Below are 72,089 nucleotides of genomic sequence, written 5' to 3' on the forward strand. Positions count from 1 at the left end.
TAATTAGTTTAGTTTAACAAACATTTGTCATATTTTGAACCTGCCATGTTTTCATTTTTTTTTTAAATTTTACTTGATTTTAAATATATCATCCTAAAAAATCAATATGTTAAAAATATGAAAAATAAATAGTATTGTAGGGGAAAATGATGTATTTCTCAAAATGCTCCATAATTTTTTAATTCTTCTTAATATCTAAAATTCATGAAATTTTGTCTTTAAAATAACCTTTTTACCCTTCATAAAATTGAATTTCTTTCATACATGTGAAATTTCTCTTAAATATGTAAATTTTCTCTTAAATATGTACATTTGCTCTCAAATATGTGAATATATGAATTTTCTCTTAAATATATAAATTTCTTCTTAAATATGTGTTTTTTCTCTCAGATGATGCAGATTTTTTTTTAAATATGCGAATATGTATTTTTTTTAAATATGTGAATATTTCCTAAATATGTAGATTTTTTCTTAAATATGTAAATTTTATTCCTCTCAACTATGTGAATTTTTTCTTAAATATGTGATTTTCTTTTCAAATATATGAATTTCTTCTCAAATATGTGAGTTAACATGTTTGGGGATGTATCAGACAGAGTCTTTAATATACCTATTTTGATTCAAGTCAAGTTTTGGTATCTGTTTGACTTAAAAAGAAAAGACCCATATGGGTTAACAAGTTCATGCATGACCAGTTCAAGTCTTAACGGGTTTGGGTTTCAGATCTTTGATATGATTGGTAGAATAGACCTAATTACCTGACAATAAAAAATGTGTAAATTAATGGAACTAACTATAAAAAATATTTTCTCATTTTCTCAATGAATAGTTACAACAACAACAACTACGCCTCCATCCCAAAACAATTGGGGTCGGCGATATGAACAAAAAAAAAGAAAATCATTCTGGGTCTTCCACATGAATCCTTCTCCTCCAATCATTTCTATCCAATGTCATGTCCTCGGTGAGGTTCAAAGCATTCACATCCTTTCCTATCATCTTCATCCAAGTCTTTTTAGGCCTACTCCGACCTCTTTTAACTAATATATATTTCCATTTCTCCATCCTTCTAACTGGAGCATCATTAAGCCTTCGCCAAATATGTCCAATACACCATAGTGGAAATTGTCGGATGGAGAAATGGAAAAATATATCAGTTAAAAGAGGTCAGAGTAGGCCTAAAAAGACTTGGATGAAGATGATAGGAAAGGATGTGAATGCTTTGAACCTCACCGAGGACATGACATTGGATAGAAATGATTGGAGGAGAAGGATTCATGTGGAAGACCCAGAATGATTTTCTTTTTTTGTTCATATCGCCGACCCCAATTGTTTTGGGATGGAGGCGTAGTTGTTGTTGTTGTAACTATTCATTGAGAAAATTATATGCTAACTAATGAGAAGTTTATTAATCATTCTAAATAATGCCAACATTTAAGTATAAAAAAATATTTTCATACCAACTAATATTTCCAAGTTGAAATAAAAAGACATTAATGATATATCATATTCAAAATGTATCAAATTCAAGGAGTTACTGAGTATTATTCGTTAGAATTGGACTTTGTTTCAACCCGACAATTTCCACTACTGAAGGGTAATAGGAAGCATCTACAAAAAACAATGAATTGAAGTTTTGATTATTAAAAGGAAATTCATATTGATTTTAAGTTTATTAATATCTTTAAATATTTAATTGATTTTGTAACACGATATTTACCAATTATTATAGTTATTTCCTCATACTACCAAATATAAAAACAGGTTTAGGTACATAATCAGATCGGGTTTGGGTTGGTTCAATATTAAAATGGGTTTCAGTACATAATCGGGTCGGGTTCAGGTCGGTTTGGTTTTACAATATGGAGGACCATTTGGGTTTGGTATAAAAACTGTGTCGGATCCAAACGGGTTCAAGTCTTCATTTGCAATATCCAAAACCGACCCATTTTCATTACAAGTCTACATTTTGAACTTGACCCGAACCCATGGGTCTACTAAAATCAGTTCAGATTGGTATAATCTATTTGAGACGTCGAGTCGGGTTGGGTATACCCAACCCGGTTACACCCCTATCTATGTCATCATAATTTGGTTTTGAAATGGCATAATCTTGAAGCCATTTTTTGGGGATATCATGATTTTTGGTGTTGAAGAGCCATTACTTTGGAATATTGTACAATCATAAAATCGATTGCCACTCCTAAAGTTTGGCTCTCCACAAAATGATGGGAGAAAAGTAGACATGATATGGGGATATATGTGCATCCCTACTTAGCAAGAGATACCAAGCACTATGTAATTCATTGGTGCATAATGGCATTTAAGTATAATTAAGAAACTCTTAAACTATATCGCTCTTAAGTTATTTTGGGATATTGTAAAATCGTAAAATCCATTGGCCACTCCTAAAGTTTGGGTCTCCTCAAAATGAGGGGAGAAAAGTCGACATGACATGGGGATCTATTTTCACCCCTACTTAGCAACACATACTAAGCACTATGTAATTCATTGGTGCATAATGGCATTTAAGCATAATTAAGAAACTTTTTAACTATATAGATCTAAGTTATTTTGATTCCTTTAAAACATTGGACCTTATAATAACCTTCTGCATTATGCAAGAGGTAGCCTCATCAGGACTCAAACCCTAATATCTCACTTGCAGGCTCTAGGGGTGTCAATGAACCGGGTTTGGTTCAGACCCATGTGAAACCAGACTGATGACCTGATTTGAGATACTGGTACTGGGTCCAAACCCAAGTCCAATCAGACTCATCATAAGAGAAACCATATCCAAATTCTATAAGCATTACAAGAACATACCTAGTAAAATAATAAATTTTATCCTTTTTGCATTGAAAATTTGTGGATCTTAGTCAGAACTCGGGTTGGGCCTGGGTTAGGTATGAAAATTTACAAACCATACCTGGATCCATATTAATTGAACCCTTTGGGTTTGACCGGGATTATAATCGGACCTTCTTATTTATCACCAAACACTGACCCTAGAGGCTTCGGTGCGGGTTGGGTCCAAGTCAAACCCAACCCATTGACACCCCTACTTGCAGCCCCAGCACTTTACCATTGCACCAAGAAATGGCCCTCTAAAACTAGATTCATGTAGTGGTATAATTTCTTAGCCTTTTATTTTGGAAATATGGAGTGTTTATTAACAAACTTTCTTTGGCATAGTGCCCTACAAGAACATGCAATTGATCTCTCCATACCACACAAGCAAAGCTTCACACATGTCCGTGTGTGCGTTCACAACTTCACATTGTTTTGATTAAGTACACCACAAAATCAGCATCTGCGTCCACATACAATCATGGGCACATAAATGCTAAAAGACACCGAAGCTCATAATGTTAATAGTGACATGACGTTCTGTATGTGCTTTGTCAAAGCCACGGGCAACGATATCTTTCTTAGAAATGATCCCATTCTAATATGGTCCAATGACTGGCACATCACATGTCATACATAGTTTGTTTTCAATACAGATAGATGTGCACCATCTTCTGATGGCAATAATGATGATGTTGACTGTGATGGTAAATGGGTAATGATGTTACATGTTAAATCAACACATTAGGCAACATAATAGATGTCTTAAAAGTTAAAATAAAAAAATAGATGTCTTAAAAGAGCCTTTTTCTGGTGCTCTGACATTGAAAATAATAATAAGAAGAAGCAACCACTCACGGGATGCATGGAGCGAACAATTTCTTTTTATCTCAAGGAAAAAAACTGAAGGATTTTCCTAAAAAATAAAAGAAGGATCGAAGTGCTAATTTGAAGAAAATATTTGAATTTACCAAAAGCAATTTTATAATTTCACCTTCTTTAATCACGACCATCTATTTCCAAGTGCAATAGAAAAGACATAACAAACAAAAGGTAGGACAGAGGGAGAGAGAGATAGAGAGAAGTGGGGAGATAGCTCCAATTGGTAATTAATAGGGTGATTATTGACCATTGTTTCCATGAGTGACGTTCTTGCATGATTCTTATTTGCTTTTTTTACTTAAAATGAATTTTAAGTGCATATATATACATATATAGGAAAAATGGTAACTGCCTACTGTTAGTGAACAGGTATGTTTTTGTTGTTTTTAGTAAATCTAACCTTGTAGATGTGTTCGACACTGTCGATTTGTTGAAAAGCGATACTTGAATAATGTTTTTTGATAAAAAAGATAAGATTTTTAAGCTTTGAATATTTATAAAAAATTTAGACCACCCATTTTTAAACCTTATAAAAACCTATATGCATGTTAGAATTGGACGATCCAAGAGTGAATTCCTATAAAATCAAGTATGTAGAAGACGTATATATAGTCAAATTTAAGGAAAACATGAAAAACCCTTTTAAAAGCTGGGTATGCAGGCAATAGGGCAAAAAAGTGGCAGGCAGCTTCCACTATATACACATATATATAGGCACGATGCCAAATGAAACATGCAATTAGATTTTTGGTGTTTTTTCTAAATTTTGACTAAACATATGTGATCTATATGCTTGTTTTTATAGGAATCACTTCTTCGAGCAAATGATTCAGATGCATGAATAGTTTTTTATAAGGTTTAAAAAATCAAGGGCTTACAATTTTCATAAATTTTGAGGCTCTGAATGCATTTTGTTCATCCAAAATGCATTCTCTAAGTGTTGATTTCTAGTAAATCATTCATGCCGGTGGTTACAATTTATGAGGTTGGAATTTCGAAAAAAAACTTTAAAATGCTAGATGGAAGCTTGGAAATGGAAAACTTATAGACTTTTGGCTTAATCCATGAGTGTATAATATTGCGGTGGTTAGCATTGCTCAAAATGAGATTTCTAGAAAACCGGTCCATTCACTAATTAAAGAATATAAAGGCAACAAATATGGTGCATATGGACACTATCAGGGGGTGCAGTCTTGATGAATCCAAGGTTGGATCAACTTTGATAGTTAAATAATCAAATATTTTAGGCAGATAAAGAAGATATATTATAGTGGAAGGAAAATAAGGTTTTCAATTGCAGAGAAGCATGATACTCAACTCTTACACATCAACCGAAGTTTCAAACAACAACAACAACTACGCTTTCATCCCAAAACAATTGGGGTTGGCGATATGAACCAAAAAAGAAAATCATTCTGAGTCTTCCACATGAATCCTTCTCCTCCAATCATTTCTCCATCATTTTAACTTGAGCATCATTAGGCCTTCGCCGAATATGTCCAAACCACCGTAAACGATTCTCTCTCATCTTATTTTCAATGGATGCAATGCCTACCTTCTTACGTATCTCCTTGTTTCAAATCTTATCTTTTATTGTATTTTCACACATCCATCTAAGCATACGCATCTCAGCTACACTCATTTTTTGAATATGATGTCTCTTGTCAGCCCAATATTTTGTATCATATAGTAAAGCGGACCTAATTGTCGTCCTATAAAACTTTTCCTTCAACCGCAATGGCATTCTATAATCACACAACACTCCAATTACATTTTTCCATTTCATCCACCCAACCTTTTATCTTATGATTTACATCTCCATCAATTTCTCTATACTTTTGAATGATAGATCCCAAATATTTGAAACAGTCATCAACCGGTTTTTCTTGCTCACCAAGCTTCACTATACTCCCATCACTACTTCGTTGCTTACTAAACCGACATTTCATATATTATGTCATACTCTTACTCAACTTAAAACCTCTTGCTTCCAATGTCTATCTCCATAATTTTAACTTAACATTAACCCAACTCTAGACTCATCAATCAAAACAATATCATCAACAAACAACATACACCACAACATATTTTCTTAAATTGATCTCGTAAGCTCATCTATCACTATAGCAAATAGGAAAGGGCTTAATGCAGATCCTTGATGTAACTCAACCGTTATAGGAAATTTGGTTGTCACCCCTCCACAAGTGCGGACATTGGTTACTACTCCTTCGTACATATCTTTAATTATACTAATGTACTTGAGAGAAACATCAACCGAAGTTTAATTTGAGCAAATTAACATGGACTAAGCAACATTATCCTAGAGCTGCTATCACTCTGTCTTGCTATTGTTGATCGACTCTTATCTTACCAAGTGGTGCTGCTTATGTCATACTAACCACCAATATGCATCTTTTCATATTGTGTTCGGTTGTTCTCAACATTTTGCGTAAGACAATTTATCTGTTTGCGCGATGGAAGATTCCTGATCAACCCATTCAACAAGCCTTACCTTGCTGGGTAAACATTTCTTTGACTCCAAACTCATTTATAATGTATGGATTCTAGCCTTTCAACTTATCGTTCACCTATTGTGGGAAGCTCGTAATATCCTATTATTTCAGGATGTTCATATTTCTCATTAAAGACTAATTTCCTTCATTATGAATGAGATTAGAATGCATGTCTTACGGGTAACAAATGAGATATCATACCCTATTAAATCCAGATGGGTTTACTCAAACTCATGGGTTCCTCCTCCATTTGTTTGGATTCACTAGAAGAAATTTCACTTTTACTGGCACTAAAATTGCGCTAGTAAAGGACTTTATAAGTGCGATCATAGTAAGTCTTGTCGGTATAGCCGTTAAGTATGTAAGGGCTTTGATATTAAGGTTAACATATATAGTTTCAGAGAGGCTATCCTTGAGTCATCTAGAAAGGATGTAGTTGCATGCTTTAATGCTATGTTAGAAGAAAGAGGCAGACCCACAATGCAGAGATGATGCATCTTCAGGTTCAATCGATTTAAATGCGCATTGGCTCATAAAGAAAATAACTCTTTTGATAAGTTACTTGCTACGCTGGCTATCATGAAGGAAACTTGTATCAGAAAGATAAACCTCCTGACTTTATTCTAGATTCGAATGGTGTATAATGTTTACTTTTTTTTTTGTTATTGTAGTTTTTTATGTAATTTTCTGATAGGGTTCTGCCTAACCCCAGCTTGCTAATAAATAAATATTTGAATTGCCTAAAAAAAAGATCCGGGTTGAATTGTAGGTCCTACGATGTAGATCAGATTAGAATCTGCATATGGACTTGTTTAAAGTTCCTATTCATATCCTACGATAGCACCATGTTCGATCCGTTTGCATCCTCAAGGTGCAGTCCAATAGGGGTTTTACATTCCTTATCAGTGTATGGACAAACTATCTCTAGGCCAAACGAGAAAAATGGAGCACCTAACAACGCATTTTCACAGAACTATGAGATCACCCCAAAATGAGATCTTACCATTCGAGCCTTTTTTTTTTTCATGTTTTTCCTGGAGGTCTGGAAAAAACAGCAATCAATACGATTTCTCTAATCTGGCTTAATAGGGATGCAAACAATTCAGATTTGGACCGATATCAGCTTGTAAGGTTTGCATCTTAATAGGAATGTAGCCAATACCATGTAAGACTAATTGGATGTTGGCTAAATGAGATGGTAAAAGCTCATACCTTATCAGCTTTTTTTTACATGTAAACGATTTCGAATATCCATCAAATTCAGAATAAAAAAAATCTGAACCGGATATAGTTTTGGCTCACCAAATGCAACTAAATCGATTCGGATTCGTTCGGATATCGGATAAAATCCGATTCATTCATATATTTAACAAAGTGGAACCAACGGGCTTTCGTTCGAGGTGCGAATCTTTCTCTCTCTAGGGTTGTTGGGAACCCATATTTTCTTTAGAACTAGGGATTTTGGTTTTGCGTTTACTGATTGATCGGTTGATTCTGAAGCATCAAAAGAGGGGAAAATTTGTTAGAAAAAAGTGGGATCTATATATCGATCTAATTAAGGTTTTCGATTCCCCTGATTTTCCATCCGAAACTACATGTTATTCTCCGTTGCAATTATGTGTTTTCGTTTGAACGGCTTTGTTTTGGAGTTTTATCGATTGGGTTTGCTCGGTTGGTTGTCTCAGGTCCTTCTCAACTTGAATCGTGATGTTCAAGAACACATTCCAGTCGGGATTCCTTTCCATTCTGTACAGCTTGGGGTACATTTCTTTGATCTCGCTTTTTCTTTTCACGAATTCGTTGTCGTTTCCTTGCCTAATTGTGGGATTTTTGATCGATGGTGTTTTGGGTGTTTCGCGATAGGAGCAAACCTTTGCAGATATGGGACAAAGAAGGTTAGTGCGTGAAGTTTTCGCTTGCTTTCGTGGTGTATGCTGCTTTTGTTTATTGATTTATGAGTTTGCTTTTGTTGCTTCCTTCAAATAACGAGTTCTCTTGCTGCCTTTTCATTTTTCGGAAGAAAAGTAAGGGGGGAAGGGGTTGTGGTGGTTTGTTATGGTGCTGTAGTCTCTTTGTCATTATGAAATATTGGATTTGATATTTGAATTGGCGGAAACTTGAAGGGTTCTTTTGTTAACATAAAATGATTGTATGGTGGTAATTCTGCGTTGAAGATTTCTAGTGACTGTCATCTGTACGGTGTTTTTTTATAGTATGATCTCCATGTTGGTCATAGACCATTGGCACCATGCATTGTTCATTGCCTTGTTTTAAGTCGGGAAGTCGAACAGAACTTTTGTGTTTTGTCTTATATGTATTTGTATGATTTGCTGTCCTCCCTACAAGTATGCGTGCTGAGTTGAATCTATCAACGATAATGCACATGGCTTTATTGCTGTTTGAGTGATTCCCAACACTTCTTGGGAGCTAATATCTAGAAAAAACAAGGCTGCTTGACAAGTTCCTCACTTGGGTTTCCCAGAGGAGCAAGTGATTCACAAGTCAGTGCCTGATCCTAAGTTGACTGGTTCTGTTTTCGTATCCCTAATCAATCAAGACAAAATGGCAATTGACAAGCAGTGCAATCCGGTTGATTATGGTGATATCTCACTTTTTAGTTTGTCTCTAGCCCGTTTTGTGCCCTAATCAACCAAGACAAATATGATGAGCAGTGATACAATCTGGTTGATTATGGTGATATGTTATTTTTCTAGTTTCCCCCCGCCTCTTTGATTACTAAAAAACTGTGTTTGCAACATTGTGTCAATTTTGATGAATATACAGGTCTTTGTAAGGCTGAGTCATTTATTTTCTATTAGTCATCATTTTAGAAGTCTGACATATTGAATTCAAGGAATCTCTTACAATGCTTGGGCACAATGCCTTGGTAAGCTGTCATATCATTGCAGTTATAGTATGTATTATTTAGTGATGACATGGCATCTTTATCTGGTTGTATAATCCAAGAGAAATATAACATTCTCGAATGTTTACAAGTTCTTAAAAGCCAATGATGTATCTTAATAGTACACTTTCTAGTGTCCACTACCATTCATGAGTGGCTCAGATTATTCTCGCATGAGCAGCCTCTTTGATGCAGAGCATCTTGAAGATCCGCGCATTGAAGGCAAAGTTGGATCCATATCTAACCCATCAGATTCGATCCGGGATGTGATCTGTGGCAGATCCAATCATGCAGGACCACCTGGGTCTAATTGGATCTTCGCGTATCCAGATCCGTTTTGAATATCATGTTTCAATTTCTAGGATATTTTGTTTTCTCATAAATTGTATTTCTATGTTTGATTCCATTTTGTATGTTTGGAATCATTTATGTTTTTTTTATGTATTTTATTTTATGTAATTTTTATTTTATTTTTATTTTTAGGTGCCGGATTCTACGGATCCGGATAGTTCTAGGGCCCTGTAGGATTGTTTTGCGGCACTAGAAGGTGTATGAGATACTCAGGGTAGTTTTCTTTTTTTTTCTGATTTAAAAAAAAATATACCGTGAAGGGTTTTTGGAGCAAAAGCATCATTTGGATCTTTGATCTTATCCAATATCCAATTCAGCCCAAACCATAGATGGAGCCACCTTGATTGAACCTCTATAACCCTCATTTGAAATCAATTTGACCATAGAAGGTCAAAAAGGGTTGTTGGAGAGGCATTGATGCTCATTTTCAAAAGAAGCCCATGCATTGGGCCAAGTGGGCGGCACCTTGGAGAAGCCCACCCCCCTTTTGGTGTGATTGGAGCTGGGGGTGGCATCATCATTCTACCCTCCAGCAGAGCTTAAGAGCCCATGGGGGTCGACCATGGAGGGGGTCTTCTTGTTTTTGAGAAAGAAATTCGAAATGGTGATGAGGCAGGAAAAGATGCTATTCGAAGGGTGAATACAGTCCCGGTATTTTGGCCGTATCTCCCTAGATACTGGTCCAAATTGCATGATCTTTAGCTTTCTGGAAAGCTAAGATCGTGCTCTACAAGTTTTCTGTTTACCATTTGGCTTGATTCGGCTCGGTTAAGCCGTTAAAGTTTCAGACAAGTTTTCTGTTGACGGCATCAAGGAAGAAGGTGAAAGGAAAACTCGAGTTTGGAGGAGTGACATTGTTAGTGTGTGGTTCGGCTAGTGACTGATTGTGGCAGCACTAACTTGAGGGTGCTGGAGGTTGGAAGGTCACAACGGGCTATTGTGCAAGGGCATGAGACGGTGGCTGCTATCCAGCAACACTCCCTCTTGGTCCATCCGACTATTGTGCTTGGTTTTGTTCCTTTCTACTCGTTTTTGTTGCTAATTGCTAAGATCTTTGCTCATCGATTGCAAACTGCAAAACGAATTGATTGTTGTCCATGTACTGAGTGTTTACCAGTTTTTTATGATATTTAAGGTGATTTTTATCCATGTTTTGATTATGAAACATAGGGTTTTATCCATTTCATTTTTTTGTCAAAAAATCAGATTTTCGGTTCTGGAGTTGTCAGAGACAACTCCAAAGAATTGACTGTATCTGCTAAGATACTGGTCCATTTCCGGTGTTCTTGAGCTTCTTGGAAAGCTAAGACACGGACCTACAACATTGTTGTTGAGGTTGAGGCTCTATTCAGCCGACAGGGTCCCGAAAAATTTCTGTCAATCTGTCAGTCGGACAAAATCTGTGAGACCTTGTCCCGTCCAAAACATTGTGAACAATGTTCCGTATTTTGGGGATTTCTCACAATTTCCTCCAGGAAACTTTGATTTCTTTGATTCTGTGGAAAGCTAAGACAATGGTATGTAACTTTCATGTTTAACATTTCTGTTTATTCATACTGTAAGTAAATCAAAAGATTTGTTCTTTCTGTATCTACCGTAGAATTGAGCATGAGATTTCCTGTTATAGAATCCTGCATATGGTTTTGTAATTTTCGAATATATGGAGTTTTACTATGAAATTTCTAAATCTGAAAGTTAGTCTGGTTAGCTAACATTCATCCACACAATAGTGATGTTCGAGGTTTCTTTTGAAACTCTCATCTGCGTGCCCTAATCCGGGGTGTTTCATGCGGCTAATCAGAACCCAATTAGCAGGTTAGGCTAGTTAGCAATTAGTTCGTCAATGATTTTAAAATTCAATAGAGCGTGTGATTGCTCAAAAATTACGAAACATAGCTTTCTGAAAAGGTCTGAATCAGACCTTCAGTTCATTTGTTGGGAGTTTTCGCAAACTCCATCGTCTGAGGCATCAAAACCCTCTTCAAACAGGCTGTCCACCGAACCCGGAGAGCCTGTCCCAGATTTGACTATCAGTCTCGGTTTCGAGTCCGTGGAGAGGACATTCCTGATTCGAATCCAGTGATTTTGGATTCGTTGGAAAGGTGTGTGAGTCGCGCACAACTTTCCTTTGGATCGCCTCTGTCGAAACAGAGTGCACGAGTCCCGAAAACCCTATTTCCCATAGTCCTGTTCGGACTCATCTTGGTGAAAAAGCTTCCGCACATATTGAGATTTTTTTCGATCTTGGATCGTAGATCGGTGCATACCGAGTCCACATCACTCTTGCTTAGTGAGGTTGAGTGCCGAATGGCCTTCCAATTCTCATTAATTTTTTAAACACCAAGCAAGATTAGGAACAATTGCCAAGGAACAGATGCCATCATCACAATGAGATGCTAAATTTTCAGTCTGCTATATTTGAAATGTTAAAGAATCTTTAATGTATAGATTCTTGTTTAGCTAGAATTTGGTTAGGATATGAGTGAAACTCGAGGTCCAGAAGGTGTTAAAGCTTGTCAAGATCATTTTCCAAAAGCTTAATAAAGTAGTACTCTGCGGGTTTGTTTCAATGTTATGAACAAATCCAATTCAACTACATGTTTGTCTAATGCTCTTTTCTTTTATGTTTGCAATTTGGTTCCTTTTCTTCTTATTTTTAACTGTTTAATTTCATTTTGTGCATTAAATGCTTTTATATAATCACAGTTGCAAAAAAATGTTAATTCTCCTCTTTGGATTTATTCTAGTTATCAATGGTCAGATCAAGAGGCCACAAGACGAAGATATTCAGTCCAATGTGCTTGAAATAGTTGGCTCAAATGTGCAGTCAACATACATCACATGTCCTGCTGATCCTGCTGCAACACTTGGTATAAAGCTTCCTTATTTAGTTATGATTGTGAAGAATCTGAAGAAATACTTCACATTTGAGATCCAAATTCTGGATGATAAAAATGTGCGCCGTCGATTCAGAGCTTCAAATTTTCAAGTGTGTAAGTCTTGCCCATTGTTACTGTATTTATGATGTTCTTTTTTGCTTGTAATCATCCATCACTATGTTTTCTTGTAACAGTCATGTTGTCTCATGGTTGTGGCATTGTCTCTACTGAAGGCTGTTCCACTTCTTGGTTGTTAGTTTCTTCTTGTCTAGAGTTCCCATGATTTTAAGCAATAATAGTTGATTACAGTCCTTACTCTATTGTTATGAAGTTTAAACTGAATTTCAACCACCACACTCTTTTTCATTACAGAAAATCAAATCTCCTGAAAGAGTAAAGTTAATTATTGAAGACAACTGACAATAGTAAGCAACCAGTGTCCAAATCAATGACCAACCCCTGGAGGCTTTTAAAAATTGTATAGTAGTATGGTATGTTATTATGTGACGGTAAGCATCAGATGACTTACGATAAATACAATCATCTAAGCATGAGCATCATATGACTTCCAGTATCAGTTATATGTGTCATGTCCATTCCATATACATGATGTGCATATTCTCTGTGGGATGTAGTGGTTGTTGGTAAATCCTGAAACCTCTAGTTCTTTTGGATGAGCAGCTGCATGTCCTAGTAATCCAATATATATTATTTTCTGAGTTCCTTGACAAGAATAGGATTTCCTAATGCTGTAATTGTTCCAACTTTGTTTGAAGAAGCATTTTTTTTTCATTATTTGTATTCCTTTTATCTCAATTTGGGACATTTGGCCTACATTTTCAGGTTGATTCTTTATTACATTGGTTAAATTTGATTAATGACTAGGTTTTTGTGGGCCTTGAACCAAATATGGACTGTGAATGTAGCCAGCAGCTTGTATGACTTGGCAGAAGTCTTGTACACATTCAGATAAGTTACACCAAGTCAATATAGACACCAGCATGATGGATTGCTTTGGGTTGGGCTGTTTTATAGATTTCCCGAGTTCTTTTTATATCATGCTGCATGCCTAAAATGTTAAAAAATGAGGGTATGTTGGCGAGTTTGTGTACCTTAGTAAAATGACCCTTCAAAAATGTTCAGAACATAAAATTGAACTGAACTGTGCTTGAAGAATTTGTCTTTGAAGTGTGAACTGTTGCTATAAAAAATATCTACATGCATCGAAGTGTCTAATCTGATGGTTGTATTAGCTTGTTAATATTTTTGCCGGTCATTCTTTTCTGTGTTTCTCCCACATCAACATAATATGTGGCTAATATTTTTCAGTTGTATTATTGAATTACTATTACTGTGAATTAAACACTGTCTTGATTGTATATAAGTAACACAACCAATGGGAGAAAGAAATGTTGGAACTTCCCTGATATCTCTCTGAAGTTTTGGCAGGATTATATTGTGCAGGATGAAGAATATTTATGATTTTGATGTTGTTTGTTTAATATGCTTGTGTCTTGATATGATTTGTTGGAAATATATGATTACATTTGATTTGACTCAATGAACAACCTATTTTCCTTATTTCTTTGATGTCTGAGAAAAAATATTTATGGATTGTGTTTTGCAGGCCGTGACACGTGTGAAACCATATATCTGCACCATGCCCCTCAAGTTAGATGAGGGATGGAATCAGATTCAGCTGAACCTTGCAGATTTCACACGAAGAGCATATGGTACCAACTATGTTGAGACGCTGCGCGTTCAGGTTCATGCAAACTGCCGCCTGAGAAGAATATACTTCTCTGACCGCCTTTATTCGGAGGAGGAGCTTCCACCTGAGTTCAAATTATATCTACCAGTACAGGTGATCCACTTGTTCATCCCTTCGTGTTTTTCATGCCGTGCATTTACCATTCTGTATTTCTTTTCAGACTTTTTGTTTTCTGAAAATGGGGCAATGTTTCATGCAGAAGGCATAACTTGAAGTCTTGAAGCATCTTTCTGGAGAAAATAGAAATTGCAACTATGATGATCCCTCAAGGTTTTGGCCTGGTTGCTTCATAGGTGTATCTTAACATGTTTAGCTGCAGCTTGACATACAGAATATTAGACATGTATTCGACCTGTAGAAGGATTGTCCTCGGTCCTTTGATTTAAGAATTCTCATTAGTTCAGGTTTAATGTTCATGGTCTCAACATGTAACTCATCCTCTTCTTCATGTTCATAATTTTGATGAGAATTGGTTTCTTCACTGCAGTTTGTCATTAACCGAGGATATAAGAATTATCACTTTTAACAGAGTGGAAGCACAAACGGAAAGAATTGGAGGTTCTCTTGCGTAGATGTCCCATATACAATCTGTCTTGTATCATGGCGGCCAGGAAGTTTCTAGGCTAATTGTTTTCCACTGCATTATTGGTCTCTGAAAAAAACCTGAATAGCATATTTCTTTGGAAAATATATTTGACCATCTCCTCTAATTTTTCTGTTATTTTTTTCATTTTCATCACATTTTCCATTTTTCATTGTTCCCTTTGTTAATCGATAGTTTTTAACTGAAGCCATTAAATCTCCATGCCTTTGACTGCTGCTTTAAATGACTGGCAATATTGATTTCTTCTCTCCCAAAGCCTCACAAAAATCCTCACGGATATGGTAGCTGTTCTAATCGCTCTGCAAATTTTTGCACAAATGCAGCTATTTGAGGCCCATGGCACTTGGGGATGATTCCAACCCTATCTGGAACCCTATTTTTGAAAATTTGATGATCATAAGAAAAAACCAGACGAATGGCTACCGGTTTGTGTGTAGTGAAGTCCTGAAACAAAAAAATTTGGGCACATTCAATCTTCGATAGAAAACAATCTATAGTGAAAAACGCTGCAGGCTCATCTTTGCTTGGATGAACCCCGTGGCTGCTGGTGAATGAATGGGAGATGAGAACTACTAAAGGAAGGATAGATCAGAGGTTGCTTTAAAATGCTAAAGGCTAGCTTGCCTTCAGATAGATCTGTATGAAACATAAGAAAATAAACTGAATCTCATAGCATGCAAGCAAGGACAAGTATGCTAAATGAGCAAGTGGGATTAGAGCTCCCGCCTAGCTCTAAGCAGTCCTGTTAGTAAAAAAAAATGAAGAGATACATTTATATAAATGAAGAGATTACAATTGTACAAAAATTCCCTCTAGAAATAGACAAAATAGTCTAAATTTACAATTTCACAAAAGCTTCCCCTTCTTTCTCTTCATGGGACTGATGATTAAGCTCTCATTTATACCTGATCCTGTAACATTCCATGTGGGAAATTTAAATATTAGAAGCATTACACTATCTGATTCAAAAACTTGAGATGACAAGCAGCAAGCTCAGCTTGGAGTCTCAGCAATAGTGTAGACAGGGATCTGCCAGTATTTTGTATTCTTCTTCGGATCATCAGTTAAACTGAGGTCGGTCTCATCTTCCTTGAAAGTCTTAATGAATGTCTTTGCACCATCCATGATTAGTCTCTCAATCATGAACAGATGATAGTTATTCTCAACAACAGGATCCAAGATGTTGCTAAAGTTTGATGAGTATGCCAATTTGTACCTGTCAACATACAAAAGCATTTTCAAGCTGATCAAATAAAATATTTGGATCCTTAAAATCCAGTACCAAAAGAACATGTATCCTGCTTGGAATTCAGGGCTTTTTTATCAAACTTTTTACTACAACCTCACTATATTTAAAAAGATATAGTTTTTCTTGGAAAAAAAACATGATATATGATATAAATATATAATTAGGAAAAAAATGTATAAAACTTTACAAAATTTGTTTTTATCACATTAATATCACAATCAAAACAGAGTATCTTCAAAAAGTGTTATTTTGATATGTTCACCTCTTTTGGTATAACATTGGTTTGAAAATATTTCAATTTTATTGCACTGCAATATTTCCAAAATATCAGCAATATTTGTGACCATGCCATGGACTCACTCAGGAGTCAGGTCTCCACTAAGCTGTGGCAGTCCTCTGGTTAAGTTCATCCAAATTAGAAACCCACTAGAATAAAAAGATCATTGTTTCTGAAAATTTATATAAGAAAACCTGAATCACCACAGATAATTTGGTTAAAATAGAGGAAACAGTAATGCAGAGAGGATTAGTAAATAAAAAGGATAGCCATCATGGGTTCAGAAAAATGAATTGAATTCTGGTCTCGAGTTGTGCTGTCAGGCCATGTCCCAAACTGAGTTGTGAAACTACTCCCAGTAACATACTCAGATAGCAAAATTATCCTAGTTTACCAGTCATGGTTTCAAACATTGAAAAGTATACAGATAACATTCTCCAGTTGCAATTTAAATGGGAGAAAATGTGCAGTTGTAAATTCTTCCAGATCAGAGTAAAATTTTAAAGAACAAACAACATTAAGAATTCCATGCTAACAACCAAATAGCTACCTGACAGAAAGTGGCGAGAAGAACCCAGGTGTCCTCTCATTTGAAGCAATAAAAATTGTCCGACCAGGAGGAATCCATTTTGCAATTCTTATGACCATGGCTTCAGGACGGGTATCCCTGTCAAGATGAGGATGAAGAGACCTATCCACTCCAAACCTGTCTTTCCTGGTCTTGATTTTATCACCTCGACGCACATGAATGGCATCATAATCACCAAGAATAGTTTTAATCTGTCACAAAGCAAAAAAAAATCGACAAAGCATTATCTAAAAATGACAAAAAATGGCTGCCGAACATGATTCTAAACAGTCAACTTAGCCAAAATTCTAGCAGCTTATTTTGCTTCATTGTCAAGTAAAGATATATTGATAATGCTGCATTTCTACATGATGATATAATGAGCTGAACTGAACTAGTATACATTGTATGTTATAATTAAATGATGAATATAAGAATTTCTTGCACTTGTAAAGACTTAACCAGTTGCCATCTATATTCCTTTCCCACACTTTCTGTCCTGTCTGCCCCTCACCCCAACTGAAAAAGGGCTATAGTTCCTTCCATGAAATGAAATGATCTACTGTTTCAACAGAAAACTTTGCTTGAAGTTGAGGCACGTGCCCACCTTGATCCGCAGGGCACTGGTGACCCGTGCCCGACCCAAAGGTCACCCGACCCTCCCCTTCCCCAAATCTCTCTCTCTCTCTCTCTCTCTCTCTCTCTCTCTCTCTCTCTCTCTCTCTCTCTCTCTCTCTCTCTCTCTCTCTCCGTGACGCCACCAAGCCCTTCCTTTCTTCCGCCGCCCACCAACACCACCTTTGCCAGCCTCCTCCTCCTTCTGCGGCTGCCCCGAATGATTTTTTCCGACAGGCAATCTCGTTTCCTTTATGAGGCTCACCACTTCTCCATCTTAGCTTCACCTTTGTTCTTCTCAATGGAAAGCTAGAATCTCTCACCGGACCGCTAAGACCCACAAGGCAAAGGACCACCCATCTCGAGTAATTTCTTGATTTCCCTTTTTTTGCACACAAATTGGTGGAATTTTAGGGTGTGTTTGGATAAACTCTCTCTCTCTCTCTCTCTCTCAACTTTGCCGGATTGCGTTTGGCCATCCGACAATGACTTTTTGGTGCACGGCCATGGCCCTTATGGATGAGACGCTAAGTCTCCTTCTTTCAAAACTTTTTTTTTTCTCAAAATGCTTGATAGGTTTTTTTTTTTTTTCAATTAGCATAATGTATTGTTAGGGTTTAGGTTTTTGATGTAGTTTTTTCTTTCTTTGAAAAATACTATGGATGTTTAGTTAAGGTTTTAGGGTTTTTTGTGTTTTTTTTTTCAATTAGCATGAGGCATGAGAAATCAATGCTTGATTTTGGTTATAATATTAGGGATTTTTTTCCAATTAGCTTAAATATATGAGTTTTTTAGGACTTTGGGTATGGATTTGGGTTTTTCCAAATGACATGAATATTTATGTAATTAGGGTTTTAGGGTCTTTTTGTGCTAAATTATTATTAAGCATGATTTCATTAATAAATGCTTAGTTTTGGTTATCAAACTCTTAAATCTTTGATTTTTGTTAGGATTTAAGTTTTTTATTTTGATTTTGGATTTTTGTTAGGTTTTTATTTTAATTTGGAGTTTTGCAACAACAACAACAACAACTACGCCTTCATCCCAAAACAATTGGGGTCGGCGATATGAACCAAAAAAGAAAATCATTCTGGGTCTTCCACATGAATCCTTCTCCTCCAATCATTTCTATCCAATGCCATGTCATCGATGAGGTTCAAAGCATTCATATCCTTTCCTATCATCTCCATCCAAGTCTTCCTAGGCCTACCCCGACCTCTTTTAACTAATATATTTTCCCATTTCTCCATCCTTCTAACTGGAGCATCATTAGGCCTTCGCCGAATATGTCCAAACCACCGTAAATGATTCTCTCTCATCTTATTTTCAATGGGTGCAATGCCAACCTTCTTACGTATCTCCTCATTTCGAATCTTATCTTTTATTGTATTTCCACACATCCATCTAAGCATACGCATCTCAGCTACACTCATTTTTTGAATATGATGTCTCTTGGCAGCCCAACATTCCGTACCATATAAGAAAGCGGGCCTAATAGTCGTCCTATAAAACTTTTCCTTCAACCGCAATGGCATTCTACGATCGCACAACACTCCAGTTGCACTTTTCCATTTCATCCACCCAACCTTTATCCTATGATTTACATCTCCATCAATTTCTCCATACTTTTGAATAATAGATCTCAAATATTTGAAACAATCATCCACCGGTATTTCTTGCTCACCAAGCTTCACTACACTCCCATCACTACTTCATTGCTTACTAAACCGACATTTCATATATTCTGTCTTACTCTTACTCAACTTAAAACCTCTTGCCTCCAATGTCTGTCTCCATAATTCTAACTTAGCATTAACCCCAGCTCTAGACTCATCAATCAAAACAATATCATCAGCAAACAATATACACCACGACACATTTTCTTGAATTGATCTCGTAAGCTCATCCATCACTATAGCAAATAGGAAAGGGCTTAAAGAAGATCCTTGATGTAAACCAACCGTTATAGGAAAATTGGTTGTCACGCCTCCACAAGTGCGGACATTGGTTACTACTCCTTCATACATATCCTTAATTATACTAATGTACTTGAGAGAAACACCTTTCTTCATCATTGTCCACCAGAGAACGTCCCTAGGTACTCTATCGTATGCCTTCTCCAAATCAATAAAAACCATATGCAAATCTTTGTTCCTCTCTCTATTTCTCTCAATAAGTTGTCTAAGAAGATATATAGCTTCCATAGTTGATCTTCCAGGCATAAAACCAAATTGATTCTTCGATATCATGACAACCTTCCTCAACCTAGACTCAATCACCCTCTCCCAAAGTTTCATAGTATGACTCATGAGTTTTATACCACGATAGTTTGTGCAATCTTGTATATCACTCTTATTCTTATATAGAGGCACCAAAGTACTCTTCCTCCACTCATTAGGCATCTTAATTTGGAGTTTTGCATTTCATTTAAATTAGCATATTTATGAATTAAGTTTGTTAGGATTTAGGGTTTTTAGAATGACATAAATGTTTAGTTTATGGTTCTGGGTTTTTTTTGTGTTTTTTAATTACCATTAAGCATGAATCAATGTGTGATTTGATTTTGGTTAGAATATTAGGGTTTTTTATTAATTAACATAAATGCATAGTTTTTGATGTTTGTTGAAATATGGGTTTTGGTTTGTTTTTTTAGAATGACATAATATTTAGTTATTGTTTTAAGGGTTTTCTGTGTTTTTTTTTAATTACCATTAGGCATGAACCATGAATATTGTGTGATTTGATTTTAGTTAGAATATTATTGTTTTCCTATCAATAAGAATAAATGCATAATTTATGATGTTTGTAGTCATTTGGGTTTTGATTTGGTTTTCTTAGAATGACATAAGTTTTAGGGTTTTTCTGTGTTTTTTTTTTTAATTATCATTAGGCATGAATCTATGAATATTGTGTGATTTGATTTCGGTTAGAATATTAGGGGCTTTTGTTATCAATTGGCATAAATGCATAATTTATGATGTTTGTAGGAAATAAGCTTTTCATTTATTTTTTCTAGAATAACATAAACTTTTAGTTATGGTTTTTGGGTTTTTTGTGCTTTTTTTTTAAATTACCATTAGGCATGAACCCATGAATATTGTGTGATTTGATTTTGGTTAGAATATTACCGTTTTTATCAATTAGCATACATGCATAATCTCTTATGTTTGTAGGAATTACGATTTTGATTTGGTTTTTTTAGAATGACATAAATGTTTAGTGATGGTTTTAGGGTTTTTTGTGTTTTTTTTTTTTCTAATTACCATTAGGCATGAATTCATAAATATTGCTTAATTTGATTTTGGTTAGAATATGAAGTTTTTTTTATCAGTTAGAGTTTTGATTTTTTTTAATGACATGAATTAGTATAGTTTATTAGTAATTACTTTTTTTTACTGTGTTTGTGCCCACCCTAATTTAGATTCCCGGCTCCACCCCAGGCTTAAACAATGTAAGGTCTGCCGATTCAATGAATATATATATATATATATATATATATATATATATATATATATATATATATATATGTATGTATATGTATATATATAAAAGCTGCTTTGGCCACTTGAATAAGAGCCATAATTAGGTGATATTTAGAACAAATGGTGAGGTACCTTTAATCTGTGATAGGGCAGCAAAGTTTATTTTTCTTCTTCCTTGGTTATCTCGAGATCTTCATGATAACAAAATTAAATACTTAGGAATTTGGATTGGTTCTAAGGAATCCATGAAAGTTGATATTTTCTGCTGACCATGTTTGCCTCTGTATTCATGAAAGAAACCTGAAACAGTTTTACTTTTCCCTTCTATTTATGTGTTTTCCCAAGAATTTTCCGGAAGAAGATGCAACAAAATTAAACAAATTCATTCCCTTTGTAGCTATGGAAAAACTATTGTTATATGTAATCATGCCCATGCCAATGCACAATTTCAGTGGCAATACTGCACAATCATTTGCTTTATATTCCAGTGTTTAGTAACCAAGTACCATACCATGGTTGATAGCTAAAGAGTTCCATGACCTAACAGAGAGTAAATAGGCAGGCCTCCATACAAAGTTATCCAAGGGTAGCAGGTGCCTAAAGGCCCAAACCTGTTGTGGAAGGACATCCTGCAAACTAATTCGGAATTACTTGCACCAGCCAAGGACAGACGAGGGTTAGAATAATCTAGCCAATATATGATCCTAAAAGCATGCCTTAGAGATACCCAAAAAGCTCGTGACAATAAAATAGGTCTAGAGCGCTAATGTGCCAACAGGCCCAACACCAATTCATAAAATATAGCAACTGAGACTCAGAGGACACAGGAGGAAAGTTGATAGAAGCAGATGCTTCATGTGCATTAGAGAATTTAATTCTTCTAAGTTGTAGAAACAAAAAGCAAATGTCGTAACCAGCTTTCTGACCTGTCAAAGATAACTAGGCCATCAAATCATCCAGAGGTGCTCTTTCCATGGCATAGTGTGGTCTCAAAGGAGACACTTGTAAATAAACACCACAAGAAAAATTCCTTCTTATAGTTGCTAGGTGCAGAAAGAATAATAATTCCAAGGAACTAAAAAATGCAAATATTAAATAATCTAAAAATCTTCTTTCAGCCAAATATGAACTAAACAAGAGAGAGAGAGAGAGAGAAGAATTTGTCAGCAAGAGTTAACAGGTTATCCATTTTCAGTCATGGCTGCAATCCAAAACCAACACTAACCTACCATACAGGGTTCATATAGTTCAATTGGATCCTAGTCCAATATATGGGGCATAAACGCACCTTGATGTTGGGATCCAACTCAACTTTCATGTATAGACATGAATCACGCGTAAATTAACAACATAGAGGGCATCCAGTAGAAACAATATGCAGTAACAAAAAGCAAAGTATTGCACTAGCCGTTCACAGCATTCACAAGTGAAGATGGTACACAATCATAAGAAGATAGATTTCAAATGCTCATGGAGAAGGAACAAATATAACATGCCTGTTCAGCTGTATTTCTTAATTTCTTTGCTGCCATCGAAGGGAGGAAAGAATAGGGCAGCATGATTGCAGTACGGTTGGTTCTATCTTTGCATTCTGCAAACCTAGTAACATTCAATGATCAAAAGCTCACACAAAAACCAACCTAAAAAGCAGCTGTCTAATCAACTCACTTTTTGTTTCCAGTGTGAAGTATGCAATGAACTTGTCACCCTAAATTTTTTACTGTTTTTTCTCTATTATCAAATAACTAGAAATTTAAGGACCATAAAGATATATTTACCATGAAAGAGGGCTGGCAGTGCGATTAATTAGCACCAGAGTTGAATGCATTTTGTTGTCTCGCAGCTCCCCTCTGGTAATTCCTTTAACGTGGAGAACTCCCCTCTCACCTAGCTTCATACTTGTAGCTAAAACATGATGCCATGTTTTAGAATTGTCTAGGATGACAGGGATGGTCTTTGATATAAGGTCCATATCATACAAAGAGTCCATTGCACAGGAATTCCTTGCCCATCTACATTAAACCAAGTAATTTGAGGTCACACAGGAAAGGAAAAAAAGATAATGAAAACAGCCAGTATTTAGGAGATTTGTTGATGCATAAGAGATTTGATCAAAGGATAAACATAAAAAGAAAAAAGTTCCTGATAAAATCTTTCATTTTTTAACTGAGGAAGAGGAATCGTTAAAATTTCTTTAATTTGACAAATTATATGCTGAATTCATGCTAAAGAAAAAATCAGCACAATGAATTCATACTAGAGAAGAAATCACCACACAATTTACTAACTGCTGCAACAACAATCAGGTTCCATATATCAACATAAGCAAATCTAAACTAAAAAAAGAAAAATATGCTTGCTAAAATAAGAGTTTCCATAATTTTGTTTCTTGGATGTTCTAGAGCAAGGCAACAGCAAACCACACTTGATATAGCACTGGAATCACAGAACCAGCTTTCTTTATTTTTCCATGATAGGCAGTGTGGGAATTGAAATAGAGACCCCAGCCTTCTAAATGCAACTCTAAACTGCTGCAACATAGATCAGGTTCCACATTAACATAAGCAAATCTAAAATAAAAAAAGTGCTTGCCAATGAAAGAATTTCTTTCTTTTATGGCCTGTTTGCATGTCACGAAAAAGCGGGGTTTTCTGCAGATGCATAGGCACCCGTGCCATTTCCATGGGCCCGCTGGACCCCCCTTTCCACGGATTTAGTTCCCGTGGGGGGTGGTCCGATTCTTTTTTTGTAGAAGAAGGTGCCACAACACCTTCTTCCGTGACAAGCAAACACACCCTTAGTTTCTTAGATGCCTAGAGCATGCAAAGAGCAAAAGATAATTGATATATCATTGGAGTTGGACAACCATCTTTCTTCATTGTTCCATGCTATGCAAGCTGGGAATATCACCCAGTGGGATTTCAAACAGAGACCCCAGCCTAATTCTGTGTGATTGTGCTGGTCTAGATACCATATTTGACTGTCCATCATGGCATCATGTATACTCGTGGAAATAATTTTGTTACTGAGGCTCTGTTTGAAAGCCTTGCATTGGGATGGAAACTGGTGTTTCATGTTTGCCAAAATATGGTTTTGGAATTTGCATAATGTGGTGTTGAGGATGGAGTTGCCAAAGCATCCTCTTGTAAATGGTGTTGAAATGTGGTGCCGGGGCTGCCAACTCCATTCCCAGTGCAGTGTTTTGGCAGCACCAATGCTCCCAAACAGCAAAGAGCATGAGAGCACTAGGGAAAACTGCAACAGACCTCAGACTCAAGGCTCCCAAACAGAAACTAAGAAGCATACTCTATTCCATCCTTATGGATCACATCGTTGCTGACCAACACTACAAAATCAGTCACCATTTTGCTTCCTCTCATCAAGAATTACCACGATAAAAAAGTACTCATTTTGAAAGAATTAATCATGTTCTACGCTACACAAAAACACAAAAAGAAAGGGAATAAGAAACCAGAAAATGAATGCAATTTGAGTGGAAAGTTGAGGGCATGGTTACCTATCCTCCAAACTTGCATTAGTGGACTGGTGAAGAATGCCCTTCTTGTTGTGTATTGCATTAATGCACATTCTAGAGGGCATGACAAAGACCCTGAGGCCAAACAAAAGCAAAGTTACAAATCATCAAGTTGCCACGAACTCATCTTTCAAGTATTTCAGTTTTAGGGTAACTGCAATTTGCAACAGAAATGGATTTTCAACTCTACTATACATTCTTTTATATATGTACATATATATATATATATATATATATATATATAACGTTAAACTAATTGTATTTAACATAATTTACATTCAACTTTATTAAAATGACTAAAATACCCTTAAAAGATTGTTGTTTTTTAAAATGTATGATTACTTTTTTGCAATGTTGTCAGTATGGCATCGTCCCTGAATCGTTTTGGCGAAAGATTCAGCTGTATCGGCCGATACCGATACAAGTGAACCATTCTATATCAGCCACAAAATAATAATAAAATATTATGTGTCAATGTTAAAACCATTAAAATAATATTAAAATTAATTTTTAATATTTTTTGCATTTATTAAAAAATAGTCGATTCAGGGGTGAAGCATATCGATTTTCTGCCGATACAACGTGTGTCCATACTCACTGATATTGATAACATTGTTTTTTTGAGCATTATAGGTCTTTTGAATTTGAAGGAAAATAAAAAGTCAAACACCTTTTCCTAAAAAGTAACTTTAGGAATTTATCAAAGTTACTTTTTTGACCTGAAAAAGTAGTATTGCATTTTAAAAAATGCCAATAGTTTTAGGGCATTCTAATCATTTTAATAAGGTTGAATGCATCTACTGTGTCAAACACACAAATAGTTTAACATTAGATAAACCAATATATATATATATATATATATAAAATCTAGAACATTAAATAACACAGTTTTTCTAATTTGAGAAAAAATGTGATAAAATAAATAACTAGGAAGAAAAGCAGGTTTAGATGGCATCTGAGATCAGTCAAAACTTTTCCTGAAAAAATAAGCATGAAAGAGGTACACACGTTTGTTTACTGAAAGCTTCTCAAAATCTAAAAAATCTTGCTTCAGAAGCGTGAAATTATAGGGTTCTTCTACATCCCAAACTTTACGAGAGGTTCACTTCTAGAAAATGAAAAACTTGCTTTTCACAATATGCCGAACTTCCCTGTTGTCAAAAATAGACTTTTCACGTTAGACGGCCATACTTTCTTTCCCTCAAAATTCTAATTTTATTATAAATCCTATTATATTTGATTTGGTAAAACTGTTTAAATGATGCAACCAAGTAGGATCAAATATCACTTCCCACACGCTTCCATTGTCACTCCTTGCTTCCTTCCCCTTAATTCTTCCCAAACTAAGGCTCTAACTATGGTTGCTATCTTTGAGAAAAACAAAAAAAGAAGACCCAAACATTTTTTGACATACAAACAAAGACCCATTTTTCTAATTTAGAAAAAAAAAACGCAAAACCGAAATTAGAAACCATAAAAATGCAATAATATTTCAGCCGATAGGAAAAATCAATACGATACCCACAATCAAAAGAAACCCCACATAAGGCATAAATCCGCAAAATCAAAATCCGATACAATTTACAACTTGAAGAAAAATTAAAAATTAGCAGGCAACAAACAAATTTGAAAAAAGAAGAAAAGGTAGTAAGAAAAACAAGACGGCACCTTCGAAGAACCATTGCTTCCTCCAGAGCGCATCTGAGACTCGATTCCTGATGCCCCAACCCTTCACAAGACTCGCAATGCTTCCCGGGACAATCTATCCTGTCACCCCAATAGAGATAACCCTTCCATTCTCCTTCATTCCCCACAGATCTCACCGTCCCGACATACGATCTAGGAGTGGAATTCGAGCTCGAAAACGAGAAGAGAACGATGAGGAGGGTGGTGGAGATCGAGAGGATCAGGAGAAGGGAGTTGGGTCTCGGTCTGTTCTTCGGGATCCTGTGAATCGCCATCTGAACTGCAGAGGTTCGAGGAGAGACCGCTCTCTCTCTTTCTCTCTCTCTCTCTCTCTCCGTAACCAGGACTTGCAAATCGGGTCCAGACCCGAACAGAGAAAACTTTTTCAGCTGGTTGATGGGAAAGTTAACGGGTCTGATATTATCCGACGTCTGACCCGAATCTAAATCTGATTAGTCGGATCCAAGTAGGACCCATTAATAATCAGATCATGATTCAGTATTAGATTTTCCATCTGAATGAGTCTGACTAAGATCCGAATTTGACAAGAATCCGAATATGAATACGCGCAAATGTCAGATTTTAAGTTATTCGATCAATATCCGATTTTAGCTGATCTCATCCAACTCTAAGGCTCTGTTTGAGAGCTGGAGATGGGAGGGGAGATGGAATTTAATGGCTGTTTAATTAACATACCTTCACAGGTGTTTGAAAACTCTGGTTTGGGAGATGAGAATGGTGTTGAGAGCGAAGAAGAGGGTAGAGCAGATCAGGTGACCTGTCAACATCTTCACCGTCCAATGCTTCATCCCTACATTGTGGACGGTGAGGATGCCAAAACACTTTTCTAAAAGTGATTTGGCAGATAACTTGATCTGCTGTCTAGTGATGGGCCATTTAGCTCGCCAGAGTGGGCGCTACGGGCTGCCCAATATCCAAAAAAGCAACCAAGACAAAACTGAGTAAACCCAACATCTTAAGGTCTTTATATTTGCGCATAGGTGTCAATGAATCGGGTATGACTCAAACCCAATCCATACTAGGTCCAATTAATATATGGATCGAGTATGGTTTATGAAATCTCATACCAGAGTAGTATCGACGTAAGTTGCAATTAAGATCCACAAATTTCAATGTAAAAGATATAAAAAAATATTATTTTTCTGTGTATGGCTGGTTTTGGTTTATCTTATCTTAATGGGGCAGGGTATGTTTTTAAATTATGGTGGGTCCGGATCCAGTACCAACACCTTTTTTGAGGTGACAGAACACCTCTTAATTGAATCAGGATCAAGACCCACCTATTTTTGCCAGGGTCCTGTGTCAAGCTGAAGGCCTAGGTCGAATCCTGCTGACCCATGGGGCACGCCGTTGCTTTATCATGGTTAGGGCACATAAGGCTGGGTGGTCTTGTCCTCAACCCGGAGTTTTACCTTGTAGGGAGGCGGGGTCCATTAAGTGACCCGGTTCTTTGTGAGGGTTTTCCTTCCTCATACAAAAAAAAAATTTACCAAGGTTATGTGGTTATTGCCTAGATGTCAAATTTTAGGAGCAACATTGCATATTTCTACCTAGATGAAGGGGGTGTTAAATTTTACAAAGCCTAAAATAGATTATCAGTAGCAAAATACCGAAGAGATTTTCGATAAGGAGATTGACAGTCATTTGTGAATGAATAACTTGATCTCAACATTGGATTTCTCTGTATTAAAAAAGCAGAGACTAAGAGGTTTTTTAAGAAACTCTTTTTTATTTGTGGGGGATGTCCTGTTGGAAGGTGAGGCCTCCTACCCTTGAGTCATCACCAAACCACACATCGTCTTTTACTGCCCCACAGCCCCCTACCACACAAGCTCCAATTTTCAATCCATGTTCAACAAGCAGTTATACCTTGAGCATAGTTACCAGAAGCTTCTTATAAGCTCACTTTGGAAGCATGAAACAAAACCTTTACGAGGAACTTACAAAAAAACAAGTTTGCTTCTCCCGATATGAAAATGAACCTCCTTGATATTTTCAATGTTTTCAAAATTTCCAAAACTTAGGTTTTTATTATAAAATCTACGTATACAAGGAACATTATTGATAAGAGAACTTATTAAAAAAATTAAGTAGATTTTAACTCTCTTTATGCTATTTCCTACTCATTTCTATTGTTGTTTCGTACTCGCTTTCTCTTAAGCTTCCTAAATCATTCGCAGTTCAGGCTTCTAGGCATTCATTCAGCAATCACTTCTGGATTCATGCTTCACACCACCTTTTTTTTTCATGAAGGATGGGGAAACCACGGTGGGAACAGAGACCCAGTTGCGTTGGCTAAGCCTGCCATACTTACGGTCACTGTCCCGATGGTGAAAACCCATGGTGCGCCCACTGCTCCCAGGGAGTCGCTAGGCTTAGGCTGCGCAAAGGATTATCCCTTGCCCTAACCACCCACCTAGTGGCCAAGGGCCCCTCCACTGCACCAAACCTCTTGGGGTGTAATATCATGTATTTTCGTACTAAATCATTTTGAGATTTTTTGAAAATTTAGCTAAAGTATAGAAGAAAAATCGATAGATTCTTGATTTTAGGCTGATCTTTTGAGTCCGGGCTTGACCCAAGTCTCATTGTCAAGGCCTAAACGAACCACTCAAAACGTGAGAAAAAGTTTTATTTTTAACTTTAAAATTCAAGCAAAATTTGAGCGAAATTCAGATTTTTTTTGGTGAATTTTGGAAGCAAAATTCGAGTTATACATCGTAAAATACGTCTCAAAATTCTTAGCGTAAAATATTTTATTTTCCTTGATTCGGGTTACGGTTGACAAAAAATCATATTTTTTTAAAAATTGAGCAGTTTATCGATTCAGATCCGAATTTGATGAATTTAATCCAAATTAATATGAATTTTGACTCTATCCAAGACCCATATTAATTTGAATTAGATCCAGATCAAGACTTGTTTGGATTTTTGAAGATTGATTTGGATCTTGAATTTGAATTCAGACCCAAATCCATGCCCAACGATATTTTCAACTTTAAATTCATTAGATAGCTTTAAATTGGGATTATTTAGTGTTAAGAAGTCTTATATGTTATTAAAATAACCTTTGATTTTTTTTAAATATTTATTAATTAATAATTAATTAATTTCAATTTCGAAATTTGATTTAAGTCTTGGTTTAGAACTATAAGTAGAGTCCTTAAACCCATATAGAATCATTTAAGAAGTATCCTAGTTCAATAAAATAACTTTTGAAAGCTTCTAAGTATTTATTAATTAATTAATAATTAATTAATTACTTTTATTTAATTCCAAAATTTTAAATTGGCTTTGGTTTAGGACTCTTAAAAAAACCCTTAAACACTTATGGAAGCAACTAAGAAGGTTTTGGAAAGTCTATTAAAATGAAACTTTGAAAAGTCAACCTAAAAAGTTTTAAAATTTTGGAAAGTGAGAGAGTTTCAATTAGAGATTAGATCTAGTCCTCTCTAGAAGGGCTGGATGGATAAGAGGGGGTGTCACCCCCCTTTTCTCTATAAATAGCCTCAAAAAGAGAGAAAGAGAAGAAAAAAAAGAGAAAGCGAGGAAAAGAGGGAAGAATGAGGAAGTAGAGGAGAAGGAGATCGTTTTTCCTCAATCATCCGTCGTTTTCACTATCAAATCTATATTTCTTTTCGATCTTCACATAAGGTACGAGTATTTCTCTTGAATCGGGTGAGAAAAAGAGCATGAATTTGTATTACATGCAACATTTTAGCAAAAATCCTTAGAATAAGAGTAGATCTGAATATTTACTCTATTATAGGTTGATGTTTCTCATTTTCGAAGCTTATTTTGAGAAAAAAATTACTTGTGTTAATGTTTGTATTCGTGGATCTCTAAATCGGGACAGGTTTGCCATGTTTATAACATGTGCAAATCTGACCCAAATTTTGAGTATGAAAAATCATGAAATCTGGATGCAATAATAAGTATGTGCATAAAATTTTGTTAATGGATTTGGTAGTACATGCATGCATAATTGAAAATCTACATAAGCATCATTGTTACTTTATGAATCTATGCAAATCTCAGTGTGATTATGCATGTGAATGCATACTTAAAATATGATTTTATCCATGCATGCATAGCTGATTGTAAGTGTGCATATTTATGCACACGTGAGATGTAAAACTTTGTATGCATGCAGCCTGAACTTGAATATGCATATGCATGCATCATCGAACCTATACATGTATGCTTTTGAATGTTAAAAAGGAAAGAAAAAGAAATTAAGTTTGTTTTTTATTGTCTGTGTGCTGTCCTGAATGGCAATCCAGTCGATTGGGACTCCGTTGGGTGCAAGCCCGTCCCGGCCATGCTCAGCCAGTCGGCTGGGCAAAGGGAGGGACAAGTCTGGCAGCACTTGATAGGTGCTGACAGACTTATACCAGGCCCAACAGATTGGTTGGGCATGCGAGTCTTTTAAAAAAAAATTATAAACATATATATATAAATAAAATATAGACATGTTGGTTCTCTGGTGGGCTGGCTGTCAGGCTAGCCGAATCTGGCCTGACATGCCAGGCCCTGCCAGACGTGGTTGGGGTCTGGTCAGACTGAACCAGACCTAGCCTGGTGCTGACTGGGCACCTGGCAGCCCAACCGAGTGGCTCGGCTGGATTGGTACAGGCCTGGCAGATTCTTGCCAGGTCTGTCCAGGTCAGACCCAACTGAGTTGGTTCAACTGGGCCTTAGCCAAACCCCAACCGACCTAGTCGGTTGGGTGCTGGACTATGTTTTACAAAAAAAAAGGAGGATTTATAAAAGTAGGTGTGAAATTACACATATATGGTCGTGTGTTTGAAATTTCACCTCCTTTGGAACTAAATGCTCTGATTACTTGGCCTTAATACATACAGGTTTCATATGTGGGGGATATACTAAATTTGTGCATGAGTGAGAGGGTCACATAAGCATACTCTATTTTCAGCTTGCCTTAAAAAAAAATCCAGATTTGGTATTCATGTTATATTAAGCATGTGCATGCAAAAGAATGATATTTTGCATATGTTTAGACTAGTTATGCTATGCATGTTCAAAGTAGTAATACGTAGTGTTTTCATGTGCATATGCATACATGAGATAGATATGTTTCGCATGTACATAATTGCATGCATGCTCACATGTTTTAAGTTAAGTGATTCACGAATGAAAGCATGCACTTGATATGGTTGTGTGAACTCATGCACATGTATATAAATAATATTGATTCATGCATATCTATGAAATTTGCATATATGAATGTACATTGACAAGCATTTAAAAATGAATGCATAGTGACATGATATTTATGATTTTTTGCATATGAATGCATCGATGATCAAAATGAATCATCATATGTTGTGTGAGCCCTTGAGCTTGAGTTGCTCTTTGTTTTAGTTGTTCTATACATTGCAAAAATCAAATATAATATTATTGTTCTTATTGCATTGTTCCATGTTGTCATGGGATGTGGTCCCGTATCGCATGTGGATATACGAGCTTGTGTTATTAATTTTGTATATTGAATTATAAATTAAAAGATATGAATTAATAATAAGATTAAAAGAAATTAAAGAACAGTGTAATCTATATTTTCTTAATGTCTCTTTTATAGTGTGGGAATCTTGGACATTGCGGTTTTGGAGAACCGTGATGATACTAAAACTCTGTGTGAGTTATTGTTGCCCCTGAACCCGATATTGAGGTTCTTCTCTTGGTCACGATTTTAGAAAGAATTTGTCACTTTGCCTAAGGGTGATGTGTAGACACAACTGTTGTTTTGGTATACCAAGAAAGTTGCACTTGTGGATTTGGATGTCTCTTGTGTCGTCGATATTAGATTTGGATGTCTAATGTTCTGAAGGTTGTTTCGATCGAGGACTATGTTTGAAACTCAGTAATAAAATATAAATTGTGTGCTAAGCTACCCTAGAAACCTAACTTGACCTAAATAATTTTACTCGGTTGAAATATTCGTGGACAATGGTAATTAAAAAAAGAAACTTAAATTGTATGCATTTAATAAAAACATGTATATGAAAAGAAAACTCTGATAAAAGATAATAACGTATTCATGCATTGCAATGAAATCATGCATATTCCAGATATACATTAGATCATGCATATTTACTTGTTCCCTTAATTATCGAGGCTTACAAATACTTGGGTGAGAAAGGTTTAGAATGGTTGACAAATCTTTTTAACAAGATTTGACGAACAAATAAGATACCTAATGAGTGGAGGAAGAGTACTTTGGTGCCTCTATATAAGAATAAGAGTGATATACAAGATTGCACAAACTATTGTGGTATAAAACTCATGAGTCATACTATGAAACTTTGGAAGGGGGTGATTGAGTATAGGTTGAGAAAGGTTGTCACGATATCGGAGAATCAATTTGGTTTTATACCTGGAAGATCAACTATCGAAGCTATACATCTTCTTAGACAACTTATTGAGAGATATAGAGAGAGGAACAGAGATTTGCATATGGTTTTTATTGATTTGGAGAAGGCATACGATAGAGTACCTAGAGATGTTCTCTGGTGGACAATAATGAAGAAAGGTGTTTCTCTAAAGTACATTAGTATAATTAAAGATATGTACAAAGTAGTAGTAACCAATGTGGAGGGGTGACAACAAATTTTTCTATAACGGTTGGGTTACATCAAGGATCTGCATTAAACCCTTTCTTATTTGCTATAGTGATGGATGAGCTTACGAGATCAATTCAAGAAAATATGCCGTGGTGTATGTTGTTTATTGATGATATTGTTTTGATTGATGAGTCTAGAGCTGGGGTTAATGCTAAGTTAGAATTATGGAGACAGACATTGGAAGCAAGAGGTTTTAAGTTGAGTAAGAGTAAGACAAAATATATGGAATGTCGGTTTAGTAAGCAACGAAGTAGTGATGGGAGTGTAGTGAAGCTTGGTGAGCAAGAAATATCGGTGGATGACTATTTCAAATATTTGGGATCTATCATTCAAAAGTATGGAGAAATTGATGGAGATGTAAATCATAGGATAAAGGTTGGGTGGATGAAATAGAAAAGTGCAACTGAAGTGTTGTGCGATCGTAGAATACCATTGTGGTTGAAGGAAAAGTTTTATAGGACGACAATTAGGCCCGCTTTATTATATGGTACGAAATGTTAGGCTGTCAAGAGACATCATATTAAAAAATTGAGTGTAGCTAAGATGCGTATGCTTAGATGGATGTGTAGAAATACAATAAAAGATAAGATTCGAAACGAGGAGATACGTAAGAAGGTAGGCGTTGCATCCATTGAAAATAAGATGAAAGAGAATCGTTTACGGTGGTTTGGACATATTCAGCGAAGGCTTAATGATGCTCCAGTTAGAAGGATGAAGAAATGAAAAAATATATTAGTTAAAAGAGGTCGGGGTAGGCCTAAGAAGACTTGGATGGAGATGATAGGAAAGGATATGAATGCTTTGAACCTCACCGAGGACATGACATTTGATAGAAATGATTGGAGGAGAAGGATTCATGTGGAAGACCCAGAATGATTTTCTTTTTTTGGTTCATATCGCCGACCCCAATTGTTTTGGGATGAAGGCGTAGTTGTTGTTGTTGGTGGTGGTGAGTTCATGATATTTTTTTCCTAATGCATGTTAAAGGTCTTTATTACTTAATTTGTAATCTCTATTGTTTATTAAATTCTCCCTCATACTTAATAATTGTTTCATATTGCATGAATAATTAATTGAGTTATGAATTTATCTTAATTGCATCATTCTAAAATATTGTATAAATCTTATTTATATTTGTTTTACTTATTTGTTTCATTAAAGGGATTCGTACAAAAAATTATTCTTTAGATTCTGATAGCTCTACTTTTGTGTTTTTCATAGCCTCAGATGCTCAGTAAGATTACTTGCTTTAAGAGGAGTTATGAGGAGACTACACGACTATTTGACAGATTTTTTTTTACAGCGTGACTCTTCTTTCTACTTTATTTATATTATTTGCTTATGTCTCAGATTATATGTACTTTAATAAATAAAGTTTGGGTTTGATTTGAAAATGAGTATAAAGTCCCTTATGGTGATGGTTGTATTTGAACTGTAAAGGTTTCGGGTTTTGGGGAATGTTTTCACACTTGAAAAAAAAAATGGTCACTTTTCATAAGTACGAGTTGGGGTCGTTACGTGGGGGCATGCTTCACACCACTCTGGTAACTATGCATATGAGTATTGCATTTGCCATGAATTTTGTATTTTATCAGATCTCTATATAAGAGTAGCATGAGTAAACTCTGAGTGGTGCAAGTCCCAAATTGGATGAAATAAATCCCATATTAGATGCTTTCATCCAAGTCACCAAGTGAATAAATACAAAACAAATGCATGGGCAGAATAGGGTAACAAGCCAAGTTCTAACCTATTTTACATAGCCCAGTGAAGGGTTCCATCCCATGCTCACTAACTAGATCACAGAAATAGAGTTACAGAAGTGTAAAAATCATAAGGATCAACATTAACCTTGCAATCAAGAAACAAGCATAGGGTATAGAAGAAAATACCCAGTTCGCTGCTCTTCAGTGATTGTTAGTACATCTGTACATTATCTTCTATAGCTCCATTTCAAGCAGTGTAAGAATAGATACATCTGAAAACAAGCTAAGGGCCTTATTCCCACCTTGGCTAGTTGGTACTGCCTGAGGGGTCTTCAAAGATGAGTAGGATTGGCAGGGTTCTGCGGAACTTGATGCAGCGAGCTACTGAGTTCTCTTGTTCACTTGTGGTAAACAGGCATGTTGGTCCTCAAGCAGACTTCCATCATCAATCTGAGGTTCTAAAGAAACAAATGAATGACAAAAATTCTTCAAGCTGTTTGCACCTTTGATATCAAACGCGAAGATGCACCATGCAGAAGCCGAACAAACCCCATAAAACTGAGTTTCCCATCAGATTGCCTGATCCAGTCATGGAGAACAGCGTGCACTGGAACCGATGGCCCAAGCCCAAGCTCCTGATATGAATGTTCAACAAACAGAATAAGCATGAATATTTCCAACCCAGGCACATTATATTCAGGACATGATGGTTCTACAAAAACAGATAACACACAAATGCATCTTGCTAAGGATTAGAGGTCCTATTAAAAGTTTAATTCTTATGCACGTGTGTGCTTGCGTATGTAATTTACATTGTTGAGCTAATATCTGGCATAGTATCATTCTTATGGAAAATTCAGCTCCTGGATAGATACACAGATCAGTGAAAACTTGCATTTGCACATGGCTTCTGAAATGATGTCAGCAGAACAAATATGTTAGATTCCACTGATCCAAGATTTTCCAGTTGTAGGTCTAGCTTTGGTCCAAAGTAAGAACCTGGTACCGGTGTCTGGCCTCACTGACACAAGAAGTGATCCATCTTTTCTTTTAACAGAAAGGATACGTAATTTATTATGATAGAAAGAAGCCACCAAACGAAATAAAAAACAGATCATCATCCACAATGAGTAGAGAACCACACATGCCTAATCTAAGAGACCCTCCAAGATAGGTCTGACTTTGGCATGTGCCATGGTGTTAAGATATACATTATGTTGAAATCTGCCCAGAACCATACATAAACCTAACTTAAGGTATCTGTTTTTTTCTGTCACCTGGGTACGGGTACGGGTGCGATTGTAGGTATGGGTACGGAGGGTACGACACAGCAATTCCAAAAATTGAGGGTACGGGGACGTGACTATATATATATATATATATATATATATATATATATATATATATATATATATATATATATATATATATATATATATATATATATATATATATATATATATATATATATCACATAAATACAAAATAAACTGAATATAATATAAATATATATGCTATATCTAAAATATATATTATATACTGAAAATATAATTATAAATTAAATGCAAACTTGTATGCACGAAAGGTAAAATGGTCTGTCTGGGTGTCGATGTATGTCGACACGGGGATACGCGTGCCAACACAGGTATGGAGGGCAAAATGGAGTGTCTGGGTACCATAGGTTTCTATATATCTTGTTACCATTATATTAGGCATCCCTCATCTAACATATTGGAATATAATGCCTCTATCTCTTCTATATCAAGGGGTTGGGCCTAAGTCTTTCTGAATGGAGAACATCACCATGCACAAAGCTTGCGCTCCTCAGTTCACCGCTTTCTCTGGCATTCCAGTTATATTTCCATCTTTCATTTTAATTTTGTTATAGGTCATCTAGTGTAGGGTTGGCGTCCTATGGGTCATAATTGTTAGGTTGATTGCATTAGCTTTTGTCATTAGATTACATAATGGCGATCAAAGTACATTAGAGTTGCTTGGTAGGGCATAGGAAAATCTACAAATATCTATTGTATTGAGGCTTGGAAATAAGGGGCGAGATTTCTACTTTGGCTGGAGATTTCTAGAGTTAGGAGGCTTCTTACCCTCAAAGAGAAGCATGTGTATGAATGGTGCAGAGAGTGCGGCAGACGTGGAGATAGCAGCCAATGAGATCTTTCTCATCCCCCTAAACCACCATCACTCTCTCCCTATACCTTCTTTCCCTTCTTCCCCTTTCTCACCATCTTTCCTTTTTCCTCTCCTTCCCTCAATCTTCCTTCACGTCTCTATCTCTTTCTCACTCGCCTCTATCTCTTTCTCACTCCTTCCTTCTCCCCTTAAGTATCCTTGTCATTTTCTATTTGAGCAGTCCCCCTTCTTTGACTTTTTCCTGTTTTGGGTTGCCTTGGACGACGGAGGAGCCACAGCCCTCTCTTTGCTTCAGCTAACTTTTGTTTGCAAGTCGTGCAGGCCAGTTGTTTGGCGCCAAGACAATTTTAGTATCCTAAACACCAAGCTTGCTTGGGCAGCAAGCTAGCGAGCTAGAGGAGCTAAGCATCACTCAGTTTGTATCAAATTTACATTTGGTTATATGGCATTCTTTTTATCATCAGTGGTGCATCATGTACAGTGTAATAAATTGTAAGAACTAAGAACCATGTCATTTAAAGTTCCTAAGGTTTTTCTTGCACTCCACTGAAGTCAATGTATTCTAGAAGCAGAATGAATATATATATATATATATATATATATATATATATATATATTTATATTTATATTTATATATATGTTTGTAGAGCAGGTAGTTAAGGAAGCTGATTGGTGTCTCGAGGAGGATTCAGAATCAATGTAGAATAAGATAGCGGGTGGCATGAGAAAGGTGGCTAAGGAGGTATTGGGTGAGTCTAAAGGCGGTGCACCGCTAGGTAAAAATACATCATGGTGAAACGAAGATGTCAAATTAGCTATTAAGGTTAAAAGAGAGTGTTATAGAAATCTAAGTAACAGTCGTGATAATGAAAATTTGGAGAAGTATATTATAGCAAAGAAGGAAGCTAAAAAAGTAGTTCAAAACGTGAAGGATAAGGTATATAAGGAGGTTTATGACAAGTTGGATATCAAAGAGGGCGAGAAGGATATTTATAAGCTTGCAAAGATGAGAGATAGGAAATCGAGGGATCTGGGTATGGTTAGATGTATCAAACATGAAACACAAAGGGTTTTAGTCAAAGATGAGGAGATTAAGGAGAGATGAAAAGATTATTTTGATAAGCTATTTAATGGAAGTCATGCTCAGGATCTTGGAGACTTCTTCATTCCTTTTCATGAGATGAATCGTGACTTCATGCGCAAGATTCAAAAGAAAGAAATTGCAGAGGATTTGAAGAAAATGAAATCAAGAAGGGCAGTTGGCCCAGATGGTATACCTATCGAGGCTTGAAAATGCTTGAGTGAGAAAGGTTTAGAATGGTTGACAAATCTTTTTAACAAGATTTGGCGGACAAATAAGATGCCTAATGAGTGGAGGAAGAGTACTTCAGTGCCTCTATATAAGAATAAGGGTGATATACAAGATTGCACAAACTATCGTGGTATAAAACTCATGAGTCATACTATGAAACTTTGGGAGAGGGTGATTGAGTATAGGTTGAGAAAGGTTGTCATGATATTGGAGAATCAATTTGGTTTTATACCTGAAAGATCAACTATCGAAGCTATACATCTTCTTAGACAACTTATTGAGAGATATAGAGAGAGGAACAAAGATTTGCATATGGTTTTTATTGATTTGGAGAAGGCATACGATAGAGTACCTAGGGATGTTCTCTGGTGGACAATGATGAAGAAAGGTGTTTCTCTCAAGTACATTAGTATAATTAAAGATATGTACGAAGGAGTAGTAACCAATGTCCGCACTTGTGGAGGGGTGACAACAAATTTTCCTATAACAGTTGGGTTACATCAAGGATCTGCATTAAACCCTTTCTTATTTGCTATAGTGATGGATGAGCTTACGAGATCAATTCAAGAAAATATGCCGTGGTGTATGTTGTTTACTGATGATATTGTTTTGATTGATGAGTCTAGAGTTGGGGTTAATGCTAAGTTAGAATTATGGAGACAGACATTGGAAGCAAGAGGTTTTAAGTTGAGTAAGAGTAAGACAAAATATATGGAATGTCGGTTTAGTAAGCAACGAAGTAGTGATGGGAGTGTAGTGAAGCTTGGTGAGCAAGAAATATCGGTGGATGACTATTTCAAATATTTGGAATCTATCATTCAAAAGTATGGAGAAATTGATGGAGATGTAAATCATAGGATAAAGGTTGGGTGGATGAAATAGAAAAGTGCAACTGGAGTGTTGTGCGATCGTAGAATGCCATTGTGGTTGAAGGAAAAGTTTTATAGGATGACAATTAGGCCCGCTTTATTATATGGTACGAAATGTTAGGTTGTCAAGAGACATCATATTCAAAAAATGAGTGTAGCTAAGATGCGTATGCTTAGATGGATGTGTAGAAATACAATAAAAGATAAGATTCGAAACGAGGAGATACGTAAGAAGGTAGGCGTTGCATCCATTGAAAATAAGATAAAAGAGAATCGTTTACGGTGGTTTGGACATATTCAGCGAAGGCTTAATGATGCTCCAGTTAGAAGGATGAAGAAATGAAAAAATATATTAGTTAAAAGAGGTCGGGGTAGGCCTAAGAAGACTTGGATGGAGATGATAGCAAAGGATATGAATGCTTTGAACCTCACCGAGGACATGGCATTGGATAGAAATGATTGGAGGAGAAGGATTCATGTGGAAGACCCAGAATGATTTTCTTTTTTGGTTCATATCGCCAACCCCAATTGTTTTGGGATAAAGGCGTAGTTGTTGTTGTCGTTGTTTGTATATATATATATATATATATATTTTTATTTATTTATTTATTTATGGGATTGTCCTAAATGATAGTCTATCCTAAACTCCTACCACGTGTACAGGTGGTATCTACAAGTCAAATGGTTTACCTTCTTGCTTCCATCAAATATGTATTTTATGCATCAAAATGGACAACCGATTGACCATGCGGTGTGTACCATTAAATTTTTGTTTGATTCACACCATCATAAAGTTGCCCAATCTATGTAAGAGATACTTACCGATGCAAGCTCCTCAATAACAATTGCTCTGTTTCCACCCTTCTCAAACAATTCATATGCTTGAAAAGTGTGCTGCTCCCAACTATCCAGAGCTTCCATCTGATGCACACTAATGGCGGCAGCACAAAACTCCTCAAAATCCAACTTTCTGTATTGAAGAGAACTCACCTAGATCACAGCAATCCAAATGGATAAATACAGAATGAAAGAAGAGAACCAACATCAAATGAAAACAACTATCAAAGTCAAAATCATTCTCGACTTGTCAAGTATGAAATGGGTTGGACTGTTTCCAACATCAATTAAGCTGCTTTAGATGGAACAGCCACTGACTAGACTATAGAAGTCTCAACAAAGACCCAATTCTGTCAGGTTGCCTGAGACCCTGCAACTCCTAACACACACCCAGACTAAGTCAATCAACTGCCTGAGCATGAGTGAAGTGGAAAAGTCTTCAAACATCAAGCATCTCAAAGTAGAATTTCAAAAGCAAGATTAATCGGTACCATGTTGACAAAATCATGAACCCGAGAGTCCTTCATCACACTAGTAGAGTACTTCATCAAGGCCTGACCAATTGAAGTTTGTTTAGAATGAACATAACAGAATCTTCAGGGGAACAAAAATCCCCAAAAAGAAAATTGTGAATGAAAACTAACCGTCTTGAAATTTTGTAGACAAATGAAGCCATTCTTATTTGGACCTAATAAAGTAAATTGTTCCCTTAAATAGACAAGCTGATCTTCTGACAATGTCTTCGCAAGAGCCTGCCAGAATGTCACCCATATTGGTAAGTGAATATGACTACTATTTCAACAAATAAAAGATAAACATCCTAAAAAAGCATGGAACAAGGCTGTCAGTCCACAATCTAATATTTATGACCAAGCCAAACCAAATAGTCATATAAATCCAATTCAGACAGCCACAATTCCAGGCACTGCTGAAATTTGCAGTTCTATACATTTTCGTATTTTCACTCATCAAAAGTGAGGACAACAGAATATAACCAGTGATACAATCTGAAGATCAAACAGGAGTAATAACAAAAGTGAAAGTAACATCACAATCTGGTAGATTCGCTAAGAAAAATATTCATACCCTTAAAGCAGCCTTTCTTAGAGACGATGAGCATAAATATGATTTTACAAGTCTGAACACGAGGATGTCCAATGGGATTTTAATATCCTGGAAATTTCTTATCCATGGATGACCTGAACATGAAAGCCCAAACATGTTACGAGTGTTTTTCCTGATATAAGAACACCAAAGAAAGATTCTAACAGGGGTTAACCCAGAGTACAAAAGCATGCCTTCAGCATGGGATCTGAATAGGACCCAAATGAGGCAAGTTACTCCATGAACTTGGATAACTCCACACAACATGGAATTTTCAGCTTGTGAAAATTGGTTATTTCAGCCAAGTTTATGTAACTAAAGCCTGCCCTCATCACTTTTGAGTCATGGATCAGGTCATCAGATCCCTGTGAATTAGGAATAATAAACTTACAGAGGGCCTGAGTAGCAGTCATTCTTTTACGTGCATCTTTATTCAGCAGTCTCTTGACAAAATCCTTTGCCTCAAGAGAAAGAAGAGGCCAAGGTGCTTCTTCAAAACTTGGGTCTGCCTTTAGCACAGCTCGAAAAATACCCGATTCAGTTCGTGCCCAGAAAGGGCGGCTTCCACATAGAAGAATATACACAATTACGCCAACACTCCACATATCTGCTTCTGTACCATAGGACCTATGCAGAACTTCAGGAGCAACATAATATGCACTTCCCACAATGTCATTCAGCCGCTCATCTGTGTGTTTTCCAGATATCAGATTTGAATCCATGATGTCATTTGCCATGGAGAAAGCAAAATTTGTAATTAGTTGCAGATAACATAAGCAATTCAGTTCATAGGGCTGGTTCTGTATAGACTAAGGATTTTACCTGGTTTGACAAAATCAGAGAGACCAAAGTCTATGGCCTTCAGTTTGGAGTTCTCATCTTTTGACGTAAAAAGGAAATTCTGAGAAAGCAACAAAACTTGATCAGAGTAACGATCAACAAAAATCTTTAAATCTATTTATTAAGTTCATAAAATATAGCAGATCATTTCCTAAACAAGCATTCCCTAAGCAAAATTTCTCAGAAGATTATTAAAATTTTGAATAATGAACTCACCTTTCAGAATGCAAGAATAATAGTCCAGCTCAAACAAAAGTAAGACAGCTTTTAATGCAAAGATGACAAAATTTATACTTTCAACAAATATTATTTATTTGTTAAATATATAAACCAGTAATTACAAGGTAATATTACATATATACCTATCAAAGCTTTTGTTAGGCATTTACCTCTGGCTTAAGATCCCGATGAACTACACCTTGGAGATGACAAAATGATGCAACACTTAAGATCTGGACCATCACAGCCTTAGCATCATCTTCAGAGTATTTTCCACCCCTAGAAACATAATTATTGAGCCACTTATTTAAATTGACACGCCAGACTAGGAATGAAAGACGTACGAGACAAATAGTGGCAAAAAGACTAGAAAGAATGAAAGTACCTAGAGAGTATCCTATCCAAAAGCTCACCTCCATTGCATAACCTGTAGAATGTAATAATTTCCCTGTAAGTTCCCAAAAATACAAACACAAGCTTGTATATGACAAGTACGAGCGGCTTCCAAATAAGATAGTTCAAGAATATCTTGAAAAACTAAAATATTCTGCCGATTCAAAACTATGATTAACAAAGACAATTTGATGGATTATTGCCTCAATAATTATGTAAACCCAAAGAAACAAGTAAATAAACAAGAATAGAAGAGAGGAAGAAGAAACAAAAAGGAAAACAAAGTAGTTCTGCAAGTTGCACTGTTTTTCATCTCACAAGCACTTTGGCAGACACTTTTGATGTTTTTCATTGCACAACCACTTTGGTACGACGCACTTTTACATAATATCCCAATTGCAATAACAGAAAAGATTTTCCAAGCCTATTCACTGGGAATTGATGTCTGCTGGTGGTGGGATAGTGCAAAATGAACTTACACACGAATTGAAGCACATAAAAGCCTAAATCGTAACTCATGGATGGTAACCTTCCTTCTTGCAATTGATTTCACTTAGCAAATAATACCATAACCATATAGTCAAATTCTTCAGTCTTAGAAGTTAAAAACAACGTAACTAGCAACCACTCACATTAAGAGCTTTGAGAAACTTTGTAGAGATAAGCATCTGTTTCGATGTTACAAATGTTACCCCAGACTAAACTACGGAATATCAGGTATTCTTTCTTCTTAATGTTTATATACATGCCTTGATCTTATGCAGTTTAAGGCTAGAATTGCTAGAGAAATATGTATTGTGTGATAATAATAAAGAATGAGCAAAATGAATCTCAATAACAAACCAAAAAGTTCAGCTAAAACATGCAAACCTTGACTTCCTGCAGATAATTGCTATAATCATGCCAAATTATTAATTGGCATATAAATTGCAAGAAGATGTTTCATACTTTCAACAGATGATTCCTACAGTGAACTATGAACAAATGAATTTTTTATTTGAATCCAATCAACAGTAGCAATCATAATTAGCAATATGTAGCTTAAAAAAAACACAGTTAGCAATATGTGAACCATAAAAACTTCTTAAAGAATGAATAGATGATAAAAAATGTATGTATTAAAAAAGACAGAAAAAAATGGCATAAAAAATGAGTTATAGAAAATTTGCAATAATATATATGAATTTAATTCAGTTTTAATTTAATAAAGAAGCAAACAGATGGATAGATAAGATATTTTGCCTTGAAGACAAAACTATGTATGTAAACTACAAGATCTGAATCCAAGATCCAACATGAACCAAAGTCTAAAACCATCATCTTCTAAAATCAGATTCACATTAGAGTTTTTTCAAGATGTATATTTTAAAATATAGTTTTTCTTGCTCAAAAAAATTCTGTCAAAAGAATTGAGTTTTTCCAGCATTTGGGAAAAAATGTAGTTTCCTTTTTTTTTTGGTGGGGGGTGGGTGGGGGGGTGGTCAAAGATTTAAATGACGTGTTTTACACAGAGTTTTGCTAACTATGGTGCAATGCAACTTTCTTGTTCTCAAAATACACTATAGGGCATGGAATTGGTTGCATTTCAATATCAATAATTCAATTAATATTAGGTGAGTTTGTTCTATTCAAGGATAAATATATGCAAAATGTGATGTACATTCTTATGGTGATGATGATACTCCACTACGACAGATCAGCAAGATGATCATGATGCAGTACCATAGATTAACAAGATGTTATCCTACATTATTTGCTTCCAAAGGTCATTGGGCATGAAGGACATGCACACATGTAACTTTCAAGGTAGTGCTAATATCAATTATTTAATGAGAGAGATACCGACTCATGGACAAAAAAATTATGAGCTGGACAAACATGTAAAGGGGACAAACTTGAATATAGAAGCCAACATTGGCTTTGTTTTTTCACCGATATTATCCTAAACTTTAAATCATTGTGAACAAATATCATGAATGAAAATGAAGCAATGACCACTCTGCTGAATGTAAAATCAAGGCCCCCAATGATGTACACATATCACTTTGCTTCCAAAGGTCATTGGGCGTGAAGGACATGTACACATGTCACTTTCAAGGTAGTGCTAATATCAATTATTTAATGAGAGAGATATTGACTCGTGGACAAAAAAATTTATGAGCTGACAAACATGTAGGGGGGACAAACTTGAATATAGAAGCCAAGATTGGCTTGTTTTCGTACCGATATTATTCTAAACTTTAAATCATTGGTGAACAAATATCACGAACCAAAATGAAGCAATGACCACTCTGTTGAATGTGAAATCAAGGCCCCCAATGATGTAACATCACACCAATAGGTGGTACAAAGATCTTTGCTAGGCATGTAATCTTGCAGTAACTTACCACTTCACTATGCATATGTGGCAGCGATTCATTGTGAGCTTGATTTATAGATTTCATTTGGGTTCAAGGTATTACTATTCAAACAAATCACACCATTACACATAATCTACAGAACCAGTAAGTTGATCAAAACTTACTCCATCACTATGTACACATTTTCTTGGTCTTCAAAGGCCTCATAAAATTGCACAAGATTCGTATGTCCTGTCAAAGCACTTAGAATTTTCACCTCCCTCCTTACATCCTCTATGGCAATTGCTGTGGTCATCTGCCAAGGAAAATACCAATGTTAGGTAAGGCTGCAAAGACAGAAGGCTGCTTATCAACAAACATCTCAACTCCCTGCCCTGAACTGACAGTCATAAAGAAAGAATCCAGTGATCATAATAATATGCAACCATCTCGTTCCATAATTCATGAAACATATTTTCAGATCTTCCAAATTCAATCTGAATTTGTACGAACAAAGAATATATTTACAGCAAGAAGAAGACATAAAGTATGTCAACCAAGGCCACTGAAGTCACTGTCTGCAACGACCAAACAATCCCACACAGGATTTACAGGCAACCAGTCCAACTCCAGGATCTAAGAGCTTGGTGTCTTGACAAAATCTTGCAAGGGCAGAGGCAAGCGAAATGTGGAGAATCAATACTCCAGTTGACTTAGGGGGATACCTCTGCAACTCGAGACCCAACCAGACTTGTGGCCCGATTGGAATATTTTACACATCGAGCTGATTAATCAAAAACCAATCAGTTACAGTTCTCAAATGTTGTGTCAAAAAGATAGCTGTTTCAGGTTGCCTGCCATTATCTAAGTAAAACCATCAACAGGACTCGAAACTCTTTGCCTACAATGACCACCAAAAAAGAGTACAGGAAGTCACAGCCTTCTTTCCAACTACTTGTAAAAGCTACTCTAAGCTAACAAAATCTTTTGGAACCAAAACAACAAAGATGGTCGCCACCCAAGTGGACAAAATCCTCCCATTCAACCAAGTGGTCTGAGTTTCAATCCCATGCTTGGTTACCTAAACAAGGTGCCATATAAAAGGAATACCAAAAGTGACACATTGTTCTGCTTGTACAATGAAACCACAAAAAAAAATCAGACCTCAAGAAACTCCAAATCCATAAGTTTTAAACAAACTGCCACTAGATACAAAATCAAGATTTAGACACTGAAACCATCTCAAACTGAAGTATACGAAATATAACAAGAAACAAAACAAAAAACACTATAAAAACAACAATAAGACAGTCAATAGAAATCCCACCTTTGCTTTAGGAATGACTTTCACAGCAACCTCCTGCCCCTTCAAATCCCCCTTTTTCACCTTAGCAGCGCAAGTGAAACCGAAATGCCCACGACCCACTTCTTCTCCGAGTTCATACCTCGAATCGAACTGCTTCGAAAACCCAAATCTCTTGTCCAACCCCAATTCGCATTCGCTTCCCTCCGGAATCGCCGGCGTGTTCGGCTTCACGGATCCGTGCCTACGAGCTAGCAACGCCTTTATATGCTTTGCCGGAGACGGTGGCGGGAACGGGCGCTTGAAGAAGCGGCTCGGAGTCGAATTGGTGGTCGAAGTCGGGGTCGAATTCGGCGGAGAATTCTTGAAGAAACTGTACAAAGGGCTTGGGCTATAGAGTGGGAGTTTTGAAGGCTTGCCCGTTTCAGCATCCAAATTTGTTTCTACCTCCAATTTGGGCTCATCGTTTACAGAATTCTCGACATTCTCAATGTGGTTTGGTGGGTCTGTAATGGGTTTTCCATGACAGAGACCCATGGCAAGAAACACCAAAAAAAAAAAAAAAAAACTCTTGCACAACAAAGATCAACAATAGAAAGAATGTAGAAGGAAGAAGCAGATACAAGGACCCAACAACAGAAAACCAAAAGTACCAGAAACTCAGTAGAGGAAATCCAGTAAAAGGAGGAAGAAAACAAGCAAAAGAGAGAGAGGGCGAACTAAACAGCACCCAAAAGCAAACCAGGTGAGAATTGAGAGGAAACAGAACAAAGACAACAAGAACCCAAAGGAAAAGAGAGAGAGACACCCAAAAGCCAATAAGGTTGTCACAATAATTTGTAGCAATAAATGGTGCAATCAAGGTGGAGTAAGAGCAGGAAAAACCCAACTAGCAGGCCTAGAAAACACCCACAGAGGATAAGAGAAGGGGGGGAGAAAAATGAAGGAAAGAAAGATTTATGCACAAGAGGTGGTTTTCAAGAAATCCTCTTTTCACCTTTTGCTTTTCAGTCCTCGTTTTCAGCTCAGTTCGGGAGTGGAATTAAATTATTTGGATGTGGCTGGATCTAAGCACATAATACACATCATCACACACAAGAGAGATGTGTGCAAATGTGTGCAAAGGCAATCCAGGCCGTCCACGAATTTTATCTAGAAAGTAGAAACTTATTGTAACATGCATTGCAACTTTTTCTTAGTCGTTTCACTTTTCTTACCCCTTTGTATTATGCATTGTCACTTTCTTCCTTCATCAGTTTGAACCAGAGAGAGTGTTTCAAACTATAAACACTCTCAAATTTGACTTTGTTGGTTAAGATAAGACATTATTAATTTTGGTATAATTAATTATTAGTTCATTATGTAAGCTTTCATTGTCAATGGCATCACTCTATGTACTTGGTTATGTCAGGAGGGTTATCTTCTAGATTGTCGTGATGAGATTAATCCCCCTTATGTAACATGATGATGCCATTTATGTGGTGCATTATGATGTGGTTGTTCAATGTTGACTTGGGGTTTTGGTGATAACTCCAACCATGGACTGTGGAACTCTTTATTCTTTCTCCTCTTTACTTTTTCTCTCAAATTGGATAAGAAGGATTCAACAATCCTAGGATATTGAACTTGAGTAAATAAGGTACTCACACTAACTTTACAATCCAATTTGCATGTCAGATCTGGCCACTGCCTAACTTGCATGTGTGTTTCTATTGGATGGTACTAATTAGTATTCAATGAGCCCAGCAGTGGTACTCACTTTTTTTCAACTAAAAACTACCCTCTTTGAAGTGTTGGAATTATGATATATGCCTTCATTTTACCATTTACAAACCGATCAACAGCATTAAAACCTGAACGGGACAAGCTTGTCAATCAAGCTGGAAAATCGTGTATGAAGTATGAAAGATGCTTATGTCACACCCTTCTGACTAATATTTACTTGCAATAAAATCACAATTATAACATTTGTTAATTAAATTTATTTACTGTTAAGTTTTAAGCAGCAGTTGACAAATGACCACGACCTTAGATCAGCAACAGAAAATTGAAACAGCATTTTATATAAATAATACAAAGAAAACTGGTGAAGGAATATAAAATAAATGCTTCTCTTATGTATGTGTGACTGAATTGCAACTGTTTGACCTTAATTTGGAGTTCACCCAAGTTACACGGAATCGCTTTCCAAAAGCAAGTTAAGGTCAGAAACTCAGAAGACAAAAAATAAAAGGAAACAAAACAAAACAATTAATGCCATCAGATCTGTTCCACAAGTCACAAAAGGCTTTTGTCCTTTTTATTATTTATTTCCGTGGTGTGCGATGAAAACATATTTTGAAGTGACATTGTTGCAAGTGTAGGGAGGTTGATGTTTGGAAAAGATTGAACATGTTCCCTGGTCTTTCTTTAGCCCAACAACCAAGTCTCTTATGAACCATGCTTCTGTATACAGAAAGGATTGTGCTCGTTCCAAACTTTTATCTATAGCCAAAACATCTCTCTCTCTCTCTCTCTCTCTCTCTCTCTCTCTTGCATGCAAAAGTAATGAACTCGTTCCAATAATTTACCTTAACCAAACTCTCTCTCTCTGATATGCCTTTTTGTAACAAATCGCCTCTCATGTGAGATTTGCCACCTGTTATATACACAAATCTTTTTTGTATATATATATATATACAGAAGGAGAAAAAGTCATTAACATATTAACAATGTCTCACTAGCATATTTGAATAATCAGTGAGATGAAATGGTGAAGAGATCGTGAGTAATTGAATGTTCATTTCTTTGTAATAAAATCTTGAATATAAATATGAATGATTTGACTTCCGTACTGCACAGAAGAAAAACTCCATTGGGGAGCTCGTACCCATTTATTAAACACCAACAGGTTGTTGGCCTACCACGGGAACGCCAACTAAAGTTTCATGTTGTGTGTTTCCTTCAAACCCCTCGGTGTTCAGAGAAATTATTAAATGAAGGGGGCTGAGAATGCCAATGGGGTAGGTAGTTGTCATAAAGTGAAAAAAAGGAAGAATCTTAATATGAATGCATACAATATGCATGAGCGCATGTGATAACATGGAGAACAAGAATCCAATTCCCCCACTGCAAGGAACCCCCATTGACCAAGATAACTAGAGGAGCAAAACCCTTCACTTGTGGCCCATGGTGATGTGATGCTACAAGAAAATGATGGGGCAGTGGAAGAACATGGACCCCCTCTTCCTCAACCCCACAAAACTCTCTCTCTCTCTCTCATGTTAACGGGTCACTCTTAAATCAGTGACAGAAGGTCCTGACAAATCTCTCTTTCATACATTATTACCATTACTATTACTCTGCTAACTACCACTAATAACAATAATAATAATATAATATAATTCAATTATGATTATGATTATGATTATTGTTGTTATTATAATTGTCTGCCAATGCTATTGTCGGTATTCTCTCTCTAATGGATCACTCTTAATTACAACTGCTGCTAACTATTGTGATTATGATTACTTGATTAGGATTACTGTTGTTACAATTATTATTATCTGCAAATGTTATTGTCAATACTCTCTCTCTCTCTCTCTCTCTCTCTCTCTCTCTCTCTCTCTCTCTCTCTCTCTTCTTCTTTCTCTCATGCACCTTCTTTTCCAAATCTCTCTCTCTCTCTAATGCCTTCTGCCATACCAGTCGCCTGAACCCTCCCTGGCCTTCAACAACCACCACCTACCTGATTGCAAGAGCCTCTACCCGAGCCTCATCGTCGGCCACTATAACCCCCCCTTTTTTCCCACAATCGCAACAACTGTCACTGTCGCACCCCCATTGTTGTCGTCGACCTTCCCCTCCCATCGACACTCTCTCTCTCTATCTCTCTCTCTGATCTGAGCTCCATAGCTCTGGAAGCCTCCTCTTTGCCTCTGCCCTCTGCGTTCTCAACCCTTCGCCCATCCGACGGCCGGACGTCGCTCCTGAGTTTCTTGCCTCTCTTCCGCCGGCGTTTTCCGTGACCTGCTCCTCTCTCCGACCGGCGTCCTCTGTGACCTGCCCCTCTCTCCGACCGACGTCTCTCACCAACGCTCTCTCCCTCGGAAAAATCTAGTCGTTGAGCCATCGTCGGCCATCTGAGGTCTGCCATCTGTGGTGTCTTGGCTTCTCTCAACATTCCATCCCAAACCCCTGTTTCCTTCGTCGGCCATTAGGAAGCCTTCTGCGGCCACCACCGTCAGCGCCCATCTATAGCCTCTTTCGACCGTCGTCGGCCCCAGCGGCAGCCATCTGCGGCTCTTGATCTTCTGTCAATACTCCCAAACCCTCATCCCCATTGGTTGTTTCTCCTTGTCCCTCAACACTCCAAACCCCTATATCTCTTTCTCGGCCATCAGGCAGCCATCGGCGGCCACCGCCGTCAGCGTCCATCTATAGCCTCATCGACCTACGTCGGCCCCTAGCGGCAGCCATTTGCGGCCACCAACGTCAGCATTCATATTTAGCCATCATCGACCACCGTCCATCTCTAGCCGTCGGCCACTCCCAAACCACCATCTCCAATGTTGGCCCCCAGCGGTAGACATCTGCGGCAGCCCCTACTCATCGTGGCAGAGCTCAGCCAGCAGAGCCCCTCCCGCGTTCTGCATAGTCTGCACTCCCCAACCTCAACGGATTGTCGCTGAGATCAAAAATAGCCCAAGCAGCCTTGCTGAACTCCCCGTTCCAGTCCTGGAGGAGCAGTATCACGTCTCCAGCCTTCAGATTGGCCTTCCACCTTCCCTGCAAAGGTCTCGTTGAAGGAGACGGTAAGTCTCTTTCTCTCTTTTTGCTGAGGATGAGAGACAAGTCATGGAGGCACGATCATTTTTGGAGTATCTCGTGTAGTCGTTCGGTTTCTCGCAACAGAGAGGCTCTCCGAGAGTTGGCGGATGGGATTAATGCTTGGGCCTTGGCTGTGTCGCTCTGTAAGTGAGGGGCTCCCGTTAGGGTCCCTTTCAGGTTGTCTCAGAGATTCTTCACATCCTTAGCCGGGTTTTTGGTCTGCGGCGTGCGTCGACGAGCGCTTGATTTAGCTGACGTTCGGGCGTTTGTTAAGTCCCTTCGCTCAGTGGGATTCAGGGGTCGCTCAGTGCTCTTTTTTTTTTGGTCGTGCTCTAACAAGGATGTATTAGAGGGGTGGGAGTTGGTTAGGCCGACGTGACAACCATCTTGCTGTAACCTTAGGCGACAGGCTGATGTGGGTCGGGCAAAGCTGGGGGACTGATGGTGTAATGTGTGTTCCAATCGAAATTTTCGTTCCAGAGTTTTTTGTCATAGGTGTGGCTCGGATAGTTCGAGAATTCGACGTATTGTTTGTCTAGCCGGTGAGTCTCGTATGTTGAAAACTTCACCACAGATCAGGCAACGGGTACCTGCTCCTTGTAAACCTGGTGTATCTTTCTGTGATGTGGCGCAAGTGTGTGCTTTGGAGGCAGGCACCTCTCCATTTTCGGCGGTTAAGATCGGATCGCTCTGGGTACCGTTGAAGATATCTGATGTCGTATGTTCGTTCCGCAAGGCCGATTGTTCACTGCAGTTCTTTCATTCGTATCTCGGAGCAACCATCGAGAAGCGTCCTTATCAGTCGGCTAGCTGTCACATTCACCCTAACGAGTTAATGAGTAGGACTGTTCTCGGGATGGAGTGTGGGTCAACTTGCATGGAGAAATTTTTGGGCTCTGTTCGTACATCTAACGTACGTTCATCTGGTTTGCCTCTTCGATTATTGAGTCGCCAGCGCAATCTTGTTTCCGAGAGGTGTGCTGCATCTATCGACCATGATGGATCCGGAGCTCGTTCTTTTTTTGATAATCGTGGAATCTTTTGTTCTACCGGTTCTACCCGCCGTATCTTGTCGAGATTCCTACCCCATAAAGGCATCCTGGTTTGCATGGGGTCTGCCCCGATGTGTTTTTTTGGTTTTACCTGCGTGGTTTCAATTTCTCCTTGCATGTCGCAACAAACTCAATTTCTGTGTTCGACGGACTGCCTGCCCGATCAAGACGGGGGTTGTCCCATGGAGGATTTTAGAGCACCTGTTCAGGGGGTCTAAGAGGTCTCTTGCTCGCAACTTGTGCATCCACAACCTTACTCAGATTTGTTACGTTCGGATTGTGGGCACAGGGGGTCGAGGACAGGTTCGTCATTTTGGGTATGTCCTTCGCTGAGGCTGCGCGGGCATTAGGAGTGTAGATTTCACCCGGGCAGCTTTCTTCGATCCAGCAACAGATTGTTCCTCGAGTACAATCGGCGGACAGGGTTGCAAATAGCCTTCATAGAGCGAAATCATTGGCCTGTTCGCAAGCCCAGTTTCAAGAAGATGGATCAAGCTTAGTACGACGCTCAGTTAGGCAAAGGCGCACTAGGGTGCTCCCTGATTTCTTATCATGAAGATGTGTATTTGGAATATTAGGGGCATGAATTGCTCTCGTAAGCGATTGTTTTTAGCTAACTGGATTAGATATGAAAGTCCGGACATCGTTGCAATTTGTGAAACCAAAATGAAAGATATTTTGTTATCAGTGGCGTCTTACTTATGGAGAGGTGCGACATATGCTTTTAAACCGGCCGTTGGGTTTGCTGGAGGCATCTTGGTTCTTTGGAAAGCTTCTCTTAAGGCGACAATAGTGGATATTGGTCTCTATTCCATCTCTCTTTGTGCAAACTTGTTGTCGTCACTTCAAGATGTCGTCTTCACCTTTGTGTATGGTCCTGTTGTGTCGTCCTCGCGACCAACTTTCTAGGCTGACTTAGACCGAGTTTTGGTTACCTTTGGAGCTCTTCAGTGCTTGGGAGAAGATTTCAATTGCCTATTGTCTACGCAGGACTCTAGTCCACCGGTTCTTCTCAACTCTTCTTTTAGGGGGTTTCAGGAGTTTGTTCAGCGGAACCAGTTGTACTCGGTACCTCATGTGGGGGAGCAATTCTCATGGTCAAATATGAGGTCTCGCCCTTGCTTACGGATACTAGATCGTGTATTTCTCTCGCCAGATCTATTTCACGCAGTCCTGGATGTCACTGCTTGCCTGATGCCGCGGACCATGTCTGATCATGGACAACTAATTGTTTCTTGGGGCGCAGGCTTTAAAGCATGTCGCAGGTTCTCCTTTGAGGAATGGTGGGTTCGTGTGCCAGACTTTCAGCAGCTGGTTGGTCAATCGTGGGCTCAACCAGTTTCAGGATCTTGGGTGGTCATCCACATCCATGCAAAGCTTCTTCGTCTTCGGCATTGTATTAAGGAATGACTCAGCGTTAACAACCTGAACAAGTTTAGGTTCATCGGTTAGTGGGAAGCTGAGCTCTCCTCCTTGGCCCAACGTCTGGTCGATCTTGTTGGTGTGCCAGAGGGTCAAGTGCTTCAATTACAGGAGCGTATCGTTGCCCTCTCTGTCCTCGTTGCAGAATGGAGAGCGCGAGATGAGCTTAGATGGAAATTGAGGGCCAGAGTTACATGGTTGGCAAATGGCGATGATAATACACGATTTTTTCATATGAATGCATCAAATAAGTACAGAAAGAACCGGTTCCTCTCGATCGAGATCGATGGATGCTAGTTTGATCAGCATAATTGCCTGCCAGCTATTACTTCTTATTTCTCCAAGCTGTATTCAACTGACGTAGACGTTGGGGGGTCATCGGCGATATGAGTTATAAGCGGTTGGCGGCAAACCAAGTTGTTCCTCTGCAGGCTAGATTCACCGAAGCTGAGATTTCAGATGCTATTAGCAGTCTCTCAGGATGGAAGGCCCCAGGCCTTGATGGTTTTCACGTAGACTTCTTTAAAGCTTTTTGACCAATTGTTAAAGCTGACCTGCTCCAGTTGTTCGATGAATTTTATCGTAATGCCAGGTTGCCTAAACCATACCATGTGACAGTCATTTCTTTGATTCCTAAAAGGCAAGGGGTGTCAGACATATCCAACTTCAGGCCGATTTCGGTGATGGGCGCTCTGTATCGCATTATATCTAAAGTGTTGGATAACCGGTTGCGCGTTGTCATTGATCAACTTGTCTCTCCGAATCAGGGGGCTTTTATTCCAGGTCGAAGTATGCAAGGGTCATTTATTTGTGCAACTGAGCTTCTTCACTCTTTACAGTCGACTGGAGCACCGTACTTCTTGTTAAAATTGGATTTTCACAAGGCTTATGATAGTCTGACATGGGATTTTTTGTTTGAATCTCTAACAAATATGGGGTTCGACAACCAGTTTATTGCATGGGTTAAGGAGCTGGTCACGAAATTAGTGTCGTCGGTGTGCATCAACGAAATGAGAGGGGAAAATTTCAAGTTAGCTAGAGGTGTGCGACAGGGTTGTCCCCTAGCCCCTATCTTCTTTAATATCGCGGCAGAGGGTTTACCTATTCTCATGAAAATGGCAGAACAAACAGGCTTCTTGAATTCGTTGGGCATTCCTGATTTTGTTGGTCACACAATTCAATATGCAGATGATACTTTAATATTTGGTCATGCGAATGTTAATCAAATGTCTAGGTTGTGCTTTATTATTAAAATATTCGCTACAATGTCTGGCCTTTGCCTGAACGAGAGTAAGTGCGCTCTGGTATTACTCAATGCTGACCCTCTCCTCCAATCGGTTGCTGCAAGGATCTTCAACTGCCCGATATCCGACCTTCCTGTTAATTTCTTGAGTCTATCATTGCACTCACTATAGTCGTCGAGAAATTCGTCTTGGACGTCTACTATAGAGCGGGTGCAAGGGAGATTGCAGTCTTGGAAGGCCCGATATTTATCTTTTGTGGGACGATTGACGCTCATTCGCCATGTTTTGGCCAGATTACCAGATTTTCGTATGAGCATGTCCATTATACCGACGACAGTAGAACGAACGATTAATCGTTTGCTTTCGCACTTTCTTTGGTCTGGGAATGCGTCTCACAAAAAGTACCTGCTTGTTTCTTGGCAACAGATCGTTCTCCCGAAGCACCGAGGCGGCTTGGAGATTCCGGCTCTGAGAAAGAGGAACATCGTTTTAGTCTTGAAGTGGGCTTGGGTCGCTTCCACATCTCCATCTTCTTGGGCTACGTTTGTTAGGAAAAAATATGATAGTTTACCTGACTCCCTTCTTTCGACGCCCAGTTCAGTGTGACATTCGTCCCTCTGGTTGGAGTGGCGGAAAACACTTTGCTCCTTCAGTGACAGGGATCTTAGGCCTGACCATGGCCGCCCGTGGCTTCATTGGGCCATGGCGAGCGGAGATAGGTTCTTCATTAAGCAAGTTTACTATTCCTTGTTGCCATCCGGGATGGATTGATTTTCCATTGATTGTATATGGGGTAAGGGGCCTGCTCCAAGGGCAAAGGCGTTGACGTGGTTAGTGGCGCTGGATCGTGTTCAAACCCAAATTAATGTCAGTAAACGGGGGCTTCAGTTTTCAAGCATGTGTGTTCTTTGCGAGAAGGCGGTAGAGGACACGACTCACCTATTTTGGTTTTGCCCGATAGTTTTAGACCTATTCTTTCAAACTTGAGGTGCACCGCCGGTTCAAACGCGTTTGAGTTTTGTTATTCGGGACCTCTTGTTTGGTCCCATGAGTTTACGAAACAAAAAAAAGGAATTATTGTGACGGGTATGATTGTTTTCAGCATGGTGGGTGATATGGACTGAAAGAAACAATATCTTTTTCAGGGGCATCAAATTCAATTTTTGAAGGCTATGTCAGCCGGTTATGCTTGATGTGTATCTGACTTTTAAATTACATAATAGTCACTGCTAATGCTAATAATAATATGAGTATTATTATGATTATTGTTACTATTATTATTATCTGCCAATGATCCAAGGCTCACATCATCAAAAGAGTTTAGTCTTTGTACTCATTAGGTTACTTTTGAACATATGCTACTGCTACTAGTTTGAGCGAATGTTTGCTGTTGGTACTGTAATAAGTGATTTTTTGGAAGGCACCCCCAGTTGCCTCGATTTTTGCCAAAGTTGGTCATTTGACATAATTAAATAATACCCTACTAAAGCGACGGACCATCAAAATGGCTTCATTTTACAACCTTTCTACGTGGATCATTGACTTGAATTCATGGTCAAGGACATACGCAGTCTTAAAGAGAGTACTATGCATGCCTTTAAAATATACTAATCATTGGATGCAAAAAGATCAATGCACCACTATCCAACTAGTGGTTTTTCCTTTTTTTTGTGGTCATTGATCAATGATCCATATGCATTTTTGTGGTCTGTAGACTCTGTACCATACCATACTAGTCTTGACCTCGTCCTACTAGCCTAAGGTTGTTGTGGCCATTGAAATAAGGAGGTAGATACCACTTGATCTCATGAGATTGGAGACCCACTAGAGCCCATTCTTACTTTATAGTTGCAAGTGGGTAGAAGAAGCCATTCAACTTCTTTTTACAGTTAATTATTTAAAATACACACACATATATGGTTGTCAATGGGTCAGGTTTGTATCGGGTACCGACCCGACCCTATCCTAAATTCCTGGGTATGGGCATGAAAAATACCAACCCAAATAATATTAAGGTTGACCCAAACCGAACCTGAGAAATATGCAGGCCGGGTTTGGGTCATGACTTTCACAGGGTTCCCTTCCGACACAACCTGTGCATTTTATATGTATTTTTAATAGAAAAAACTAAAATTATACATATTCAAGTTTGAGAATCTATTTTCGTGACCCAAAAAAACGCGAACCGGAGCCGGGTGATTTATTATTTTGGCGGGTTTAGATTATCCTAATGGGTCGGGCACCTGACCCGTTGACAGCCTTAGACACACACAAACATATAATTAACTTTTTCCGCTGACTATCATTTAGTTGCCACGTGTGGGGCAGTTCATTGGGCAAGCTCTATGTGAGCCCATGTGTGGGGGAAAGATGAATTTGAGATGCCCGAAAAATTCCCCTGCTTGAACTCCAGTGTTAATTATATTTCTTTTTAACCATTTAACGAATTGATTATGTTTGAATTGTACATTGCATGAATTCTACTGGCTTAATCGCTTGCCCATGCAGATATATACATATATTTATGTTCTTTTCTCTTGTCCTCTTCATATAGAGCATTGGGCTTGAACCTTTTGTTTTATGTATTTATTATGTAGACTAAAATTTCTTAATAAAGTGATGAATGTGAGGTTCCCAAGAGCATTACTGCAGGAATCTATGATCTCCAAAAATACCAATCAAAAGTTTTGGGGCCTTATGATTGGAATATCATAAAAAAATTCTCTGTAATTAAGAGCCATAATTTTTAAACTACTATGTTAATTAACGGTCTGTTAGAATGCATCTAGCAGCTTACTAGCCCGTAGGTGAACGTGTGAATACGGAAGGCATTCCACCTTCGCTTAGGGAATCAATTCTATGCGTCCAAAAAAAAATAATGATAATAAATAAAAATTTCTTGGTGGGACCCTCTTTCCAAAAGTAAGAAAAGCTGGGACCCAACATTAGATTCATACGCCATCTTTTCCTGGGTACGGTGAGTGCACACCCCCACATCTCTCTAGGTTTTGGTTGTCGTACTAGCACAATGCAAGTACTAAACATTTCAGTGCCATCCAAGATCACGAATTCCTTGGTTTTTTTTTGAGAACTAGGAACGACCATGAAATTTCAAAATCTTGATTTTTGTGACTTTTGTGTGTGTTGGTATATTTTTGCATAGTCATGAACATAAAGTGTACACAATGTAATCTACCAACGCCCCCAAAGGGTGGTTGGCCTGCTAGACGAGCAGTCAAGGTTCGATTTTCATGAGCATCGCCTCTCTAAGCAAGCTAAGCCTCGGCCAGCGTGACCAGGTCTTCGTGCCAGGGTGAAGTTTCTTCGATTTATAAATTAAAAAAAAATACAATCCACCAACCATATAGTACAATGATATAGGGTGGGCACAAGAACAAGGAAGCAGCACGTAATCTTGAAAATTTCAATCGGGTGGGTGACTTTCATAAGATTGATAAGAATGGATTCACAATTTGAAATCATGTTTGGTCAAACGAGGAACATATGCTCTAGGACAGAAACAGCTCAAAGAACGTATCGGCAAGTACTCTCGCTATATGCCCATGTGGAGAGAGAGAGAGAGAGAGGGAGGGCTTATCTTTTGTACTATGTGCAGTGGTGATTGCTATGTCACAAAGATACGGGTACCACCCGATACATAATCGAGTTGGACACGCATGTTGTTGTTTTTTTTTTTGAAAAAAAGATACGGTGACACAGATTTCTTCAATATTTTAACTAATAAAAAACTATTTTTTGATGTTTTAATAATATTTAAAATATTAAATTAACACTCGTATGTGTTATGGTCGTATCTGCGTGTCATAGCGTGCTCTCGATTTATGTCACCTATGACAAGCCCCATAAAGCAAATAGGTTTCACTCATCCCCATGTCATTCCTATGTTCATGCCCTTTAATGGTATTTCATTGATGCAAGTTGTTTTGAACAAATCAGGCTCCACAAATGTATCTCATTTAGTGAAATCTGACTTATGTATTGGATTTTTTTTACTTAAAAAATCAACGGTTGACAAAGCACAAAATTTTATGATTTAAAAATTATAATGTTTTGTTAAAAAAATACAATCCAAGGGTTGGTTCTTACTGAACCAACCTTATAGAATCCATCTATAGGGTTAGATTTTATCAAAAGAACTTACATCATAAGATTTAAGAGGGATAGGAAGATGGGGGTTGATATCGTGGATACGTGACCCAGGGTTTAGCTCGCAGCAGGGTGGGACCATTAAGTGACCCAGTTCTCGGCGAGGGTTCTTGGTCATGAAAAAAGACGGGATGAGTGGAACCGAACTGCCTGTAAAGAACGTGTCATTGTGACAGCATTATTGATAAGTGGACGGTTTTAGTCTTCAATGTTACATGTGGTTTCTACTTAATCCAAAATCAGCTGATGCGTTTAGTATTGTTTTTGTTTGCTGAAAAACGAAATTTGATCAAATTATTCCAACGGGAAAACTTGATTTTTTTATTATAAAATTTAGGTCATGAACAGCTGATTTTTAGTTTCTTTCGTAAATATGTATAAACATAAAAATTGTTTAATCTAAGTATATAATTTCCATTAAATAAACCGTAGATGTCACACTTGTAGGGTCTGGTTTACACTATTCCATGCAACACTGAAACTAAAATCATTCATAGTATAGACGTCCACACCTACCAATCACCTAGGGCTGATAATCAAGCCAAACAAGCTGAGCTTGAAGTGTTCAAGGTTGACTTACTATTGTGGCGAACCAAGCCGAGTTCGAGCTTATAATGAGCCCCCAGTTAAACAAGCCACGTTTGAGCTAGCTTGTTTACAGAAAAAAATAGTGTTTCAGAGATGGAAGAAATAGAACTATAAAAAATGTATTGTTTCAAAGCTAAAAGTAATAAGATTTTGCCATCAAACCTATTCTTTTGCAAACCAAATAATCCAATCATATGTTCTACATGAACTATATGTTGTAAAATATATCTAACATATATGTTTTTACTACTTAATGAGCTCATGAAAGTCAAGCCGAGTTAATTATTCATGTTCACTTGCCGAGAGCTCTTTATGAGCCTAACATGAGCAACTCAGTTTGTTTCAAACTACAATTAGGGCTGGTAAACGGACAGAGCAGCTCATGACTCGGCTCGGTTCAGCTCTTCATTAACTTGTTCGTGATCGGTTTGTATAGTTAGCGAGCTGAGTCACGAGCAGCTTGTTTAGCTTAAACGAGGCGAGCCCTAACATAAGGTGTTCAGCTCGGTCTGGCTCGATAGTACTCTTATAGATAATATCTATTTTTATGGATAATATATATTTTGTGTAATATATAAAAGGAAGAATGCATAAAATATATATGAAAAGAAGGATGAATAAAAATATGTACATCAAATTTGGGCTATTAAGTGTATATATATATATATATATAACATGAAATGTTTTTACATGAGCCAACTCATGTTTGGCTCTGCTCATGTAGGGACGAGCCAAGCTTGAGCTCGGGTCTGCTGAACATGAGCCGAGCCACAAGCTCAATCTACTAGTAAACGAGCGGAGGCTGAACATGCCCTGTTCTGTTTGCTCGGCTCGTTTACCAGCCCTAACTACAATCGTCCCCGTGAATAAAACTATAATAGAAGTGACCCTAGGGATGTGAACTCCCTAGTTTTTTTCTAGTGGAGGACACGTATTAAAATTAGGAGATTTGTTTGTTTATTTGTTTTTGCAAGGAATATAAGACTCAGTTGCCTGACACACCGAAAGTTTTGTAACTAAATGTACCGTTGTGTATGTAAAATATCATGATATTTTCAAAAGCTGATGTAATCCCGAGTAAAAAGCGTTATGTTGAAAACGTCAATTATCTTTGTAAGTATTTTTTTTGTACTTTGTGACAAATATCGCGAGATTTATGAAAATCTTGCGATAATATCGTGAGAAATTTGCCTGAAAGTTTAAAACTGCAATTTCTTGCGAGATTTTCAAAATATCGCAAGATTTATGAAAAAAAAAACATAAATACTGTGATTTAAACACGATATTTACATTTTAAATGGCTATTTATCACAAAAAAATCATGTATTTTTATTTTTAAATAATTTTTATTAATATTTTCTTATAAAAAATAATTTTTATAATTTTTAATTTTTTTATTGCCGAGATTTTGCCAAAAATGCGAGATTTATGGAAAAATTTCAATTTCTCGTGAGTTTTTTGAAAAACAAAAAATTACGGATAAAAACGTTTGTCACTATGGTCATATATAATTACTTGCATCTTTGAAATTTGTATACTTATTTTCAAGACTATTGCTTGTGACATTGATTAATATTACACCGAAACAGATAGATCCAAAGTATGTCTTTTAATAAACAAACCAGGGCAAATACATCTACAATGCCGGAATAAGTAAATAATGCCTACAGCTTTGACTTTATATTAGATAGCATCATACTGTCAATAGTGCCATACATAAGCCAAGGATAGGGTTTCTATGATTAGTGCTTTTTTTTAATTTATAAACCGAAGAAACTTCACCCGGCATGAAGACCTGGTTGCGCTGGCTCAACCTGTCATATCTATGATCGTCTTGACGACAACATAAAACTCTGAGGCTAAGACTCCTGCCTTCGGGGCCTATGCTATGAATTAGCTTGCGCAAACAATGCCTGTAAGAATCGAACCTTGACTGCCTATTTGACAGCTAAGGCTCCACCCCACTGCACCAACCTCCCTTGAGGCCTATGATTAGTGCTTGCATTGTCAAAATCATGTGAATGTGAATCAATAATAAAACCTTGTTTGAGACTTAAATGAGGTGCATTGTGGTTTCCCTAACGCCTACTAGGGCATCCCCCACACATTCTATTTTCTGTCAGCAGTGTTGTTGTCACGGGCCTATTTCTTTCAATGGGCCAGCGCGGCGCGACGATCCCTCATCACCGCCGCAAGCCTACTTGTCAACTCGCTTGCCGATCGCGGAAACGTGTAATCAGAGTGCAAGAGAGAGTAGAGGGAGAGAAATTGCAATCACAAAAAGCAATCACAATGAGGGTGAACAAAAGAAAGCTCAACGCATTTACTTTATTCATAATTTTGCCTGCAGGCTATTACACTTCAAGTATACGGGCTGCCCCTTTGGGGTATTGATTTACATGAACTGAGCAGCTTACATCAGACTCAACAAAAGCAAAACAGACTTTAATCACAACTGTACAATGTAAGTCGCAAGGGAACGTGCTTTTCTCTTCAAATCATGCGCCATCCTCGACGCCATCTGTTTTGTGGTAAGCTCTCACTTCAATCGGGTAGCGGCTATTCATTCAGAATGCAGGCTCCCATGTTGGTTCCGTTGTTTCCTTCTACTGTACCAAGTATTTCTTCGTCTCCCCTAAGTAGTTGACCTTGTGGTGAAGGATCCGACTGAGGTGCTTTTCGGCCCGTTGTGCTGCTCGATCCCTTTGCATGATGAGAGTGCACTATGGCACACTGCGTTACATGTCTCCATCATTCGGATGGAACTGCTTGAGGTTGCACACGTGAAACACCGGGTGCACCTTGAAGTCTGAGGGCAACTCCAGCTTTATGCCACCTTGCCCACCTTTTTTGTGATGATGAAGGGTCTTTTATACTTTCTGAGCAGTCTGCGGTGCTGCCCGTGGAAGATGCTTGTACGACCAGGATATAGCTTCACCAACACTTGGTCCCCAACTTAGAACCCCGCAGGCCAACGATGCTTGTCCGCCCACTTCTTCATTCTCTTTACCGCCTTTTGTAAGAATGCCTTCACCAACTCATTCTGCTTGTGTCAATCGCGGACAAACTGATAGGCAAAGGATGACCTTCCTTTTTCTTGTGCGGCAAGAGTGTGCGGGGTCAGTGGCTGCTGCCTCGTGGCTATCTAAAACAGGTTGTGGTCTGAAGACTCGCTCTTCTGCATATTATAACAAAACAATGTCACATCAAGGAGCTTCACTCAATTTTTCTGATTGAAACTAACAAAATCCCTAAGGTACTTCTCAAGTATCCCATTGATGCGCTTTGTCTGCCCATCTGCCTGTAGATGGAAGCTTATTGAAAATAGCAAATTAGAGCCAAGTAGCTGAAATACTTCACGCCAGAACTTGTCCGTGAAGCGAGCATCTCGATCACTCACAATACACTTTGGTATGCCCTAGTGCTTCACCACATGCTTTACGAACAACTCTGCAGTTTTCTCGGCAGGGCACTCCTTGGAAGCTGGGATGAAAATGACATACTTTGAGAAACGATCCATCACAACCAAAATAGAACTGAGGCCCTCTACCTTTGGCGGACTAACAATAAAGTCCATGGAGATGCTATCCCAAGGATGTTCTGGAATTGGTAGAGGCTCAAGGAGATCGACAGCCTTCTGGTTTGTCCCCTTATCTTGCTTGCAGATGAGGCATGTTCGCACATACTCCTCAACGTTGTCTCTCATATGCGGCCAATAATAGCCACGCTCAAGGAGTGCTAAGGTTCGCTCCTGACCTGAATGGTCGACCCATATTGTATCATGACACTCCTTAAGTAGTTCTCAGCGAAGGCTTTCCCACCGCGGTACAAAGATGTGTCCCCCTTTTGTCACAAGGAGGTCATCCTGTAGCCAAAATCGTCGAGTCTTCCCTACCTACGCTAGAGAAACAAGGTGTTGTGCAGTCAGATCCTGCTGCACACCTTCGTGGATGCGGCTCAACAATACACCCTCCAAATGCACTTCAAAAGGTTTCGCGCGCGTAACTGCCAGTTCAGCCCTACGGCTCAGGGCATCCGCCACAACATTGGTCTTTCCAACCTTATACTCCAAGGCAAAGTCAAACTCAGCCAAAAATATCGGTCATCGAGCTTGTTTAGGCGTCAACTTCTTCTATGTCTGAAAATAGCTCATGGCCATATTATCCGTCTTGACAACGAACTCAGCACCCAAGAGGTAGTGTCGTCAGGTCCTGAGGCAGTACACAATGACGATCATCTCACGTTCATGCACTGTGTAATGGCTCTCTGCATCTTTCAGCTTGCCACTCTCATATGTGATTGGATGGCCATCTTGCATAATAACTCCGTCAATGGCAAAGCCTGAGGCATCTGTGTGGACTTCAAAGCGTCTCAAATGATCAGGCAGTCGTAGCACTGACTCCCTCACTAAGGTTTTCTTCAAACCATCAAAGGTATCTTGGCACGCTCCTGTCCAGAGCCATGTCTGGTTTTTCTTTAACAAATCGGTAAGGGGCGCAACAATGAGAGAATAGCCTTCGATGAAACGTCGATAATAGTTTGCCAAACCAAAGAATGACCGCAATTGTGACACTTTGCTTAGCGGAATCCATTCCTAGATGGCCCTTATCTTTTTCCCATCCATACGCAGCGCCCCACGCCCCACAACGTAGCCAAGGAAGTTGATCTCCTCCTGCCCGAAGAGACACTTTTCTCATTTAATACAAAGATCATTCTCCTTTAGCACCTAAAACACGGTTCACAAGTGCCTGACATGTTCCTTTATGTTGTTGTTGTAGATCACGATATCATCTAGGTAGACTACCACGAACTTGTCTGAGTAAGAGTAGAAGACTGGTTCATTAAAGTCGTGAATGTGGCTGGAGCATTTGTCAACCTGAATGACATTACTAAGAATTCGTAAGCACCATAGCGAGTGACACAAGTTGTCTTCGGCTCATCACCTTCAGCAATCCTCACTTGCCAGTAACCCGATCGCAGATCTAACTTGGAAAAGATACGGGTACTGCGTAGCTGATCAAATAAGTTCGCTATCAATGACAATGGGTACTTGTTTTTTACAGTGACTTTGTTCAAAGCACGATAATCCACACATAACAGCTTGGAGCCGTCATGTTTCATCTGAAAAGGGATCGGGGCACCAAATGGGGCTTTCGATGGACGAACAATGTCTATATCCAACATCTCATCTAGCTGCCTACGCAACTCCTTCAGCTTAGCTGACCCCATACGGTATGAAACCATTGCAGAAGGCTTCACTCTCGGGGTCAACTCAATCTTGTGGTCGACCTCACGTCTTGGTGGAAGACGCTTTGACAATTTCAGAGGCATCACCCCCCGAAATTTCTCTAATAGTGGGGCTAGGGTCGGTGACACTGCTGCTTCTACCTTTATTTCTTCTGTGTGCACTGCAACTAAGAATGTCTGCTCCCCATGCTTGACATCATTCTTCAGTTGCATTACAGATAGCACTGAAGACTTGCCTTTTTGCGCAAGGCACTACACTATGTGGGACAGGTCTGACCCCATGATCGTTAACGTGTTAAACTTTGGCAGCATCATAACATTCTGACTTCGCAAAAACTTCATACCCAAAATCACATTGAAATCGTCCAGGGGCACCACAAAGAAGTTGGCTTTATCGACCCAACTCCCCACTTGAATAGCCACGTCTCTTGCTTCACCAAGGATGGGCTTCGCCTCAGAATTTACCGTTTTGATGGTCCTTTGCTTTGGCCCAGGCTTCAAGCCCAACCGCTCTGCCTCTTCCCGCGAGACAAAGTTGTGTGTGGCCCCTGAGTCTATCATTGTTGAAGTAGACTTTTCATTCATAATGACTTCCAACTACATAAGTTTATTACTGATCTGCATGTTCTTAGCCGCGTAACTTTTAGCTGTATTAATCTATCACATGGCCCCCATCCTTGGTTGCATCGTCTCAGAGTCACTACATTCAGTATCGCTGCATTTTTTCTATGCATTGTTGACTTGCTCATCGTCCATCACGAGGCGCTTTGGGCACTGCCTGGCGATGTGCCTATCGCCACAGAACCAACATGTCACAATTGCACCCTTGTTGCTATTGTTATGATTTGTGTAGTTTTGTTTCTTTTCGGATTGATGGTGTGTCGATGCCTCACCTTTATCATCGTGCCACTCATCCTTCTTGCCTCTGTAGTTAAGCTTCGTCCCGACTTTGGTGAATGAAGTGAAAGGCTTGCGCTGAGTGTCAACTAAGCGCTCGACCGCCACATATGCATCTTCCAAAATACGAGGATTGTTCTTTTCCACTTTAGACTGTGCCCATGGTTGAAGTTCCACAATGAACTAGTTGAGCATGTCGTCTTCTGACATGTTAGGTATCTCCAACATAAGCTTTTGGAATTTTCTGACATAGTCTTGCAACAAACCAGAGTGTTTGAGCTCACAAACCATCCGATACGCCTGCCTCTGCTCGTTTCTTGGCATGAAATAGTTGCGCAACTCCATTTTGAAGTCGTCAAAGGTGTCTATCACGCATTGACCCCTCTTCATGTCGCTGCGCTTTCACCTCCACCAAGCGATGACATCTCCATCAAGTAAGGTTGTTGCGGCCTTAATCCTCAGATCTTCAATTATCACATTCTGGATATCCAAGTAGTCTTTTACTTGGAACAAAAAATTCTCAATAGCCTTTCTATCACGAGAACCATTGAATTTCGCAGGTCTTGGCACATTAATCCTTGATGACATTTCACCATTTCTGTCATTTAGGGTCACTGTCCGCTGCAATGTACGGTTCTTCAACTGAAACTCCCCTACTTGAGTTTACAAGTCGGCTACTATAGTCGTCAACGAAGTGACCTGCCCTATTAGTAAGTTTACCTGCTTTTGCAGGCTCGCCACCACATCATTCAGTCCACTGAATGGTTCACATGTGCATGAAATCACTTCCTCGTGCGAAGTCACATCTTCTATCAGCTTATTAACAGTTGTAGCCAACTCTTGTTGGCCCCGGGGTGAACCCATCTCTTCAGCTTTGACAATTGCCTTGTCTTTGGTGTTGCACAAGTTTTGATAAAGCGTCACGATGTCTTGCTCACAAATCGCAGCCTGTCGCCGTGTCTGTCGACACCGACTCCAGAGTCCCTTCCTCAACACGAGAACAGGCTCTGGTATCACTTGTCACGAGCCTATTTTCTTCAATGTACCAGCACGGCGTGACAGTCCCTTCTCACCACCGCAAGCCTACTTGTTAGCTCGTTTGCCGATCGCGGAAGCTTGTAATCAGAGTGCAAGAAAGAGTAGAGGGAGAGAAATTGCAATCACAAGAAGCAATCACAACGAGGATGAACAAAAAAAAGCTCAACGCATTTACTTCATTCACAATTTTCTCTGCAGGCTATTACAGTTCAAGTATACGGGCTGCCCTTTTAGGGTATTGATTCACCTAAACTGAGCAGCTTACATCAGACTCAACAAAAGCAAAACAGACTCTAAGCGCAACTGTAGAATATAAGTCGCAAGGGAATAATTATAGTATTGTCAATCCAATTGTGATTACCACGTGTGATTCTTTTTGCCTTGAATCTTCTGAAAGTTGGACATAAAGTGGACCTTGTATTGTGACTAATAATCACAAATTTTTTACTTTCTCAAGCTTCTACTTTCTTACATGTGACCAAAGCAAACATGCATCTTCACATTTTTTAGCAAAATCATTATTCCTCAAAAAAATTTGCAAAACTATATTTTGGCAGCACATGTAAACAATGTTTTAATCGTAATGCAGGCTTCCAAGGGGAGCCTAAAACTCGTCAATTAGGGGACATAAATGGGTCCCTGAAATTGATTAATTAGTAATGATAGGGTGCTCCTGGTGCACTTACTCCCTTATCTAAACCGTTGGATTGTATCCAGAGGTGGTCTTCTATATTTAATGGCTTTCAAAAAAGTAAATGAAGGGAAAAGAGGCACTAAATTTAATGGTTTTACATTATTTATTTCCAAAAATTAAACGCGCTGGGTGGCGTGGCTGGTGGAGTAAAGGCTCATTTTATTTGCCACATCCGACCATGACTTCAAACAATGCATCATGTTAAGTTACTATATAATAGTTATTTTTTAAAAATTTATATTAAAATAATAATAAATAACTCAGGCCCATTGGGCCAGCCCGATATACACCTCGACGCCTTATGCGAGCCCTTGTGGGCATTTCGAGTCATTGTAGTGAAAATACTGTCATTTTTTTTTCAAAGTATTATGGATCTCCGTGGCAATCTCACAAAGACACGTGGACACGACCAAGACGTATGATGCGAGTTTGACTCTCAAGTTCAATCGTTTAAAAAATGGGACGTGAGGACAATTTTTTTTTAGTTTTTAGTCAGTAAAAACACTATTTTTTTGGATGTTTTAATTTGAAAATATATATTATTTATTAAAATATAACTTTAAAATAATCAACAATAATAAAATAATGTTAAAACATCATCCACGTGTGTCAGTGTCGTGTCCCTATGTCTGAGAGTGTCCACTCGTGTCAACAAGGACACGACACCAAAATGGCGTCTGGTTTTATTGGTGGACTGTATTAGGGCCAACTGGTTCACAGTCATAACCGATGAAAACCCGGATATCCTTGAGCTTGGCCACCAAAAAAGAAAAAGGGTCCAAAATGTCTTATATTTAAGCCAGGGATGGCTTACAAGGAACAGGACCAAGTTGGCTTGGCAATTGAATTTACTATTCCCTTTTTTTCTTTTTAGTTTTTACAATAGGAGTTTTATTTTTATTGCAAGTGAAAAAGAGCTAAAAAGAATCGTCTGGGTAATAGTTGGCGTTCTTCTATTTTATAATTAAATACAGTCCACCTTATTTTATTTATAAAAAAATTATTAAAGAATTAATCAATAAATAAACATGTTACCTACTAAACCTGTCCCGCCTATTATATCTTTATATAGGCAAACTGGCAAAGTACACATAATAAGAGTATATTTGTATAAAAAGAGAGAAAATAAGAAAAATGCTTACGTTGCAGATGGTCCATTACCCTATGTGATAGTGTCGTTCAGATTGAATTATGGTGAAAAATAAATATAAAAAGTGGTCGTGGAGACTCACCTGGGGTTTTTCTGGCTTCCTCAAGAGTCCCTCTTCATTAAAAATAATAATTTTAATAATTGGATGACTGCCCGTCCCCCGGATAACAGAGATAAGCAGCCATTTTAGTTATATACTGTCGGTCATAAGCCCAGATAAAGGAGGAGGGTTGCGATAGGCCAGTGACAGCCAACATAAAAACTTAGTCGAACACCCTATGAATATGAACCAATATGAGCATTTTGTTGGGGCATTCTCTACTGTGCGACGCGCTGTACTCTATAGGCCTGAAAGCAATGACAAATAGGCAAGAGTTGTTAGGTCCTTGCCCAGAAGCAATGCATCACATCAGCGCTCAAGTGTGGTGTCAAATAGGCAAGGTTCCCTCACTTTGTTGGACGGGTGGGGGTAAAGAAGATAGTTCAAGACCATAAAAAAATGACACTATCACTTTATCCTGGCTTGAACCAGGATTTCTCCTTTAATTCTATGATCCTCTGAATCAGCATCTCCCCCATAGGACCACATAAAAAGGGAGAATAGATGCTTGGCGATGGTGACGAAGACGACACCATCTGTTTATAAGACGAGTCGTTCTTCATCAACAGCGAGTAAAAACAATACAAACCCCCTTTTGTTTTTCTTGTGTTTTCTGGTGATCTAAGGGTTTAAGTATGGTCTAATTTCCTTATTTTATTCCCCTCTCTTTGTTGGTAGCTACCGATTGACTTCTTTCAAATATGGAGACCAAGTTCTTGAGCTTCTCTGCCTGCAATCGGCTTCAAGTATGGCTTTGAACCCATAATTCTTACCGAAAATGTGATTTTTTGTTTGTTGGTGTTCCAAAGAACAACAGACTAGCAGACGTTTCAATGTACCCATGAAGCCGAAATGATATGTTTGGGAACATGGCATTTGTAAATAGTAAGATTTGCTACATCCAAGTTTTGGAATATGATAAACATGTTCTGCAAACTGTAGTTACCGGAAGTTTTTTGCTAAATGGGGAAGCGGGAAACTCTTCTTTTCTCCGAAAGGAGGGGAAGCTTTGGGAAACCCATATTTCGAAATATGAGAATCTCTATTCCCTTTAGTAAGAATCTCGCTTCCTCTTCATTTCAAAAATCGATTCCCTTGCTCTTGCTTCTTTGTCACTTTTCACTTGCTTCCTTCTCACTTCCTATATTTTTCATACTAGAAAATTAAAAAAAAATTGCCGATAAAAACGTTAATTGTCACTATGGTTATATATTACTTGCATCTTTGAAATTTGTATACTTATTATTTTCAAGAATATGACTTGTGACATTGATTAATATTACACCGAAACAGGTATATCCAAAGTATATCTTTTAATAAACAAACCAGGGCAAATACATCTACAAAAGCGGGAATAAGTAAATAATGCCTACAGCTTTGACTTTATATTAGATAGCATCATACTGTCAATAGTGCCATACATAAGCCAAGGATAGGGGTCTATGATTAGTGTTTTTTTTTGTAATTTATAAACCGAAGAAACCGGACCTGGCACCAAGACCTGGTTGCGCTGGCTCAACCTGTCATATCTATGATCATCGTGACCACAGCATAAAACTCTGAGGCTAAGACTCCTGCCTCTGGGGCCTATGCTATGCGTTAGCTTGCGCAGAGAAACGATGCCCCATAAGATTCGAACCTTGACTGCCTGTTTGGCAGCCAAGGCTCCACCCCACTGCGCCAACCCTCCTTCACAAAACCATTATTCCTCAAAAAAAAAAAATTGCAAAACCATTTTTTTGGCAGCACATGTAAACAGTGTTTTAATCGTAATGCAGGCTTCCAAGGGGAGCCTAAAACTCGTCAATCAGGGGACATAAATGGGTCCCTGAAATTGATTAATTAGTAATGATAAGGTGCTCCTGGTGCACTTACTCCCATATCTAAACCGTTGGATTGTATCCAGAGGTTAAAATTAATTTGGTGGTCTTCTATATTTAATGGCTTCCAAAAAAAAATAAATGAAGGAAAAAGAGGCACTAAATTTAAGGGTTTTACATTATTTATTTCCAAAAACTAAACGAGGGTGGCGTGGTTGATCATGCCCCGTCCCACCATAACTTCAAACCATGCATCATGTATAATGCACCAATGTACAAATATGAATTCTTAATTAATTCCACTAATTAGGTAAATAATGATAATAATTAACAAATAGCAAGTTTTGGTGCAACTAATTAAGTAAATAATAATATTTATCCAAGTTACTATGTAATAGCTATTTTTTAAATTTTTATATTATTAAAATAATAATAAATAACTCAGGCCCATTGGGCCAGCCCAGTAGCCCGCGGGTTGGCCCGAGCTCTGTCCACGTATGTAATGGGCCGGGTTTCAGCCCGATACCTAACGATTCCGGGCATAAAATCATAGCCCAAACTCAGCCCATGGCGGGCCGGGTCGGCTTGGCCCATCGGGTTGCCGGGCCTGTTGCACACCCTTATTTGCAGGGTAATTAAGGCTTGCAAAAACAGTGCCAGAATTGCTTAAATTACATTATTAACTCTCCTTATTGCTCATATATGTTATACTGCGCAAATTTTCATGAACAAACCTTTTCTTCGTTCTCTTTTGAAGCAGAGTGTGAGTTACAACTCACAATAGTCTAGTTGGGTGTTTGGAGCTAAATTTTTTTCATTTATACTAGCCTTGTGAATATTATATAAAAATATTCCCTCGAAAAATAATTCTTTCTAATAAATATGCTGAGATTGATTTCTTAAAATTAAGTTTGGAACTTGGACCATTAATAAGGGAAGAAGAAAAATGAGGTTGAATAATCCAAAACTCTATCAAAACAAAAGGGCCATGTCATTAAGTTGAAGCTGCTTGCCATATCTTTCAAGTTCAACTAGGGATTTAATTCTTGATAATGACTGTCTCTACAAGTATGTAACTAGTCTTGCAAATGCAGCTTGGTCAAGATTGGCAGCTCTAAATAACTGTTCTGGCAAAGGAGGCACCCGATATGACAAATATCCTAGTTATTTTTAAAAATATTGCAAAAAAATATTTTAGGTCATTGTGTGTATGTGTGTGTGCCTACTTATTTTTCTTTAATAACAGAGATAAGCGGTCATTTTTGTTTGGGCCGAGAGGTGTCATGTTGACTGTGATCCTATTTATTAAAATAAAACTTTAAAATAATAAAAAATAATAAAATAATATTAAAACATCATCCACGTGTGTCAGTGTCGTGTCCCTATGTCTAAGAGTGTTAACTCGTGTCAACAAGAACACGCCACCAAAATGGTGTCTGGTTTTATTGGTGGGCCGGCTGGTTCACAGTCATCTCAGTCATAACCGATGAAAACCCGGATTTACCTGAGCTTGGTCACCAAAAAATAGGTTATAAATAAGCCAGAGATGGCTTACAAGGAACAGGACCAAGTTGGCTTGGCAATTGAATTTACTATTCCCTTTTTTTTTCTTTTTAGTTTTTACAATAGGAAACCTATATAAGGCACGGTTTTATTTTTATCGTAAGTGAAAAAGAGTTAAAAAGAATCGACTTGCTAATAGTTGGCGTCCATCTTATTTTGTTTTATAAAAAAAAATTAATCAATGAATAAACATGTTACCAACTAAACCTGTCCTGCCTATTTTATCTTTATATAGGCAAACTGGCAAAGTACACATAATAAGAGTATATTTGTATATAAAGAAAGTACAATATAATTAAAAATAAGAAAAATGCTTACGTTGCAGATGGTCCATTACCCTATGTGCTAATAGTTGGCGTTCATATTCAATTATGCTGAAAATATATATATAAAAAG

The 72,089-nt window shown here is 38.0% G+C and overlaps 3 protein-coding genes across 3 annotated transcripts; 1 reads left to right on the forward strand and 2 right to left on the reverse strand.

The window, feature by feature from the left end:
- Positions 1 to 7,639: 7,639 nt before the first annotated feature.
- LOC149819690 (uncharacterized) lies at positions 7,640 to 14,616 on the forward strand. The gene is made up of 6 exons (XM_089982044.1): positions 7,640 to 7,805; positions 7,931 to 8,005; positions 8,109 to 8,140; positions 12,249 to 12,490; positions 14,008 to 14,244; positions 14,351 to 14,616. The coding sequence occupies exons 2-6, from the start codon at positions 7,953 to 7,955 to the stop codon at positions 14,357 to 14,359; spliced, it is 573 nt and encodes a 190-aa protein (XP_089838170.1). The 5' UTR covers positions 7,640 to 7,805; positions 7,931 to 7,952; the 3' UTR covers positions 14,360 to 14,616.
- Positions 14,617 to 15,500: 884 nt separating this feature from the next.
- Positions 15,501 to 26,442, reverse strand: LOC149819691 (uncharacterized). The gene is made up of 6 exons (XM_089983469.1): positions 26,150 to 26,442; positions 24,464 to 24,556; positions 22,725 to 22,958; positions 22,443 to 22,545; positions 16,832 to 17,061; positions 15,501 to 15,971 (listed from the first exon to the last, which is right to left on the reverse strand). Exons 1-6 carry the CDS (start codon positions 26,440 to 26,442, stop codon positions 15,749 to 15,751), a joined length of 1,176 nt encoding a protein of 391 aa, XP_089839595.1. The 3' UTR covers positions 15,501 to 15,748.
- Positions 26,443 to 34,478: 8,036 nt separating this feature from the next.
- On the reverse strand, positions 34,479 to 46,924 carry LOC149819692 (CDPK-related kinase 7-like). Its single transcript, XM_089982446.1, has 11 exons — positions 45,927 to 46,924; positions 44,785 to 44,915; positions 42,253 to 42,294; positions 42,038 to 42,146; positions 41,631 to 41,709; positions 41,200 to 41,496; positions 40,791 to 40,903; positions 40,349 to 40,456; positions 40,196 to 40,258; positions 39,690 to 39,857; positions 34,479 to 35,173 (listed from the first exon to the last, which is right to left on the reverse strand). The coding sequence occupies exons 1-11, from the start codon at positions 46,437 to 46,439 to the stop codon at positions 35,027 to 35,029; spliced, it is 1,770 nt and encodes a 589-aa protein (XP_089838572.1). The 5' UTR covers positions 46,440 to 46,924; the 3' UTR covers positions 34,479 to 35,026.
- Positions 46,925 to 72,089: the final 25,165 nt, after the last annotated feature.

The sequence above is a fragment of the Nuphar pumila genome, chromosome 12 (assembly GCF_984573655.1).
Source record: "Nuphar pumila chromosome 12, dmNupPumi1.hap1.1, whole genome shotgun sequence".
Taxonomy (NCBI): Eukaryota; Viridiplantae; Streptophyta; class Magnoliopsida; order Nymphaeales; family Nymphaeaceae; genus Nuphar; species Nuphar pumila.

What these genes read in the sequence shown, in the direction of transcription:
- LOC149819690 (XM_089982044.1), top strand. Translation starts at nt 7,953, where the DNA reads ATGTTCAAGAACACATTCCAGTCGGGATTCCTTTCCATTCTGTACAGC. An exon ending in TCCATTCTGTACAGCTTGGG is followed by an intron (nt 8,006 to 8,108) that starts GTACATTTCTTT and finishes GTTTCGCGATAG; the next exon opens with GAGCAAACCTTTGCAGATAT. An exon ending in GCAGATATGGGACAAAGAAG is followed by an intron (nt 8,141 to 12,248) that starts GTTAGTGCGTGA and finishes GATTTATTCTAG; the next exon opens with TTATCAATGGTCAGATCAAG.
- LOC149819691 (XM_089983469.1), bottom strand. Translation starts at nt 26,442, where the DNA reads ATGGCGATTCACAGGATCCCGAAGAACAGACCGAGACCCAACTCCCTT. An exon ending in GAAGCAATGGTTCTTCGAAG is followed by an intron (nt 24,557 to 26,149) that starts GTGCCGTCTTGT and finishes GTTTGGCCTCAG; the next exon opens with GGTCTTTGTCATGCCCTCTA. An exon ending in ACTGCCAGCCCTCTTTCATG is followed by an intron (nt 22,546 to 22,724) that starts GTAAATATATCT and finishes GAATGTTACTAG; the next exon opens with GTTTGCAGAATGCAAAGATA.
- LOC149819692 (XM_089982446.1), bottom strand. Translation starts at nt 46,439, where the DNA reads ATGGGTCTCTGTCATGGAAAACCCATTACAGACCCACCAAACCACATT. An exon ending in ATCGGGATCTTAAGCCAGAG is followed by an intron (nt 41,710 to 42,037) that starts GTAAATGCCTAA and finishes TTGCTTTCTCAG; the next exon opens with AATTTCCTTTTTACGTCAAA. An exon ending in TAAGAAAGGCTGCTTTAAGG is followed by an intron (nt 40,457 to 40,790) that starts GTATGAATATTT and finishes ACATTCTGGCAG; the next exon opens with GCTCTTGCGAAGACATTGTC.